The sequence below is a fragment of the Anser brachyrhynchus genome (assembly GCF_964034855.1).
Source record: "Anser brachyrhynchus genome assembly, chromosome: 7".
NCBI classification, from domain to species: domain Eukaryota; kingdom Metazoa; phylum Chordata; class Aves; order Anseriformes; family Anatidae; genus Anser; species Anser brachyrhynchus.
This window is the reverse complement of record NC_137701.1, coordinates 28,762,596-28,834,684: the sequence shown is the minus strand read 5'-3', so window position 1 is coordinate 28,834,684 and position 72,089 is coordinate 28,762,596. Positions and strand designations below refer to the sequence as shown.

General features: G+C 38.5%; 1 long non-coding RNA gene across 1 annotated transcript; it reads right to left on the bottom strand.

Moving 5' to 3' along the window:
• Positions 1-48,110: 48,110 nt before the first annotated feature.
• Positions 48,111-55,566, bottom strand: LOC308197726. The gene is made up of 3 exons (XR_013953241.1): positions 54,908-55,566; positions 52,018-52,113; positions 48,111-48,158 (listed from the first exon to the last, which is right to left on the bottom strand). It is a non-coding gene; the product is annotated as an uncharacterized lncRNA (long non-coding RNA).
• Positions 55,567-72,089: the final 16,523 nt, after the last annotated feature.

Here is a 72,089-nt window from a genome sequence, read left to right as displayed (position 1 = left end):
CCTTTCTAGCTCTACTGACCAAGTGGTGGTACGCATTTCAGTTGTATATAGTTTAAATCTCAGAATATATTTTCTTGTCTGCAACACAGTCTCAGCAACAACTGTAGGCCTCGAGTGTCTTCCTGTTTGGTACTAGTTCCCTAATACCTAGGACTATATTTACGGCACTCTCAGGAAAGTATACTCAGCAAATAAATATTGCAGTTTATGAATTCCTTGTGCATCTGGGAGTCAGTTTCTCTGTCTCTCATTCCTCCAGACAGTTTGAGCAGATGAGCAGTTCCACTGAGTTCTGCAGGTATAATTCATCTGCTCATCATTCCCTGAATACACCTGGAATCTGGCTTTTAGGTAGCTCTTACTACACTTTACAGGTATAGCTGCCTAAACTTCAAGGCAGGGTTCTTGGAATAGCAAGCTGCCATAACATGAACAATACAATACATTCGAACAAAAAATAACTTCTTTATCTGAATGGCCTACAAGAGCAGATCAAATCTCCCATTTATCCCACCTCATCTGCTCCATTCCCCCCCCCCCCCCCCAGTAAGATTTCATCCGTGTTATCAATGTCTCTCCACTGTCCAGACATATTGATGAGGCCTGCACTCAGAAAGATACCTCACAAATACCCTCCAGGTTTGGGCAATTAAAATGGTCTGTCCATGAAGAGGTCCTCAACCTCACCTCCAGCTCTATCTCATACAGAAGTATTTGTACTGCTGGAAAGCCCAAGGGGGAGAAATACAGCTTTGTGCCTCTTTATTAACTATGCAGTTTTGTTGGAAAAACAGCTGGTCTGGCCAATGAGGTACAAAGAGAAAGGCCAGATAGGATCATTGTCATGATAGCAATGTTAGCATTAAAAAGGCATGCTGTCCTGTAAAGAGTCTGGTAACTGCTGATTTTGATTTTTCTGCTAATACATAGGGACTTAGGAACCTGTGCAAGATTTGATAGTAGTTTTCTTATGTGAAAGAAAGATTTCCACCATCATGCTATATTGTTAAGCATTTTCTTTCAAGGTCCAAAGCCAATTTTATGGTTTAGCTTTTTTTTTTTTTCCTGCAATACCACCTGCCCAAACTGGATGGTCTGATTATTTCCATTTCTTTCACTTCCTCAGATGTTTGTATTGCTCCACACTGGTTATATAAGGACATCCTATTTTCCACCTCCTGCAGCCCTGGTACTCTGTATAGTTTATACTGTTTACAATTGATTTCCCACTGATAACTCCCATATGGTCCAGTGAGCTGCCAGGCATGTTGCACTGTAGATGCCTGATGAACCTCAGCTGTTCTGTCAGGCTCAAGCAACTCACAGACCATAGAAGTCTTTGCACAGAGGGAAATAAATAAATAAATAAATTTTAAAAACTAAAACAAACAAACAAACAAACAAAAAACCTTCCTGAATTTCTTTATCTTTACTCAGTTAATATCTTGCTGTGCATCATTCACCAGTTCAGCTTTTTTCTCCTCATATTCAAAGAAATCACTCAAGAACACCTAACCAATTAACTACCAGTCACCTTTCCAAGTGCAATTATCTTCCCTTGGAATCAGAAGCTGACATGGCAAACACAGATTTAAACAATGATAGAGAAATTTAAGATTAATATTGAAGAGATTAACATGTTCCCTGGTGGAAAAGGGGACTCAAGAAAATCATTCAGTTGCTTTCTGTTCTTATCGTGTCTTCTCCAGATAATGTGTCTTAGTTTATTTTATAATTCTCTCCCTCATTTCCCATTTGTTTTACACAGACAGCTGTGCCTTCTTTTGCCTTCTGCTTGTCTCTCAGAAAAATATATAAGAATTAAGAGAGTTGTAGTAAATGTTATCACTGGCTCTAATTAGGTCATGAGAAAATAACAATTTTTTAAAAGAAATTTTCTACTCTTAAATGTACTACATTATGGGGTGAGAGGTTCTTCAAAAAATATCTGGGTTTCATAGATTAAAAAAAAAAAAAAGTTTTCCAAACAAAAATTTATCTTCATTATACATTTTGTCCACACCATTTTTTTCTTAAATATAGTAAAAACAAAAAGCCCTTTATCTTTAAAAAAAATTTGAAAAATTATGTTTTCATAAAGACAGACCATGGAAAGGGGAAAATTCAACACCTTCTATGCAAATTATTGTTAGTGTGTTTGCTAAATTAGAAACTTATGAGAGGACTGAAAAGGATAATACGATTTACATCTCAAAAATTATTGGTAGAAACAAACTCAGCCAATTCTAATATGAAATTAGTTTTTAAACATGCATAAAGTTAAACACATGCTTAAGTGCTTTGCTAAACTTTGAGTGTGAGCTTGAATGGCAGCAAATATTTTTCTTTATTTTGTGCCTAGAATGAGAGACACCTGAAGGTAGCAGGTAGCTTGATTAGTATTTGAAATAACACTCTATTAAAATGTAAATTAAATAAATACTACTGCCTGGAAAATAAATGAGTTTTTAGCAACTGTCATCAGACCTGGATTCCACCTCCAGCCCTCTGAGCTCTCGTCAGCTGGATTCCAGCCCAAATGAAGTGGGCAGGAGAGCACAGGAACCTAATGAGAATAAATGGGAATTAGTTTAGCACTCTCATGCAGCTAAATTATCCAAAGATTAGTTACCTGTTTGGAGCAGACTACCCAAGGATTTATTCAGCAGTGGAGTGTGCAGCCAGAACGCCAGCATTTTAAGCAAACAGGTCTTTGCTGTGGACTTAATAGAAAATAATTTGAATTGCATTAGAATTCTCCTCAGCAGTGCCTCAAAGTCCAGCTTCTTCCTTGGAAATCTCCCAGATCCTAGCTTGGCTGAGAAAATGTGGGACTGGTCTTAGCATGTAAATCACAGCCTCTCTTATCCCTTTCATCTTTGCATTCAAATATCCATTGCTCTTGTTGAGCAAAACTTTGGGTGTGGTTCTGCAAAGACTGAAAAGTGGCAACTTTTCAGTCCTGAAAGTTCAATACAGAATCTTAGCAAGTGCTGCAGGATGAGCTTGTGAGGAACTCCCAGACACAGGTGTACACACAGCACAGGGGTATGTAGTGAAAATGCAGGACACAGTCCTGGGAAATGGAGTACAATCCAAGGGGTAGATTGCAGAGCTCCAATGACTTTCAACTTCTTTTCACATACCAACACTTTCAACCTGGCAATTTATATCATGTGCCCAAGATCTCATGTGTAATATTATATATGTCTGAGGAAAGAACACAGCCATTGGTTCAGGTGCATCTCTTAATCCAGGCGCAGTCTTCTGCCAGAGACCAAATAGTCCTACACTGCTAACCTGGAGTGAATTCCTAGAGAATACCTTCCCAAAAGCCTATGAAGCTATATGTTTCCCCTAGAGAAAGATGCCTCTAAAAAACATAGTGATTTTTGATAACTAACATGAACTGATCTTCTCTTTTGCATCTTCCAGCATGATTAACATGTCTAAGTGGTAAAACATAGGCTCTTCTGAGTTATTGAAATACAACGTAAGTGTAGGGCAAAGCTCTTTGTACCACTAAATTGCAACCCTTGGTGCTCATTAGAGAAAATAGTTTCCGACTTACTTTGATCTAACCTAGCGCAGTGGGAAAGTGGATGAGAAAATAGGTGTGTAAGGCCTCTGTCTGCTGTAACTTCTTGAGTTTTACCCTCAATAGCATCGAAAGCTGAAAACTGATCATTTTTTGACAGTGATAAGAAAAGTGCAGCATACAATATGCTCATGTTCTTACTGTTTCTGTAAATTATGACACAAAATAAATTCTCCAGTTGCTAAGAGTGTAATCATAATAATTGGGAGACTCACATTCGTTTTTGCATAATACCATAGCCTTCTTAGGTAACCCGAGAACCTATGGACAGCAACAATAATTTTTCTAATTATTTAAATATTGGATAATACCTACACTCTCTATACAAGACTGCTAATTTCAGTACCCTAAAATTTCACTCTAAAAGGTGGTTGTATTTCTTCACTGATATATAGGGAATTGCAGACTTTGAGCTTTTGAATGACGTCTAAGTCAGATCCCTAACTAACCAAAGATAGATGGTGTGAAGATTTCCCTTACAGTTAAAAATCCATAAAAGAACTTAGGGTGTTTGCTCATCGGTCTCTGAAACTAAGTAATCATAACATATAACCTACACAAGGTGGTAAATATTCAGTAATATCAGAAAAGTACTTTGAAGCTTTAATTTCAGAGTTCTCCCCCATTGGGCTAAAACTGAAATTAACTAACTAAACAAATTTTAAAAATATATAAAAAATAGAAGAGGTATAACCAAGAGTAAACACAAGGTTGATACAATTAAAATCAATACAATACTAATGAGCTTTTTCCAAAGCAGATCAACTTTACACATGGCTTTGCTGGGTCCACCCAGTAGAAATAAATTCCTTTTTGAGAATGGGCAGGAAGGTAGAACCAAAGGAAAGCAATAAAACATGATTTCATTCCATGTGCTCAGGCAGGATTCATTTCTTAATTTCTTTCTTCTATCAAAGTAGTGAGGTTGCTTATCATGTAAATTTGTCATTTAACATCATCATATTTTGTGCCTGAGTCTCTGTTAGGCAGCAAAGCACCCCAGTCCCCGACTCTGCCACCCAGCCAGAGCTCCCACTACCAGACGACCTGGTACTGCTGGTCACAGCACTGGAACTGCCACAGCTTTTTATAAAAGATAAATGTGTCAAATGTGTCAGCACACAGCTGTAACGAGGATGAGAGGTGGGAGTTAACACATGCAGTACAGTTGGGTGTCTCAGAGACTGCATGAAATTTGAAAAGATGAAATATGGGGAAAGCCTTCCCCAAAAGGTCCTCCCTCAGATATTTGGGGTGAATGGTGTACAGAAAATCCTGAACTAATGCGGATAGTTATCAAGTCTTTGTCCTGTATCTTTCTTGGCAAAAACAACAACAAAAAACACAGACTTTTATTCCAATATCTAATTATATAATCACTGATAAAATCATTGCTCTAATAGTTACATTACTGCTATCACCACCAGAAAACCAATGTTCCTCACAAGGAGAATCATGGAGAGGTGAAGAAAGCTTTGCTTTTTCATAAGTGCTGCCAATAATAATGTAGTGAATCTAGTGAATTTGAAGTGCCAGCTATCATTTCTATCACCTTGAATCCAATAAAAAGTGGAACTGCTCTCTGTGGCAAGGACTTTCCTTTCTTTTTCTCCCTCGGACACATTCATACAATAGAACTATGAACGATGATTCTGATTTCTAAGTACTGTACACAAATAACTGTTATCTGATCAGAAAGTAAAGTCTAAGCTCATATGTGAAGCTGGTTTTGCTCAGTTTTCACAACCTGAATGAGAAAGAAAAGCATAGCTGGCAGAAAAGAGATGATGACCCCTTTACCTTGAAAGTATCATTTCAATTCTAAGAGCACAAAGGAAGAGAAATTAGGCCTTTTTTTATGTTTACCTGAGCTTGATTAGGTCATAGAAAGTTCAGGTAATACTCATGCCTCACAGCCACAATCATCACAGCAGTAGAGAAGCTAATGGAACGGAAAGAAATGAACAGAAATTAAAACTTTTTAACAAATATTCCAGCTGCCTGATTGCATGGAAAAGGTTCAAAATAAAAATTGTCTAGAAGTGTATTGACACATTCTGTTCTGATTAGCATCCAAATTATGTGTCAGCTGCAGAGTCAGTGAAAACTATTACCTGAGAGCACACCCCTAACTTAAGATGTTTTGAGAGGAAAGCTTTAATTTAAAAACTGCGATGACCGTGCATTTAAATATTTTAAATTATCTTTATCATGAGGTATGCATGAGCCTGCATAAACAATCATCCCTGTATTATTTCTTTCTGAAGTGACTGATTTTGTTTGCCTGCTGTTCTTTATTTTAACTTAATCTCATTGCCAAGTAAGGTTGTCAAAACAGACTATGGAGGTTCAAAACTCAAAGCTGATATTTGCCACCATTTGCAAAAAATAGTACTGATAAGTATTGTGGGGTGAATAGGGGCAGGAGGGCAAAGAATAGTTATACGGATATTTTCGGAAGCAATCTCATTTTCCAGGTGATTGGCTGGTGAATCTGGATTCTCCCTGTCTGGAGTCCCCCTGTCTGGAGTCCCAAAAAATAATGCACAAAAAAAAAAATAAATAAAAAATAAATAAAAAATAAATAAATATAAATAGTTCCTTTATATCCTTGCTTTTATGTCTTTCAAGTCTTGACTCAGACTGTCCAAAGCATATTATATGTTCAGGAAATGTTTACATCATTTCATGGCTTATTCAGAACCTTTTAATCTACACAAACAGCTGGAACTATCCATGCTATTCAGGAGACCACAAGGACCTATTGCTTATATTAGGTCAACTAGTTCAAAATTCAGCATAAGCAAGGCACAGAGGAAAACAGGACTGATATCACTAGTTAGCTATCAGATGCAGGAAAGAAGCAATGAAATCTTGGCTTAGAAAATCACACAGAGAACTGGACATTTCTGTATTAGCAACATAACTTTTTCCCACCAGCTCTTTAAAAAGCTTTATGTTTATACTTGGTTTTGATGTCTCCCAATCTGATGTCTTTTCTGACTATAAATACATTTGCACTATAAATATACTTATCTTCCCTTGTAAAATGTTTTAAAATCTTCTGATGAAAAGAATTAAGTAAGTTGTGTTCTATTTTTGGATAAGCCTAAGGTAAGATAATGCTCTCTGCATTGAGATTTCATGGTTCTGCAGAGAGTTTTGGCCTCGCATCAAAGAGTTGTTTACACATAAAAAAATCTGTCGATCCCACCACTGCTGATCAAGGAAAACTAGTAAATCAGCTAGTAGCAGTCAATATTGGGAAAAGCAAGACAACAGTAAAATTTCAACAAAGAAATGACATTGATACCAAACTGGAGGATGAGTTCTCTCCTTCAACATGTCAAAATGTCTTCATACTATTCTTGATTTAGCTAATCCAAATGTAGACAGAAGTGACACCAAATGAGTCAGGCACACCGTCTGGACTGAATTTGGAAGTGACAAACTCACAAAGGTTTGCTTGGATGTTTCAGTTTAACAGCTAAAGCAAAAGCTAAAATTCCCAGTCAGCTTCCAGGCAACATGCAAGCTGAACAAAAGTGACATATCCAATGATTAAGGGGTCTGCCGAAGGGGTATGATGCTGAAATTTAATGCAAATCATGTAAGAACTCCAATTTTAACCCAGATGAAAGTCAGTGGAAAAGGCTAGCAGAGACATATGGGAAGGGCTACCATGGAAATTGTGTGCAATGGCTGCATTCTTCTATCCACTGAAATTTGTACACTTTAGTTCTTTAGTGGTGGCTGGTGTATATGCATTTCTAGCCAATGAAATCTCAGAGCAGTTATTGTCTAGTTTTAATTGTTCAGAAGGTTTCAACAGACAAGGACAGTCTTCATTCTCTGGCAGATATGGAGAGCGCTGCTTCTACCTGGGCTGCTATGAAAGCATAATGACGAGGTCTGCAAGAAGCCAGCTCACAAGGCCTCTCAGCACATTTAGAAATTCTAATTTGTATGTCTGTAAGGCACCTCAACCAGCTGTTCATTTGTGATAAAAAAAAAAAAACATGAGAAATTCTGACTAATATCTTACATAGGAATCTCTCTATCGTAGTTCATAAAATAGTATTTTAAATATCACTAGCAATGAATAATATGATCTTCCTCACTGCTGAGCTTGTTTTGTCTATTTCTTTCCCTTTTAGTTGCAATTTTTATACCCCATAAATACGTCACTCTATGTCTGTGTTGGGATAGAATATCTACAAGAACTTAAACCGCAAATTTTCATTGCCGTTTACCATCCCACTCTTATCCACACCCTAGTCTATGAATAAATGGCCATGAACGAGATGTATTTGATTGTGATGTACCATTTTCAAAGAAAGTCATCTGATCACCACATTCCGTTTAACGTGCTATTCTACTAACATAAAACTCTTAGCGCGAAATCAGAAAAACCTTTTCCAGGGAGTGGGTAGAAAGAAGAAAAATAAGAACATGGTCAAGGTAAAATGAAGTGATTAATGATCTAAGACGTTTTAAGAAATTTATCCAAAAGGAGTAAACTGTATCATCTAATGAACAAAAGATTGCAGTTTAAGTAGCTGAATAATTACTGTGTTTGAAGCAAGAATGCACAATGTTTGATAACCCTTTCTGAATAATTGTAGTATTTCTCCCAAAATTTGTGTCTGTTAATTGACTAGTCTGAACATTGCTATGGTACACACTTAGCTTATACAGCACATAGGATAGGGAGCAGATCCAAACTGAAGGAGACTGGTGTCTGTAAAACACCTTCTGATTTATTTTGTGAATATTAATTGTCAAAGATGTTAAGACAATAAAAGAAAAAGAGACCAACATAACTAAGCTGCCTCTGCCTACTGATTTCAGTGGAATTGCACAGGCAGAATTTAACTTGAAAATATTTACTTTAGGATTAATAATGATTAAATTATTAAATATGCTTTTCCCCTATCTTGTAGAGCCTGCCACCTCCTTAGAAAACTGTTTGACATTCTGACAATAATTTTGCTTTCACTGACACAAAGACAATCAGAGAGATGAAAAAAAATACCTTTATTTTCATCTTTATTACCACTAATGCCCAGTAAATCCTTAGACACAAGATTTTCAATGCCAGGCATTGTATAAAATGTTTATTTATATATATATATATATAATATATATAAATATATATATAACATATACATATAATTGTATATATATATATATAAGAAGATAAACAGCAGAAGGGTGGGGACATTTCAAGGAAACCGTAGGGCAGTGTCAGCTCAGTTGGGCATAATAATGAGGATGACATGGTCTTATCCACCACACAGCCTGCCTGTCTGTAGGAGCTTTAGATATCACAACAAGATAACGTTTAGAAAGGATTTGAAAGAAACTAACAATACTCAGACTGGGGGGCTCAAGGGAGGCTGTCACATGAAGACGTTCCTGATTGACATCAGTGAGTAAAAGGCAAGTCTGCCACAATGCATATAGACAAAGTGTCTTCACAAGACCTGTCTTGGCCTTATGAATAACGTATGTTCAGTATATTATTATAAATCTCAGATGGCTTTTGACAATCTGGAAAGAAAATGCAGATTTTCTGGACAAGATTCTCTCTATTTTTTTAAAAACTGACAACATCAGCTTTAACATTTCTTAACAAGGTACCCTCTCTAGTGAGTCTTTACTGCCCACTACAGAAGCTCATGAGAGTATGGTAGGTTCACTGGAACTGTAGACCGATCTGTAGGAATACCTTCTACACTAATTCCATGTATTCCCAGTTTTATTTATTTAAAAAAATTCTATTTGAGCCTCCTCATGTAATGATGAACTATAGCTAGGGAAAATGACTAAAGGTTACTCAAGTTTACTTCAAGTACAGGAATTCTTTCCAGTATCTTCTGCTCAGAAAAATTGATGTTAACTTTGGAGCACAAGAATAAGAGATTAAACAGAGCCCCTCAAATGGCAGCAGAAGCTGATTAATAACATAATTTTTAATAAGAGAGACTAGAAAAATAAGAAGCAATACTGTGTGATGACCCAGAAGTAACCAAAGCAAATCACAAAGCTAAAAAGTGGAAAAGGAATGAGCTGCTCCATAAACAGTGGCGGCAGTTTCCCCAGGCACCAATGTCCTATGTCCACTGCAATCATGTGCTCCCTTCAGGTCTTCAGCACTTCAGAGTCATCACACTGGTCTATCACCAAGTTTTCTCTTAAACACCTCTGTTTCTGTCCCTGCACACACACACTTATCCAATAAGTCCTCTACATAGAGCCCACATCTTTCCTTTGGGGGCAGGAAGCCGCACATATTGAAACCATTTCTGAGCTGTTTGGTGAGCTAGCAGGCAGACCCAGTAGGCTGAATTTGCACTGCATCCATTCTCTCAAAGGGAGTGAGGATGTAGGACTCTCTCCTGTGTTTCTGATCGTCACCAGTTGCACAATTTTCAACAACAGCACAATAATTCTAAGAAAAACTGATGTAAGGTATGGATATACAGGTGTATAATAGATGCTCAGTCCATTCTTATATTTTCATTTCAGTCTGTCTTCCACACAAGAAGGACAGAAACATAGGCAATTTAAAGCCATACAGGGAACAAAAGCCTCTAGCTTTCATTTTCAAACGTGTCAATGGGTGAACGGGAGTCTGATCCCCACTTGCTTTCCATGGACTTAGGCAAGCTGGGCGATTTTGTTCTATTATATTCTATGACTAATTTACAGAGAACAAGGACTCTTCAGATGTTTCTTTGCACTATCTTGTCCTGTCTACAAGGAGTATTAAGTAGATTCTTATTACAGAGAAGTGTGATTTTTTTTTAATAATTTTAAAACCCAAATCCTTGGTGGATATAAATATTTCACCTGTAGCTATCCTCTTTATTCCCCTTGTTCATGAGAAACTTGCATTGCTTATTTTTCATGAAAGGCTTGTCAAGATGAGAAGCCATCACAGAAACATTTCAAAATTTCCCCGACAATTGGCTCATTCATAATCTAATTACGCCAGCAGGCAAGAAACTCCAAAAGTCCCTCAATGTGCCATGACAGTTTTTACATGGATCTTGACAACACTTGCCAAGCTATTTGCAGAGCCTTGAAGTTTCTGTCAAAAGAATGTAGAGAGGAATAACAAACCCAGGGACTTTGACCACGCAATGTAATTCAATATTTTTCTTTTGCCATGCTGAAATGCTATCCTAAAACTGTCATGTGAAAGGCACACAAGGAGAGGTATTTGTTCTTCTGAGGATGTCTTCTCTTCAGAGCTTAACTGAGGTCATCCTGGGTTCAAGGTGTACAGGAAAATGAAGCTCTTTTTAGATACTGCTCCTGTTGTAAGGAAAAAAAAGATCTATCCTGCATCAAATGTCCACCACAATCCCTTTCCTATAGGTATCCAGTAATGGATTATGTGACAAATAGGTCCTGCTTCTACACACACGGGTTTACTTCCAGGAGTCCTTGTGTTAGGGTTTGGAAGGGATGAAGGATAGGGCAGCAACAGAAATTTGTCTTGGTAAAAAAGCCACTTGATCCCCTCCACCATAAAAAGTTCCCTGATGTGGTGTGGAAGGGTTTTCTTTAGTCCACAGATATTGGACTTGACCCTAAACAAAGTTACATGAGGAAGATATTTTCTTCAGACCTATTGGTTCTAGCTTTCTACCAGCCAAATAAGTATTTATAATCTACAGTTATCTTACATTTAAACTACCCTTTTAATTTTGTTTTGCTTTGTTGATGTTGTTGTTATTGCTTTTGTTGTTTTCACAATAGAAGGTTGATATCTACTTTAAAAAAAAAAAAAAAGCAAAAAGTTACATATAAATTTACTACATGATCTGGGGACAATATACTTCTTATGCCTTAAACATCTGACCTGAAAGTTTATCTTCATAGCTTAATTGCTTTTGGTCTTATTACAGAACTTAAGTTGAAGTTATTGCTAAAAACAAAACTATTGCTAAAAACAAACAAACCAAAAAGAATATGAGAATAAATGAGTTCACACTACTTTTGCCCCCCTTCTTCCAATTTACTTCCATATTAACATATTGGGCAAGCTAATATATATTTTCAAAAACACAGGAAAAGGAAGTGCAAATAGGAATGTCTACCTATGGTATTTATGCTAGAAGTTTTCTGAAGCTCTTTTGAAAGCTCTTTGTGGGTTTGAGACACTTAAAAGAAACAACATCATCTGGAGTAGACAACAAAACAGCCATCAAATTTACCAATTTATTGCATTGAATACTGTAATCAATAGAAATGTCAGCTATTTCACATTAACATCAGAGCAGGTGGATTTATATGACCATTTTGGTTACTATGTTGGACTTCATCATGCTTAACAACAAAAAAGCTTAAAGCTGCCTGCACCAAGCCAGAAAAAACACAAACTTTCAGAAGTACTAATCAGTTAGGCTGGATTTTGTAGGAAGATGACAAAAATCACAGATGTGAGCAGGTTTAACATTTTCAGGAGGAGACATCTCAAATGAAAATTCCATCTTCCACCACAGATGTGTCTGAACAAGTAAAATTAACTTTTCTCTGGAAGAGGCTTTCTTTCCTGCTTCAGCTAGATAATGGAGGGAGCAGAAAGTTTAGGCTTGATGTAGAAGTTAGGTGAAATTACTCCCCCAAGAAGTCTATCTACTCAAACCCTCTTCCTTCTACTGAGGATGGAGACCTCACAGTTTTGCTCACAGATGACTATATTCTTCCTCCAGGAAGAATCCTCCATGCATCCTTTTGCTAGTATATATACTGCAAAGAAAAGCAATAAAATGGCTCAGGAGAAGGCTTTGGAAGCAATAGCATTATGCTATCAAATATGCCTCACAGATGATTTGTGATTTAACTGATTTAAGGATACAAGTTTGCTGTTTCATTGGCTGTACAGACTTGGTCAAATGCCTTAATAGCACTCGTGGACACGAATACCAGTTCCGAGTGGCTATTCAATTCCATGTTCATAGCCCATGTTATTCAAGTTGCTGTGTGACTGTCAGAAGAAAACAGATTGCTGTTCATTTTAATCAGTCAGATCACAGTTTTATTGAACGTGCCTGTTTGATGTGATTGCATCTTGCGCAACTGAGCGAAAGGAGACAAAAAGAACAATTTTATATCACATGGATAATAACAGATGCACCCCTCAGAATTCATTACAGAAATCTGTTTTGCAGCCGTATGTTCCACTTCATCTGAAATCCTTTTGTTCTCATCAGCCTCTTCCTGTGTGAAACTACCACTTTGCATTTTGCAAGCACTGACTAATGGAATCTGATATTATTTTGTCCATATCCTTGGATCTCCTGATAAATATTGAAAACTAAGATGTTTAGTTTTCCATAACCTACAAAAAATAGCCTCCAAGTAGTCCACTGTTTACAAAACCCCAGATATAATTACCCTCTGTGTTCTTATATACCCTCTATATATTCCTCTCAGACACCTGGAGAGGGAGAGAAGGAAGAAATTTAAAAAGCCTTAGCAGTAAATAGTTTTTAAAATATTTTGTTTCACTGGCTTTTTGTTCTGCCCCAGTCTAAGCCTTCAGGGTCAGCACAGCTCTATCAAATCTCAGCTCAGTCTTTGTGTCATTTTAGTTTAAGGTATATTCAAATCTTTAGTCATTCAAATTCCCTTAGGATTTATGCATATGTGTGTGAATCAAAATTACAGGTATCATATGCTGCTTCTTTTCCTCAACCTTTTTTTAAATACCTACGTGACTATACTGACTAATATGTGTTTTACTGGCTTGATTCTTAGCTGATGTATATTCAAGTGGCTCCATAGATTTTAATGGAATTACGCCAAATTACATTACACCAATGGTCTGGCTGAAATCCCATCCCCCTTGACATCATTGGCAAGGCTCCCGTTGTCTTCAGCAAAGCAATTATTCCAATGTATATGCTCTGCATATAGAGACCCTACTCAGCAGAAGTTCATACAGTCAGGCAAGTGGTCCCATGCCTGAGACGTCACATGCAGCACCCTGTGATGTCTGCTAGAGGTTAACACCAGAACATGAATTTCTTGACTAGACATAAGGAGGAAGAAAGGTAAGGTTGGACATACATGAATTAACTTTTGCAAAAATATTTCAAATATATTTCAGTGTAAATTGGAGCAGTGACTGAGAGCATTTCCTAACTTTTCTTTGTTTTTTTAAAAAATTCATTGTTTTCCTTAAACATCTTCCTTTGTTTAGTTTGACTTGGCACTTCCTTTGGAGGGAGGGATTTTTCTAACTTTTTTTTTTTTTTTGACTGTTTCATAGAGGGACATGTATTTTTTTCATTTGCTGAAACTTTCTCTTTTCTCAATCTGGACAGCAAATCAAAAAGTCAATCACTCAGACAATACTAGCTAGCTCTTCTAAACTCTACCAAAATACCAAAATAATAATAATTGATTTCCAGTCTTACTTCAGCAGAAGATGTCACATATTTAAGCTGTTGCCATGTTAGACTAGAGGTAAGCTAAATGATAAAGTGACTGTCTCCTCATGCATGTTTGAAGAGAGCAAAGGAATTTCTATTTCTTGTAAAGCTGGAGGAGCCTGATAACACAGACATTTTATAATCTGAAAGCTGGACTTTCATCAAATGCAACTTGATAGACAGATGTTGAGTTTCAGAGGTATCACAAAAGCCTTCCAGTGGGGAGGAAAAAAAAATAAGGTGTAAATTGCACTTGTGTTAACAGTGAAGGGACAGCTGCAAAATCCATATCAAAACATTATGAATTATATTGCAGGCCTAATGTTGTTTTGTGTGTGACATTAATGCCATTGAAAACACATTGACATAGAAGCCTAATATAAACATTATGAGCCAAGGCTGAAATAAAGGCAGGAAGGTTATCATTGACAGTACGGATATAAACATATCAGTCTTATAATAGTATTATAAATAAAAAGGTTGTTAATTTAACAATAGCCATATATATATATTTAAGTAATGTCAGTGCTCACACATTGCCAGCCTTTGTATCAACATTTATATGGGAACTCATAAAGCAGCCAAATACTTCCTGTTAACTTTTGGGAAATGATAGCACAAACATGACCATAAACATGATTCTGCTGCATAAATCAGGTCTATACATGTGTAAATTGCACTGGTAATTTATAAAAGTAAATGTAAACAGAAATAGCCTGCCCATGATTCAAAAATGCCAACAAAATGAAAAACAGGCTCTGGAAATCATAACCAGGTTCTGCAGGTATGTGGTATTAGAGCACAGAAGGCCAAATAAATTTTTCTATAAGTGGTGTTCATCATGCTCAGACCTCAAAGTACTCAATGTGAGCATACTAAGGACAGAAAGGTACACAATATTATCACTCCAGGACCTTCACAGACCTATGATTTTCTTATTCAGGCTTGGTCCTACCAGAGTCAAGGGGAATTTTTGAGAAGAAATTTTATTTCTGCGGTGACTTTGGAAGCATCTAATATCTGCCAGAGTGGGAGACTGACTGTACAAAGAGCAAAGAGACCCAAACACATAATCTGCATGGCATCATCTTTCTTATACACCAGGAAGTTCAGATTTGCTTTTAACATCAGACCAAAATCTAATAAATCCATTCAGCTGTCCTTGTACTAAGGGTCCAACATAAGGACCACTAAAAAGAGGGGTGGGGGATAACTCCATCCAGAAATGGGGAGAATCCCATCCTTTGGTCCATATGGGCCAATGATTTTGAATTCTATGCCTCACTTTTAAAAGTAACTATCCAAAGCATCTGGGCTCATTACCACTAAGAGCACCACTGACAGACAAACTTGACTTCCTTGACTCCCAGGCCTTCTTCTAGAACCGTAAGTCAGATTTCTCCCCATTAAAGCTACCCATTCGATTTTTCATATGGGCTGCACAGGATTCAAATAAAGCTTGGAGCTCTGCCTAAGAAGTGCTGATTCCTGTTTTGAAAAATAAAAAATAAAATAAAACTAATAATAATAATCTTTTATCCACTGCAAAACAATACTGCATTGCTCTGTACAGAACACTAAATAATTGAAAAAATATTTTACCACTACCATAACTGAGGTACTAGTGTTACTTTAAGGAATGTGATTCTTCATGCCAAGAAACCATCTGTTAAATGAAATATGTGAGACTAAAATGAGCCTAAAAAGGAGACTGCAGATAAGACAGCTCCAGATTGGAAGCTTCCTGGTACCTTGGGAATGCTAATCAGTGTGGATCCTGACAGCTGTAGGTGTTCAGCTCCCGACAACTAGTAGCATGCTCTCATACCTTCCTTTTTTTTTATTTCATGCCTTTACTTTTTTTCAAGGGTGAAGAGCAGGCTGCAGGTCCTTGTTCAGCATACTTAAAGAGTAAATTAAGGACACAGAACACTACCTCTGATAGTAGTTTAAATGAGATAATGGTGGACACTGGGAGAAATTAACTTGTAGCAACATCTACTGATCACTCATGAGAAAAAAAAATGAGAATCAAAAAATGTTAGAGATTTTTATGTTGGTTTGGTTTCTTGAATCTGCTTTTGTATTTCCTGTTTTTGTCAAGTTCACAGAAGAGACATGCATTTGGGCCTATGGAGAGTTTCTTAAATCTTATTTCCACTCCAGCCTCTCACAGTGTGATTAGTTAGACAGCACCCCCACCTTTTAAAAAGGATCTCAGTGTATCTTAATGTCCATATGCATGCGAAATAAGGGCTCAGAACTTCAGGCACAGAGGTGTCGTGTCTCACTATGCTATGAAAACAACTGACTCCTGACCATCTTCACAGGCAAAGCATACCCCCAGAAAGCTGATAAAGATGCAGGAGAATTGTAGTCATTTGCCTGTCCCCTTCTTTTACCTTGGCTGATGACATTACATTAAGAATAAGGAATTTATGCTTCCAAACTGGTCAACCGCTTTGAGTATCCCACCATGATTATATCATGATGATTTACTCTGAAGTCCTGAGATTATTTCTGGCTCTATTCTTTATGATCTCGCTGCACCTTAATTTTAATATTTTTACAATGCAGGTAGTGATATTAAATTTCTGAATAACATGCTTTGAGATCCTTGTAAGAAATGGGTTACATAAAAATGGTGTTTTATTGCTGTTGAAGTTCTGAGAAGACATTCAGAAACTTATGCTGGGCTGAGGTCTCACAAAAGACTTCCCTGTTCGTTGAAGTCACCTAGTGATGATTACAAGTGAATAAAAGTCCCTTCTAGAATCCTCTTCTAAGGAAATTCAAATATCTTCAGCAGAGCTATTACATCCATTAGTTTAAACAAAGTTAAGAAGGTAAAATGTTCTCCTAAACATCCTCAACCAGTTATTTCCTTTTAGCTTCACTAAGAAGTAAGGTATCTCAGGATAAAGTGATTAAAAAACCCTGCTTTATATGGAGAGCTGAAGCAGTGATTTTCATCTACAGTAACAAGAAGCAGGCAAACAACACTGGCTATCTTTTTTAATCAACCAGTTCCAGTATCAGCACAATCAGATGAAGTTACTATGATGTGCTTTCACAGTTGCCTTGACTGATTATGTACATTAGAGCTTCTTAATGCTGACATAATTCTTTGATTTAAATCAAATGACCCACAGAAAAACAAAAGGGAATAAATACAAGGTAAATAAATCCTTGTGAACATTTGTAAGGTCCATTTAACCTGATGAATGTACAACGTACAGGTGGCAAAACTTCCTTATTCAGCCCCAATACTCTGTCTTCTCTCATCCTGCAAATGTAGATGCTCATGCTATCTCAGGCAAGTGGCTTTTCCAAAAACCGGTGATGTGAACTAAGCACTTTTAAAGGGTTTGTCACAGGTGCGAACTCTCAGCAACTATGCATTACAGATTGACTCTGTAAATCTTATTCGTGTAAAATGACTCAGAAAGAAATCATGGGGAAGGGGAGGATGTTCATGAGGGCAAAAGAGGGCTGAGGAGGTTCCATTCAGTTTTATTTAGTTTCATTCGTCTACGCCACATCCCACAAGAGGGTAGGTTGGTGTGCTGTCTTCTTTAAACCTGTCCCCTTCCTCCAGTCATCATTGAAACTGCAGTCCTGGAAGGGCTTTGATATGAGAGACCTACACGCAGTTTCCATGAACTGAAGTTGATAGAGAAATCCATACAGACATTTTGTTCACAGCAAAATTGTTTCTGTTCTTTGAGGCAGAATGCCTATGTGTGATGGTCTAAAATATAAATGACAAAGAAGAGTTATAGATAATAACACAGTCAGCAAAACTAAGCTATCTAAAATCCCCATAATCCCCTTGTATAGCTAAAGAATAGAGTAGGATGTCCAAAACTGGGTATTATGAACATGTCCCTTGCAGTTCTCACAAAAATATTATATATTACAAAGTTAAGTGAGTAAATAAACTGATCTGCCATTAATAACAAAAAAAAATGGCCCCAGGGCTTTATACCTCATTAGCCTAGATTCAAACCAAAGTGATGAATTCCATTCTTAATTGATTCTGCAAGATTCTTAATGAGGCTGTAAAGGGAGGGATCCTGAAGATAATAGATACCTTCTGAAAAAATCAACAACAGTAAGGGAGAGGGAAGGGCCATCACTTAAATAGGTGTGTAAGTAAACAAAAAAGGTTGGGGTTGTGTAAGAAGACTGTGAGGATATGTTTTCACCCAGATCCATAAAGTGTATCAAAACTTGTATCTTCCTGTATTTCTTCAAGTAGAAAGAAAGAAATGCATGTAGTAGAAAATTAATTGTGATGGCAAAGTACTGGAAGATTTATGCTTGGTCTAATTACAAAACTTTGTCAAAATTTCAGTCATACCTTTCACAATCGGAAAATTCAAAAAACAGAAAATGAGGTTTTTTTTTTCATGGGCAGTGAGCAACGGTATTAAAGAGAGAAGGGAGTTGTTCCAGTTACTAAATGAAATGCTAGGAGTATAATAAGTACCATAGATTTTATAATCTGTCCATTTTTTCAACTAAAACAGTGAAAATCATGTGTAAGGTAAAAGAGATTTAATGTCTTAATAAAACTGTACTATTAAACCACTGATAACTGAGAATTGTACTTTTACATTTTTTGGTCTTTTGCTCAGCTACAAACTAAGTCAGCAGTGAATGAAGCTTATTAGTGTTTAAAAGATGCAGGGGAGCACACAAAATAAATTGCAAGGTGAGTGTAGTAAGCAAAGATGCAAGATCACTGCAGGACTTGACAGCATGTTTCAGTTACCAAATCAGGATGGAAAATCCAGCCACAAATATGATAACCATATGCACAGACATTGTATTTTCATCATCCAGCATTCAACATTTTTTCATTATTTCACAGGAAAAAAAAAAGAGGAATCTGGTGGCTAAACTATTATAGCACAACCAACCTGATACAGACAGCTCTTGAAGATGGTGTTAGGAGAAATTCCCCGTTTCCACGGGTGATACGGAAAGTTGTTAAAATCTCCCCCTTGAAAGACAGGTCAAGAACAACTCAGTAGTTTACCTCATTAAGATCTTCAGCTGTTACAAGTTTAGATGGGTATAAATCAGAAGAAGCCCAATCACCACCATGTTCTTGAATTTTGCAGTGATATATTTTATTACATCCATTCTCCTTGCTTTAAAAGAAAATTCCCAAATTTTATTACTGCTACTCAAAATGAAATTCAATAGGAACAGGGTGGCTGTTCTTTGCTTTTGTTTTTTTATTAACTGAAAGATGACAATGATATGAGAGATCATAGAATCATTTAGATTGGAAAAGACCTCTAAGATCATCTAGTCTAACCTTTAACCTAGCACTGCCAAGTCCACTATTAGACCATGTCACTAAGCTCTACATCTACATGTTTTTTGAAGACCTCCAGGGATGGTGACAACTTCCCTAGGCAGCCTATTCAAATGCCGCACAACCCTTTCAGTGAAGAAATTTCTCCTAATACCCAACCTAAACTTCCCCTGGTGCAACTTGAGGCCATTTCCCCTCATCTTATCATTTGGTGTTTGGAGAAGAGCCCAATCCCCATGTTGCTATAGCCTCCTTTAAGGTAATTGTAAAGCACGGTAAGTTCTTCCCTGAGCCTCCCTTTCACTAGGCTGAATAAGCCCAGTTCCCTCAGCCACTCTTTGTAAGACTTGTTCTCTAGACCCTTCACCAGCTTTGTTGCCCTGCTTTGGGCATGCTCCAGCACCTCAACATCCTTATAGTGAGGGGCCCAAAACTGACCACAGTATTCAAGATGTGGCCTCACTGAATCGAGTATAGAGGGACAATCACTTTCTTAGTCCTGCTGACCACGCTATTTCTTCTTCAAGCCAGAATGCTGTTGGCCTTCTTGGCCACCTGAGTACACTGCTGGCTCATATTCAGCTGACTATTAACTAATACTCCCAGGTCCCTTTCTGCCAGGCAGCTTTCCAGCCACTCTTCCTCCAGCCTATAGCACTGCATGGGGTTGTTGTGCCCCAAGTGCAGGACCTGACACCTAGCCTTGGTGAACCTCATACAGTTGGCCTCAGCCCATCAGTCCAGCCTACCCAGATCCCTTGGCAGAGCCCTCCTTCCCTCAGGCAAATCAACACTTGCACCCAACTTGGTGTCATTTGCATATTTACTGAGGGTGCACTCAATCCCCTCATCCAGATCATTGATAAAGATATTGAAGAAAACTGTCCCCAGTACGTAGCCCTGGGGGACACCGCCTGTGACCAGCCTCCAGCTGTATGTAACTCCATTCACCACAACTCTCTGGGCCTGGCCACCCAGCCAGTTTTTAACCCAACAAAGTGTACATCCATATACATCTCAAAATGTATTTTCTATGAACATGCTTCTGTCATTTCCTTGGCTTATCAGATAGAAATAATGATTTTCATTGATTTGGGGTTAGAAATAAGAACAAATTAAAAATGTTAGCTGACCATCTGTGACTGTCCATGTACATGCTCTTAGTCTGCTGTTCACCGCTCCTTGCACCCCTTCACTTAAATAAAATAAAAAGGGGGGATCTTTGAAAATTTAATATGAATGCTTAATGTTTTTCTGAATATCAGAATTTAGAGGGAAGTGAAGAACACAAGCTTATTGTCTCATCTTAAGACTGTTTTGAGTAATCATAAACTCCGCATGTTTTTTGGTATGTGACTATTTACCTGTGTTTTGAGACTTTATTAACTGAAGATTGTAAAGTGCTTAGTGATCCCTGGACGGAAGGTAGGTTATACCACACTAAGCTAAAACATAAATAAGAATAAAGCATAGATGTATACCATATCTGGAGAATGGTCTCCAAAGAGGGGAAATTGGGGGATTGATTTTTATGTTTATGAAAGCCAGTAGGGAGTTCTGCTCTAAAATCAGTGGCACATGCAATGGGTTCGTGTGGATGGATGAGGAAGTTAATGTGCAGATAGCTGTGGATTTACAGCCCATAAGGAATTCTGCAATAACTTGTCATGAGGGTTTTCCTAGCCTACACTGTGAATGTTTTCCTAGCCTACACTGTGTATACAGCAGTCTAATAAACTATTTTGCACTTGTTCTCTATTAGATAGGTTTCTTATGCAGCTGATACACCAATTTCTACACATTACCTTTTCTGTAATGATAAATCCTGTAACAATGTCTGGATAAGTTACACTTAGGTCTCGTTATATTCCCCAAATATGCAGTCAGGCTGGCAATACAGGCATATGAAATCCAATTCCTAGCTGCAATAAATGGAATGCTTCCTTGGAAGTCAAGGAAGGTCCCAACATTAAGATCTGCAGCAAACGTGACCTGATTAGCATGATGTGATCACCATAGTGCTGCATGGTCTCTGAGCATCCTGCAGTTTCCTAGGGAAGAGATCTGCATGGTGAGCAAACTTAGGAAGTAGTTTTAACCCCACTGGCTGTCATGAGCAGCACAGGTTATGGAAATAGGAAGGTCCCAGCTGCCTCCCATGATGGAAAAGCAAAGCAGTCACAAGACATAATTCTTTGCCCTAAGGTAAATCTGCCCCAGGAAATTTGACACTCGTTCTCTTCCAGGAGGAGTTTTCCTAAGGGTAAAGGAGTTTGTGCAAAGTTATGCTAAATCAGCTGCTGCCAGACATTTGCCTAGAGGGTTCTGCAGGGCAGCCCCGGTCATGCAAATTTAATCAAGCCAGGTCATCCAGCGGTGGGCGCAATGCTCCAAGGAGCTATGCTGTCCTCTGGCAACTCCATGTATACAATACCTCTTTGTGCACTTCATTTATGTCAAAAAAAAAAAAAAAGAGATAGAGAGAACTCTCCTATACTCATTCGTTAAAATAGTACTTTATTAAAAAATATATATATATTAAAAAAAAAATGAGAAAATTGGCAGCCCAAAGCACCAAGCTATTGGAGACACACTGTCTGCATGGCAGCTTCTCCTGGTAACAGATCTTAAAAGCTTCAGCAGTGATCTGTTATTCTTACAAGACACAACAAAGCTCCCAACAGACAGAGAACAGCAGAATTAATGGATTGGAAAGTGAGAGCCTAATGTATGAGCTTTCAAAAGTCTCCCAAGACTAGCAGCCTCATTGTGCATATCCCGTAAGTTACTGCTATTGGTTTTGGGGTGTACGTGATACCATCAGTGGAAAAAAAGCACAGAGGTCAATATAGCTGCAAACTATCTCAGAGCATCTGGGTAATATTTCTATGGAAATCCTTTAACTCTGAGAGAAACAAATATTATTTACACAATAAAAGGCTTAAAAAATACTCAAGTAAGCAAAAGTCAGCTCAGTTCAACTACTTTACAGTTAAATCATTTTTTATTGAATTCAAGTTTCATGGATCATTAGAGAGCCAGAGGCAGAACTCCAAGAGCTGCTTTGGACTAATGAGTCTTCAGCAAATTGTTTTCTTAAGGATACCATGCCCTCTTTCTGGGCTGCAAGGAGGAGAAACTCAGCTTTTTTTTTTTTTTTTTTTTTTTTAGTTTTAAACACAAGTTTTTTAACTGAATGTAATTTATTTCCAGTGCAATAGACTATTGGTAGGGTCCATTTCCTTAATCTTTTTTTACTATGAATATAAATGTCCCAATACTGTAAAAAAGGTACTAACACTTGCATTTACTTTCTTATGGCCAAATTATGCACCTGTCTTCTTACATAGTGGAAACCTGAAGTCAGTAGTTTTAAACTCCCTGCTTTCACAGGTCTATGCTGCTTTGCATCCTCTGAGAAAGTGTGGCTACAAATCAGTATAACCATTGCCCCCAACGTCCTAACTGATTTTGGAAAACAGGAGGGGGTAGTCGGTAACAGATTGGCTTTGATTTGTGAGTACCACATAGCTCACACAAATTTGCTCCCAAAGGAAAACATTTATTAAAAAATAGCCATATCACTTTAACAGGCAAATGGAGAGTGAACTGCAAGTTAATACTTTATATTCCAGAGAAGAAACATTTAACATTAAGTCCATCAAAATCCCTTCTATCTTCATGGCCAGGGCCCGCTGGTATCTGCAGCCAACAGCACAGAAGGGACTGATTGGACTGGCAGCATGTCCAGCCACCCGGGACTGTCTAGCTCAGATGCCTGGATTCTTCCTTACAGCTGGGTATGTTGGTGGGTATTGTATGTTGCACATCCAGGAAGCATTTTGAGTTCATACTTTGGGTTTACACTCAGATATCTTAATTACTCTGCTGTTGTGTCTAATACATCCCCAAGCAACCTGTTCACGCATCAGACAGTCACTGTGCCAAAGGACGCCAGTCTAGGCAGAGAGGTACTTCATCAAAGGAAAATTGCCTCACTAGGAAGTTATCTTTAGCAGTTGTCCTGGACTTACAATTAAAGTTCTTACTTCCGCACACAAAATAATAATAAAAAAAAATCTTTTGCTTCAGTTCAGAGAGGTTTTTAATACCAGCTTGCTAAATGGATGGGCTGGAATTTGTTTGTTTCACAAAACAGAACAAGCAGCACAGCAAGAGATTCAGCAGCTTGTATTACATTTCATCTACCGATAATCCAGTTGTTCAGCCTAGAAAGCCGATCAATCTTTGTAGCTCTGATTGCTGTGCAGCTTGTTGGCAAAAAATGTTCTCATAAACTAACCAAACAAGGAGGACTCGTGCAAGGCAGTAATTATTTGTCTGTGGAGTCAAATTTGGTGAATACTTCCAGCCAGAGAAACAGGAGAGAGAACTATTTCTGAAACGAGCATTCATTTTCTGTGCTCTGAATATCTGGTGGCATGCACAAAGTGGACCAGCCCTGCACTCGGTGTGGTCCCCACAGCACATCGCCAGCCCACAACAGGGACTGCGTAAGCTGCCTCTCATGAAGTGCTTTGGTGACACCCGCTTCCACGGGAAGCGAGGGGGTTTGCCCACATCGGCCACCTGTGTGCCATGGCTGCTGCTCAGCACTCCATGTTAGCTCCTGCCCTGTGTCCCTGTCAGCCTGGGGCCATGTGACCAGCGCTTCCTTCATTTCACAGGCCCTCCTTCTCCCAGTGGTTTCTCCACACTTTGGTTTCCTTCCTCCTTCCTCTCTCACACTAAACCCTGCCCTTCACTGCAGGCAGTTCACACACAACCACAGGGCATCTACCTTCAGAAAAGCAGGCACAAACATCTAACAAGCCTTTTTCTATTTCTGCCACACAGAATGTAACAAAACACCTGTTAAAGCGAGATTCAGGCCATCCCCTCCTTTCTCGGCCTCCCTTCCTCCAGAGTAGCCAGTAATTGAGTCTTATGCCTGAAACAAGTTGCTAGAGATGGTAAAGGTTCTCTTCACCTTGAGAGAGCAAAACAATGTGTTTCTGGCAGGATGTGTATTAAAGGGTATCATGAAGATCACAAGGGGTAAGAAGGAGAGGAGCTGGGTTGATCTCTTAAGACTTTGGGACCTTGACCAAGGGTGAGGTGTGGGAGTGGAGGGAGTACAGACAGAGCAGCATGCAGACTGCACCCATGTAGCAGAGCAAAGAAGCGAGTATGGGGCAAGTAAGGGGCAAGCAGAGTCCCCACAATGCCATTAAATTGTCTAGGGCTTTCCCTTGTCCAGAATTTAACCTGCTCCCAGGGTGTCTGAGCATCTGACCCCAGAGAGGCTTCACATGAAGAGCACAGCTCAGACTCAGTCCTCACTCCCTGTAGTTAGTCCTCACAGCCTTCTAGTGAGGAGTGTGGAAGAGTTTGAGCAGGAACTAAGTTAAGTACCTTAAGATTTGTCATGTTAAATTTAAACCTTTTGAAATAGTTCACAGCTGTCAGTGTTGCCTGTGTTATTTCAGATTTTAGCTTCCTGAGGAATCAGACAAAACCTGTAAGAACTCTTTATGAAAATGTTCAACCTAGGAACCACAATTCTTTTGCATTTTGCACTGTGGAAAGCTTGCTGAAAGTGCTTAACTACAGAAGGCTGATTGCTGCATATCTTGAATTTCAGACAAATCACAAGATGTTAAAATTGGGACTCAGTGTGATAATGATGACTTTACCCACTTAGTTCACTACAGGCTTCAAGTACTGTAGTTATTCTCTCAACATTAAAAGAAAAGTAGCTTTCTCCCCTGCTATTTCCCAGAAAGCAGGGGAATGAAACCCAACCAGCTTGAAACCATTCAGACTAAAATGCAAAATGATGATTTTGGCAGGGAGTGGGTATGTACAGCAGTAAAGTGCAGGAAATTAAGACCCAAGTGCAGAAATATACATTAACTGAAAGGCACAGTAAAGCACCTTGCTATGTAGCATGTTTAGAAAAATTAAATGTAGATTAAAATTAAAGATAACATTTTTTTTTTACTTCATCCATGTATATGTGTGTGTGTGTATGAATATGAGTGTGTGTATTACCAATAGTAATGAAAGGGCTAGATAAATTACTTTTGTCGGATGAATAAGGAAAAAAGAAAAAAAGCATTTTAAATACAGTCAGAGCATATAATTAATCAGAACTCCTCTGATTAATAATTATTGTTATTGTAGTTATTATTGATAAATGTTAGCACTAGACTTCAATGGCTGAGCTACTAAGAATTCAGATTAACTGAAATGCATCTAATTTGCCTGCATGTAGCTATAACCATTTTTATTAACCAATAATTCTTCTCTAATACTGCTGGTTAACATCGCTCTCTTGCTCCATGTAATATACATAGTTCCTGTTCTGCTCAGAAATTCTGAGGGACCATGAATCTGTTCTTGCCTCTGCCCTAGGCTTTCTGTTGACTTCAATGAAGTGAAGTTAATTTTCTCTACCTCATATCCTTGCCTGCAAAACAGAGGAACAATTGTTCCCGAATTCATAGGGGTAGAAAGGGACAACGCTTATTGCTAGCAGTGGTGGAAGAAAGGGGAATGCATGGCTGGGAAACCCCTCTGAAAGCACCTCTGATGGGTTGGACTGAATGATGGGAGAATATGATGCAACTGAAGTGAGAAAATGAGGTCACATCTAGGGAGGATGGGTATTGAGTATTTTTCTGGGATGTTTCAGCCTTACTAAAGGATGCTTAATGGAAGGGTAACTAGTTCTGAAAAAGGAGAGAGGATAAAGAGGAGAGAGGATAAAAAGGAGAGAGGATAGAAAGGAGATGTGTTCATTACTGCCTGCCTACTGCCTACAGACAGTGCTATGCCAGAAGACAGAGGACTGTCATCTTCCCCTCAGACTGCAGAAATCCCTTACTCTGTTGTAAGGGTGAAGTGTTAACAGAGCCTTCAGCATGTACCCTCTTCAGCTGGTGATATACCTCTACCGTGGGGCAAAAGGCAGAGTTAAGGGTAGAGTTGTATGTTTTTATAACATTTGCCCATTTCCTTTCTGTATACATTACTGGTCTAACAGCAACTTGGGCTCACAGTAGTGCTAGGACCATGATCCCTTTAGGTGGGTAACCAACCATGCACAATTCAGTCAGCAAGAGTACAGAGATCTACAGCAAGGTGTATTTGAGATTTCTTGCTCCACTGAGGTTCAAGGGTTTATCAAATTTGAGTGTGGCTTTCCGTGTAGCTATGAAGTTAGTAGGTCAGCCTGGATCTGTGTACAAGCTGAGAACTGTGCTTTCTTGGGAGGGTAGACAGGCTCCCCAAGTTGCAACTGTGCTCAGGCCACTAAAACAAACATAAAACTTTACAGATGTGTGGGTTCCACATTGGTGAGCAACATTAAATACAGGAGTTACTCCCACTGCCAGTGCCTTATTCAAGGAAAGACTTCCACCCGTCAAAGGTTTAATTTAAGGGTGCATATTTTTTGTTTGTAAGCAGATAACAAATGGAAAAAGTTATCCTTGTTAAAATCTACCTCCCCTGCTAACTTAGTAATCAATATACAACATAAGTTGAAAAGGTATTGTCAAGTGGCCAGTTATTCTCAGTGTAGTGATTCTGCAGGAAGTGTATATTATCTTGGCCAGAGAAAGCATTTTCCTATATGCTATAGTTAAATCAAGTCTGAAGTGTGAAATGAGATAAGACAAAATCTATCACACTTCCTCGCAACTTTACCAAAGCTGTTTCCATCCACAGAGAGCAAAATAATCTTTATTTTGAAAAGAAGCATTTCTAGGTCAGAACCACCTCGGTTTCTAATTACTTCTGTTTTCTCATGTTCTTAAATTGCAGGCGAGGAAACAAAGTGGTACCCAGTAAATTACAATACTTCTTTATCCATGTACAAAATTATATTTTTTCATAGCTATCTCTGGATATTTATGTGCATTTTGTTTCTATATTCAGATAAAGTGCAAATGCATAAAGTTAGAAGAAGACATGTTCATTTAACCTTTATGCCAACATCTTTCTGCAAGATGTAAAAGAATTCTGCTTTCTGTCCATAGTGGTTTGTTTTCAGAATTGATTTCTTCTTGTTCTCGCTATGAAGAACATAAACATTTCTCTAAAACAAAAGAAGTCAGTTAACTAGGACTTTGACCTATTAGAACTTAAATTTCTTTTTCTTTTTTTTTTCATTTATCCTAAGGAGTCTGCACCTGCTAGAGTCAAACATAAGTTTACTCCCAAAGTTATTATTTCAAATTGTCTGATGTTAAAATTTATGATATCAGAGAAGACAAAAATTTCCCAATATCTTTGTCAGTCTCTGCCTGCCACCAAAACAGATTTTTGTGCGCTGTCAGTGAAAGAAACAAGTTGCTTCCTGCAGACATAGCCTACAGCTATTGCAGACAATTCAGTTTAGAATCTCCATTAATGTCGCATCTAACTAGTTCTTGAATGTGTGCAACAACGGTGTCTTGACCACATCCCTTGCAAACAAGTCCAGCTACCCAAATCTTTCTTCTAAGAACACTACTCTTATTCTCTGTTGCACGCTCTGATCTAATTTCTTCCACTTGATCTAATTCCCTTCTGCATGTAGGATGATCATTTAGAGAAAATACATATTTTCAGATATAAAGAGGAGATGAAACACTATAATGATTGACCTTAATACATGCAATTCTTTGTAATGTATATTATTACTTATTTTGGTTTTCACCCCTTTAGTACAATAGCTTATGATAAAGCATAAGTTCAGGAGCTAGTAATATATCTATAACTTTATTGCTCTAGATAGAGAATTGTGTTTTAACTGGTAAAATGTATAAAGTTGAAATTATGGTGAAAAAATGAAAGATTTTATAATGACTTCTAAAATGCCTTTTAGAAAGTATAATGGAACTATAAATGCTTAGTTTTTGAAAACACATGTGAGATTTTGGTGCCCCATTCCCAAAATACATTTCATAACCTTTTCTTCTTTTTCTAGCAATAAGTGCTCTATGCCACAAAGACAAATAGCTACAAGAGAGAACAGAGCTCAAACTTACATGACCCGTTTTTCATATGCTGCTAAAATGAACTTTTTTTTTTTCAACAGTGGAAAACTAACTGCCTATTTATCTTTGAAGCCAGTCATTCATATTATTTATACTGTATTTATCAGGTCTTCACCTTATTTTGAAATACAGGGAAGTTGGAGTCTTCTCAGTGCTTGGAGTATTCAAGGGAAAATCATTACAAAGACAACTTCACAGCATAACATTCAAGCAAATAAGCCAACCCCTCTGATCCTTTTTCCTGCTTTTCAAAGTTGTTTCAAATCTTTTTTTATTTATTTATTATTTTCCTAGGGAAAAAAAAAAAAGTATCCATCCCACCATATAGTTTAATTTTGGTTTTTTTGATTGCTTAAGATAGCAGGAAGAAGAGTAGCAGGGTAACTTTTCAGTTTCTCCCTGCAGAAGAGAAAGCAGCTGAATCTGGTACTTTAGCTCAAAGCAATGTGTCTATCAATCATCTGCTCCTACTTCTCACTGCCCAGTTGTGCAGTGACTGCACATTTAGTGGAAGCCTAATAGCTTCTGAAACAGCCTAAACAGAAAGAAAACAGGATTTGTAGAAGGCCACACTTTTACCTCCATTTTTCTCTGAACCTTAACCTAATAATGAATATCTACCAAACTACTAGAAATTTGATGCATGAGTCTTAGCAGGCCACATAATGTACGTTAGGCAGCAGAGTTTCTTCTTTTGTTTTAGGATATCATTTTTCAGCCATCCCACCCACAAGCTTTGATATATCACAGCTACTCTCTTCACCTATGCAATACTACACCCAGAGCATGGCTAATGGGTCCAGTCTCCAGCTGTGACAGATCTTGTGGTAGAAGAAAAACCACAGTGTCAGACCACAAATGGATGTGATACACTGATAGAAGAGGTAATACAAGAGGGAGAGACGCTTACATTATAATGCATTAAAGTGGATTGACATCAGGTGGGCCAGTCCAGTCAATTTATGCCAGCTGGTGGTCTGCTCCAACAGAGAAGAGATCTACATCAAAGGTTGCAATTATCCAAGTCAATCATGCTGTCTCTTCTCATGTTCTTGTAGTAACATTAGCTGGCCTGGAGCTTTAAGGGTACATTCTATCTCATCTTAAAAAAAAAAAAAAAAAAAAAACACCAAAGTGACAGTGATCTTTCAGCCTAGATTTTTGCATACAAGTCTCTCAACCCACAGTAAAAGAATTGAGGGAAGTTAGAGAGAAATGAGAGCCCCAGTCACCTTAACTATAATAATACATATGTGTTAAAAGAATAAAACAAAGGCAAATACAGCTTCTACAGCTATCATCTAAACCTCATTACTGTGCTATAATATCACCTGGAGCAACTTGTTTATTTCAGGGCTGCAGCCAGGGCTGACACTGGGGAACTAATCAAGGACTTCTAAACCTAACTGCCTATCTCTATAGATACAGCAACAATATCTATAAATATCATAGTAATAGACCCACTGCCTCTGTGAAATGCAGGATATCACATATTATACCCTGACCAATAACAGTTCACACAGGATTACAAGGAGCTATTGCGAGTATATTGCTCTCTGGTCTAGCTTACCCAGAATTACGGTAATAGAGTAAGCAGAATTTAGATCTTACCACCCTGGATCCACACTGTTTTACATTCCTACAGTATTTATTTATATTTTATTCTTAGAACTCAAAGGAGTGTACATCACTTAACTAATTCAACCTCACAATGCCCCTGAGATGTAGGTAAACAAGTTTATGTTCATTTTACAGCTAGAGAAACTGAATCTAATATTTTTCCGAAAGAAATTTGTTGCTGCTTTCAGCAAGTAAAATCTGACTCAGAAGCATATATAGGAAGGAACATACACATAGAGCCTCACCGCATACATTTCAGCATTCAATGACTTTGGAGAGTAAGGCTGAGGATATGACCTTGCACTAATTGACAACAATACTGGAATAGCCTCTTCCTAGTAAGCAAGAAAGTGGAAGGTCCAGCAAGATATTTTCAATATCTAGGTTAAAGGAAAGTGTTGGCAGGATCAACTTGTTTCTGTAGACTCATAGTCTGAAACAAAATGGTCAGAGAAGTAGTTAAGTTCTCAGTTTTTCCATTGCCAAAAGCAGATGTATCATAGTGTACTTGAGTTTCCCGGGAATGACTAAATTTGTCTTTTTTATTGTGCAGCTGAGATATAGCATGATGTATTCTACTGCAGAAGCAAGTGACGTACTGGCATTTTTTTTCTTTATCCTTCTCCAAATAGCTGATCTATGGTACAAACATCCATGTCACGGCAATGAAAAGAACATGTGTTATTGCTTTACCCTTTGAATGTATTGTGGCTGCACAGGTTAAAGGAGTCAAAAGAAAAAGACAAACAGAGAGCTGTTTTATGTAATGAAAGATCCTGATAAATATATGAATCATAAATATCTTTTGAATGTATCCCATCTGGTTCTTCAAGATAATATTATAACCTTCTCTTCTTTACTGCTGAGGGGTTCTGTCAGTTGGAAAGATGCTATTAAACAGAGCAAAACAGTAAGGCCTATTTCCTGCAGTAATAAAAAGAAAAATGAGTTTCATCTTTCCTGACTACTTTGGGTACTTCAGTCTTTGTTATTTTTGGTGATTCTTTGCAAAATATCATGTCAAACAAAAAAATGAGTGACTGTCATTTTCATCACTAACACATCATTTTGCTGGAGGAAATTAGTGAACCTATGTGTAGTGCTGAGCAACAGCGTTCTTGTCTATTAATGTCTAACCTGACAAAATATTAGTGTCTTGCAAAATTTTTAAAATTATTTTAAAGATGATTTTAAAGAAAATTTTAAACATGATCACTGCCGGATACAGTATGCTGGGGAAAATCAGTAGAAAAATCAGTTTTACAATCCAGGGGCATCTACTAAGGCTGGATTTGAAGGCAAGCAGGTGTCTTGCTATGGTTTAATTTTATTACCCTCTTTTTGGTAATCCGTATCCTATTTCAACCCGAGCAGGAGAAGCAGCAGGAAAGAGAACAACAGGTTAATACTGTCAAGCTGCCAAATGACCTGCAATATATTTTCCTTCTTTTGCATATACAGTGTTACATTGGGGAAAAAAATAAATAAAAAAAAAAATCTGTTTTTGCTTTTTCTTTATCATGTGGGTTTTATTCTCTCTTAAGAGAGCCCAGATAGACTGATTTATCCACTACCTTCACACTGAATTATGTTCTTTTTTTCCTGGGCCCAAATAAAATTGTGATTTTAATGTGGCATAGACATCCAGTGGCTTGTGAAGGGTTAATCCTTCTCCAAACACTTAGATAAAGTGTGGCTAGATAAACACCTCATGTTTGTTGAGGTGAAACATTATTCTGCAACTTCTCAAAGTCATGGGTGATTTTCTACTCTGTCAGTCCAAGCCAGGCTTTAACATGATGAAGAGCTCTGAAACTGCACTCCTCCTGCAGGTTGAGCATACCACCAAAATCGTTTTGATCCACTTCTCCTATCTGATAAACAGCTGGCATTTGGCATGGCTGAGTGGATGGAGACATTTCTGAACTGACTTGTATGACCTCATAGTACATTTGCAACAGATGAAGCTTAGCAGTTAATCATGATTGAAGTTGGCACCTGAAAGAAAATTCTCACCTCAGCTTTGTGTTACAATTGCAGCATTATCTTCCAGGGATATAATTTGGAAGCACTTCTGCCCTAATCTCAGAGGAGTACTGGCACTACAAAATAATTGCTTCGGGATAAATGGATTTATAACTAGTCTCTGCTATATTTGGGTAGTTCAGGCTCACTGTTCTTATTTGCATTTTCTTGAGAAGTTCAACTTTAAGCTTTCCAGGTGGCCTTCCTCCAGTAAATTTCATGGATTTTAATTGGGCCAGAGAGATCAAATTGTACTAATGGCCTTTTTTTTAAAGAGGGTCCTTTTGTTGCTCAAACTCTGTCTGAGATGTAGGCTGGTAGGTATGCAGGATTTTTTGGTCTATTTCATCAGTGAATTTCAGCATTTCCACTGATGCTGCTATCCCATCAGTTCAGGCTCCTACTTCAGGATCGCTCCCCAAGTCTCCTGGGCAGCATTTGTGCTGCACAAGGTGATTTTCAGCAGCTGAGGCCATAGCATCTGTACGTAGTCCACTGCAAAGGGCAGGGAAAACAGGGCTGGTGATACCCTAGTGACAGTATATCCTTACTACTATGATTACCGATATGCACACTATATTGTACAACCCAATGAACGCTTCATAAATGTTCATATTATCTTCTGAATGTTGCAGGCATTAAATTACTTCCTCTTTGTTGGAGGAGCATATGTAATTTACCATATTCTTTTTACCACTTTCCAAAAGTTTGCTTTGAGATATCCCTCACAATTATGAGACTCCCAATTACCATTATCTCATTTTCCATATCTGGACTTGTGATTTTGTTTTCGGTCTTCTACAGCCATTTTGAAATATCAGGATAGTGATAGTGAAAAAAAAGGGTGAATAACATTACGGTCAAACTCTTTACTGAAGCGTATTTCCAATGTATTCAGTATAATGAACTCATATTGCAGCTTTTTGGGAAAAGATTATACATTAATATTTACTTTCATTGTAAACTTAGCCTTTTTTTTTTCCCTGAAAATGCAATATACTCCCAAAATAGTCTATGGCTTTTTGAAAAATATCAACTATTTCATGATGGCATGAAAAATCTTCCCCTCTTTCAAACAGGAAAAAAAGGAATTATAAACATTATTTGAGATGGAAAAACCTTAACAATAAAAAAGTTTAAAACTTAATCTAGTTATTTAAGCAACAGAAATAAGGTAACTTGATATTACTCTGCTTTCACTGGCAGAAAATACTGGATACTAAACATTTTTTACATTAACAGAAGAAAACATGAGAGGAACTCATAGCTGTAAGCTGAAAAGTGAGAAAATCAAATGGGAGAAAGGTGCAATTTTTAATAGTATGACCAACTAGAATTCATGAGGACCAAGGCAGTTACATCCCAGTGTCTCCCCATCAGGCCCATATGCCTCACATGTGTTTGTTTGATTGATTTTTACCTTCTGTATCTACTAATTATACTTCAGGTGCATGTTATTGAGCTCCCAAATCAAACCTAAAAGTCTGTGATAGATCTGTCCAAATATAATTGGATATTTTCTATTTTTGGTTTAAATTCTGTGAACAGATGACAATTTGTCTTGAATAATTTTCTTTTAGGGAATTCAGGCTATGCAAAAGGGTTGTAAATGTATTCAGGTAACTAAACCTGGAACAAGCTTAGAAACAGTCTGACATTAGTAAACTCAGACCAATGGAACAAGTTAAGCTGAAAGACCATCCTCCAGAAGCACAGACAGGGCAAGTTTTAACTGGCACTGATGAGATCTCAGAAATAATAACAATGCTTGTTATTAATTTGTTCTTGCGGCAAAAGACTGCAGGATCTGATGGATGCTATACGGAAGAGCACTTGGTGTTAGAGTTGCAGTTTCTTCCTTCTCTGTTGGACCATTTTTCTGTGATGTTTTCTCTGTCTTGTAAACATGTTTGTTTATAAAAAAAAAAAAAAAAAGAGAGAGAGAGAGAAAGGAGGTGCAATGATGGGAATAAAAAGAGCTTGCATGCGCTTTTGCTGGGCAGGCTGAAACAGAGCTTGGGTCTCTCTGAGATCTTTGCAGAATAATCAGGAACATGGAAGAAGGAGGGAGCGGGACAACCGCTGTCTGAACTGTTGATTACACTGGCAACAATTGCTTTCATATTTTGCTGATATAATGGCTTGCATTTGACTCTCAGTCAGACACTCACAGAAACAATTACAATTAAGCTTAGAATAGAGATTGTTTCACCATTAGAGAGGAATGGGGCTGGAGTCAGACATTGCTCAAGTTGTGGTTTTTGGGAGGTCTCGCTTTCCTCATTCCCTTTGTGGAAAGCATGTAACTATTTGGCATTCAGGTTCAGCGAGAATAAAGGAGGGAAGTAAAATTCTGGGAGTCAAGCTCAGAAAGTTGGCAGCCAGAGGGGCATCAACTAGATATCCCTACAGAGAAAGGATCAAAAGTGTCTGAGCACAGATAGAAAAGAAAAAGACCACATGAAAGAAGAAAGACTTTCTGGCAGCAGAAATAGGGAAAGAATAGGCAACCACATGCACAAGTTTCCTTTGAAAAAAGCCACTTCCTAATCAAAGCAGCAAAAAAAATCATAAAGCATGTTTCAAAGGAAACCTTCAACACCATCTTAGCTGCCAAAAGCTATCGATAATTTATCTGCAAGGCACCAAAACAAAGGGTCCCTTCCCTCTCTAGTGCAGGCTGATGTGAGAAGCTAACAACCTTCTTCTGTTATCAGTCACTCAATTTGTTTAAATGACAGCAGAGATCTGTGTGGTGGATGGGAAGTGTCTTGACTGACTGAAGACAGCTTGCTGTCTTTATTCAGCTTGCCTTAAAAATATGTGTGCATATATATATACATACTTATATGTGTTTATATATATATATACTTATATATATGTGATGAGTAACAAAATCCAGTTAAAGAACATTAACAGATGACAAATCAGGTACTCATAAATAGCACGTTTCGGTACTAAATTTGCCTGTTCAGGATTATTATTCACTGGTTATTCACACGGATTTGAAAGACGCAATTTCAGATCTCTCTCAGAGTTTTTCCATGTGACCTTGGGTAAAACACTGAAGAAAGAATTCAGGTGCCTAAAAGAGGTATTTAGTGCCATTTAAGATGACCTAGTGGATGTGGCACATCTACATAGAGCTGTCAGAAATGACGCAGGTACCCATGTTCCTGTGTGACAGCTGGAGGCCAGGTAAGAATAACTTAGAGTGCCTAAAATGAAATTAGACACCTGTTTCTACACCTCTCTTCATTTAACTCTGTGCTTTCATCCCATGTTTGTAAAGTTCTGACCTCCACCAACAATTTTCTTGCCAGAAGTTCACAATAATAGCATGTAACACCACTCAGCCACTGCAGTGCTGTAGGTACCCGTTAGGTACATTGCCCTGTTTGTGCACATGCATTCCTTTTCATTAAGTACACAATTCCGTGGTACTCTTTCTTTTCTTTACAATGACCTGTCTGTCATATAACTTGCTGAGATATATACAGAAAAAGATGATTTTGATCAAGTGACCGTGAATTGTTTGTGAGCAAATACCGTACTAGAGGTCAGAGGTTTGCTTCAGCATTTGATGTTGCCTTATTGCATGTGGCCAGGTCTTGTTTAAAAGAAAGAAAGGAGGGGAAAAAAAAATATTAAAAAAGCATCTTAAATTCAAAGGGCAAACTGATCTCCCAAGTCAGATGTTTTTTTCTAACTCACATTGGCAGGGTACCCACAAATTTTATTCTATAAAAGAATGAAGGGAAGGTGTTTTATATTTAAATTCCTTTTAAAGCAAGAGTCAGTTTTTATTTATTTATCATGTCAAAGATAAAGAATGATTTTCTTTCCAGTGTTAAGTCTACGCTGCCCCCACCTGATTGTAACAGCCTCACAGCAGCCCTTTCTCATGAATCACCCTGGAAGAAGATAACAAAATATCTGCTCTTTGGCTCCTAGAACACAGCTGCAGCTGGAGAACACCAGACGTGCTGAGAGAGTGAGAAAAATCCAGCTAAAAATGTTGTGTGTGTTTTTTTTTTAAGATAAGTGAATAGAGGGTGATTATTTATTTCGATTCTTGTAACTGGGTTGCGAGTACATTCAGGAAAAAAAAAAGCAGAAAATGCTAAGTGGGTAATTAAAGTTCACTTGTGAAGAGATATATCAAGTTGTAAATGGCAAATGAGAGAGATCTTGAGGAAGAAGTGTGTACAGTAGGTTTCACTGTGGGAAGTAAAGGTGTCAGGAGAGCAGCAGCACGTAGCCTTTGCTAAGCATCTGGGCACTTCCCACAAACAGACTGTTCCTTCTGGTTGTAGATGTGATGCCCTGTGGTTCTGCCACATCTAAATCTAGCTAGAGGCCAGGCTCAGATTATTTTGTAATGTGAGGTTTTGATGAAACCATGGATTTACCAGTTACAGAAGCCATAATTTGAGGAGAAAGATTCACTAACAAGGAATTTTGAAAATGAAACGGTTAAAAGTGTCTAAGTCAGGAGGAAGTCCAGTCAAAACCTGGCTCTCTGTCCAGAAGTAGATTGTGAAATTAGCTGGCATTACAATGCAGCTTCTGTCTAGAAAATACAGCTTTGGTTATTATACTGTGGCATGTGTCAGCTATTTCTGAAGGGCTGTATGTCAACAGGGGTGACCCGAGGAGCAGTCTGTCCTTTACAGCCTGTCAAAAGCAGCTCCCTGTTCAAGGGAAATCTGTAAATAAGAAAGGAGGACGGAACCATGGCAGCCAATTGCACATACAATGTGTTTGATTTATGCTGATTTAAAAGAGCAGTGTTTAGACTCCAAGTCAAAATTATGTACTATAATAACAAATATTTTTATTGCAAAGCAGCACAGTTCTTCATTATTTTCTATACTGGTTCTTCAGTTTGTCTCTTTTTTTTCACAAAAGGCTATAATTTGCTACTGGTCTTATCCTCATGAAATTCAGCCCTGCTGTAGTCAGTGGGTGTTTGCCTTACTCTATGAACACTGACTTTAGCACAGATGTTTGCTGGAACTACTGGCTCAAATTTAGTTTTGTTGACTTATTGAAATTACAAGGACAATTCTCACTGGATGCAAGATATTTTCCTAGAGTATAGTAAGACTTTTCTCCCAGGATAAGACTCCTGTGAGAACATTCCCATGGCCTGAAAAGAGGTGACCAGTTTTTAAGAAAGGTATCACTCTTCCCTTCCTTATAGCTAAAAATGGCCTGGAACTCTTAACAAGCTTCCTCAATTCTGTTTTCTGCCACTGTACTCCTAAGCAAGACATTTAATATGTTTGGAACTGGCTCAGGCAAGGACCAAAGCAGGTTAAACATGCAAAGAAACTCAATGACTTCTCCAAGCTGATGTTGTGTGTAGCCCAATGTTTGTTTTTCACACAGCGAAAAGAGAACTGTCTCTCAAAATACATCATTGATGGTGGTGTCGCATACTTCTGAAAAGCCTGACCATCATGTGGAGGCTTCAAGGAGCTCGGTAGATGTCACATTATCCATTTGGTTCATGGATGAAATAAAAAATGCACGGCTAATTTGCAGTGAGGTTTGAATAGAGAATTTTTTCTTCACTGGTAAGGTATCTCTTGGGTCATCCCTGAAGTTTATGGATTCTGTTATAATTGTCTTCAATGAAACACATTTGTTGTTCTCAGGCCTAGCCTAATGAATTATCCAAATCCTTCTGAATGTTTTTGCTCCGGTTATTATCATCTATTCTTTGTTTCCATTTATTATCCTCTGCAGTGAAAATCTATCTTTCAAGTCCCTCCTCAAAATCACTCAAAAGAATGAATTCCTCATCTTTGCAGTAAATCAAGCATATCTCAGAATTAATGGCCAACATCATTTACTATATGCTGTGCTATATTTCTGTCTGTTAATGTTTGGACTTACCCATAGACCAATGATTTGGTTTTCCAGGCCTAGAAAACTGTAGATGTTCAGCAACCTTGAAGCTGACAGACAGATAATGTCACCCCTCCTTCGGAATGGCCTGAAATCAAAACCTGACTCTGAAAGGTAAAAGTCTGTATTGGATTTTTGTAGCAAGGATGTATTTCTCATTCTAGTCAGAGTTTAGACATCATGTATCCATTTCTGAAAATATACCTGCCAATCTGAATTGTCTTCTACATGTTATTTACTCAGGTTGGAAATACGTGAATGATTGATAATAAGAAAACATTTGAAACTCCTCAGCTCTTTTCTTTTCCAATTTGAAACTGAATTTAAAAGATGATCTAATTGTAAAGTACTGAAATAGAAATCTGCAGATGAAAATTCAATACTTTGCTCGGTTACATTTTCTCTCTGTGACTTTCAGTCACTTAACCTATGCTTTGCCTTATTTCTCTGCATGGAAAACTCTGTCTGGAAAATATAATTTAAGCCTAAAGGCATCACATGAGGGCAAAATGAATTAGTGACAGAGTCAGCTGGATACTGGTTCTGCATCTGCTCAGTGTCTAAGTCACTTGCTATCCAGACTGGTTTGCAAGAACGCTCTGGACGAACACTCAGGTGAAATTTACAGTCAGGCAGATAACTCACACTAAGAAATGGGGTAAACTCAAGCATTGTTTGACCTACACATGCCTGCAATGTAAATGTTTCCTGACTCAACTGCCTACTTCTGCCCTCACAACGGCCAAACAAAGAGATCCAGGAATCACTCTGGTCTGCTTATTGCTTCAAGGTCTAACCTTCTATTCTAGAGATATCATAACTTTAGAGATGTTAAAAACCTGCTGAGCAAATTGCCAGTTAAGACCAAGAGAAGGAAAAACAGTCCTTAGTGCCATTTAACAATCTTCACATATGGTAAAATATAGATGTCGACTTTAGTCACTGCCTTTCCCATAAGTCTGTTAATATTTAACATTCAGCTACAGTCTTCTACACCACCTGATTTGCATCTGAAGTGCAAGGGTGTGCAAGCAAGGAGACCTTAGAAAAGGAGTTACAAATAGAGGTCATTGAAACATTCACAAGAAAAATATGTCTAGGCATTCTCTAGAATAATGCAGAATTACCTTCTTCTTTTCATCCTTTCATTTGAAGTTATTTCTGCTTTGCATTGTGAAAGTGGGGGAGTAGAACTAGCTGACCTACAAGAGGTCCTTTCCAAGCTAAATTATTCTGCATTTTTTTGATTTATAACTTTGCTATTAACTTTTTAGAATTAATACAGCCTGAATGGGTGAACAAAGTTTCATATTATTTCACCAGTTCAGGCTGTAGCTGCCTAATACTGTACTTTGTCAAATATAATAATATACAAATACAGTTGGTGAAAGTTATTCTGTGTTCCTGCTCCCACTATCTGTGATATAGTAGATAACATCACATGAAATCCGTAATGAGATTTGTCTCCTTTATTCTTCAGAGCAGTCATCAGATTTGTTGAGCCTTTCCTCTCCTTGTATATCTTTTTGCTACTGTAATTTATTACAATTTTATATCTTTTTTGAGGGGGAGGGGGAATGTTTTGTCAAAGAACCTCTCTGTGTGTTCTCTTATTCACCGTAAAGAATGCCTGACTTATTTATTTATGCTCATTTTGTTCTTTACTTCTTCTCTAAATCTTTTTTTCTTTGTTTTACTATATGCTAGTTGTTCGCAAGAAGCTGTGATCAAGTTAATAACTGATCTTACACTCCAAAGATTCTCTCTCTACCATTAAGTCTCTTGATAGGGCACCTTCCAAGTCAGAAAGCAGAGCTAAGTGCCAAAGTAGCACTGAAAACTAGGGGAAGCTCGGTACCTGCCTCTTACTCATGTTTCTTGAAACGCCTCCTCAGCCCTCCAAGGCCTGGGAACATTGAAAGGTCTAGTCTGATTGCACGTGTAGAGTGTGTTGAATGAAGGATCTGTGTAATTAAAGTTCATCGTTTTATTTTTTCCATCCTAAGCATACATTACAATTCTGCAGCTAAAATAGGCAGGCTTTCTTCTTCCAAAATAAAAAGGATATAATTTTTTCTTCTTTATAAGTGTTGGCTATGTCATTTATTAATGTAAAAATGTGTGATATTTTCTCAGTCATTCTTTTTTATTTGAAACTATCTTGATGATGTGAAAGTGATGACCAAACTCTCTCTGACCTGCATGTGGTTTATATTGAGCATCTAAGCGCCACTTGAAAAATATGACCTTCACATATTTGTAGCAAACCTAACAAAACACTAAAGCTTCATCTACACCCGAGCCTCAAAGGACTTCTGCAACCCTGTTCAACCCTGTTATTTAATAACAGCATTGCTGTTGAAGATCCAGCCTCATAGTAGTCAGTGGGTGGATGAAAGTAAAATGTGCTCGTGGAGGCTGTGTGAAAAAGAGGAATTTAGATTAAAACACATACACACACACACACTGAAGGAGGCAAGTCTTCTCAAAGTATCTATTACTATTCCTGTTCCAACAGGCAAATATGCCTGTTAAAGGGCAGGACTGATTTCCTGGCTGAGATGCCTGTGGCTTCACACAGATAATGTGTGCTCAGTACAAGGCTATTGAGGCTGCCATTCAACCAGAGAGGCAGATGGAAATCAAATGCCACAGTCACAATGATCACAGCCTTTCACCTGCTTTAATTTCACTGCTGCTGTCACTTTTGCATGATACAATGGTCCAGTAACAACAGCACAGCTGAAGGTGAATGAACTTCACTTGGCTCTAGCTGAGCAGCAAGGGCCGGCAGGGTGAAAGGAGCCTGAGATCCAAGGTGCCACCACCAAACCACCCGATCCAAATCCCTCTGATCAGTACCTCCTCTCTATCCCCTAAATCATCTCCGGCAACAAAGAACTTCAGCCTCCCAGCCCCTCTGGAAACACTATTAACGTTGTAAATACTAGTACGCTGAGCGATCAGACTGACAGCAGTTTCCCAGCAGAAAAGGAAACCTAATGTATGTTGACATATGATGGGCACAAGAGTTGTGGTGCAGCCCTTTGAGGATTGCGCATGCCATTTTCTCCCTTTCAGAACTGTTGAAACAACAGACTATCATTGCCCAAAATGGACAAGTTTAAGCCAAATGCTGTCAGGTCCTCTTTTTATTGATAACGCTTGACAGGACTGAGCTTTGCTTGATCATTTTTAGCCTTTCTGTCCAAATGGAAATGGCATTTTTTCTCTCCAGTTGTTTTTTCCACTCTACATTACACACAGCTGGTCTAAATGTGCAAGAGGTACCAGTCACTGCATGAAAAGCAGAGACGTGTAGCCAAGACACTGCAGAATTTCTCTGTTTTATCTTTCTACTTAAGACAAGCAGCAAACCCCAGAACAAAATAAAACTGTGTGGGCATCCTCATCTCAGACATTAAATATTCATGTTAATGTAGCAATATGCTGCTAGATTTTGGAGGGTTAGTCTATTTATTTACTTATTTGTTCTTTTTTTTTAATCCAGTTAATTATGTCTACCAAAGATAAAAGCTAACTTGTTTACCTTTAGAAACTTCATCCTCTGTTCTACAAGCATTTTCACTGTGTCTCTATTATTCTTCATTAGAATTCAAGCAGTTCTCCTGAGATGGTAAAGCCAAGTTAGCCTGACAGTCAGTAAAATGGTTGCATACACCTGGCCAGGCATGTCCTTGAATAGTTGTCACCAATAGCAATTTTAGAGGCAAGCAGATGCCTAAAAATAATCCTTAAAAAATTTTTTTTTTCTTTACTGGAGTTTCAATAATCACTCTTGGAAACTATGTCTGAACTACAGTTCAAGTCTGAAGCTGAGCCAAAGTGAAAGCCTGAGTGCCAAAGTTTAATTAAACACTGGGATGACATGGGAGAAAGTTTACAAAATTTCTCATGGCAAATACTGTACCCTTCATGAGATCATCTTGCCACTGTCTTTTTTTTTTTTTTTTGCTAAAAATATTATAAATGAAAACCATCGGAGATGAAGAACTGGAAATATTTTCTTTTTATTGAGTAAATTTGTTGTTGCTGTTACTATTTACCATCAAAACAAAGGATGCATGAGGCCAAGATTTAGGAAACATAATTAATTTCTGCTGATAGCTCTTTGTCCAGTCCTTACAAAATTTTGTTTAAACTTTAGAGGTGGCTGTGATTTCATGAGCTCAAGAGGAGCCTTTGAAGAATCCTGCTCAGTTTTGTTTCCTAGAATCTAAATTCTTTGGGTGATTTGGTAAAGTACTGAACTCCTTTAGATGCTGGCTTTATTGCAAGTGTCTTCTGCCTAATTAAAGTGTATTTTCTACCCCTAGCCTGTCTCATCTGCATGTAGACCAGAAGTGCTCATGGAGAGGGGCTATCAGTCAGTTTGTGATCGGAGTCCAAGGCAGAAGATGTGTGAGGGGGTGGTGGGAGCTTCAAGCTGATACCACAAGGGAAGTAGTAATGTAGTAACTAAGCCATGATTACAGCTACAGTTTCTGACAGCACCTTTTTGAGAGCCAAGGTGGATGAGGTGAAGGCCAGCCTTCTTCTGAGTGACCCTTTTGGAACTGGAAAACTCCTTGATAGGGAAGCTGTTAGGAGAATCTAGTCTAGTTAGCTTTTGTAGTGGAAATGCTTACCAAATAACCAGAAATACATCCTTCTTTACCACTTTCAAACTAGTGTCTATTGTCCCAGCAATAAATAAACCAACAAATGCACTGTTGGTGTCTGGGGTTATGAAAATGCAACAGAAATTAAAATTGTTTTTGATGGTCTTGTACTGGTTTGAAGGCATTGTCCTGCCAAAGGAGTCCAGCATGGATGTCACTTCACCTGCTGGACTTTGCTGACTCCCACAAAGTCTCTACGCTGCAGTCCCCTGGCTTTGTGCTGTGCCTGGCCACATGCGCGGGTTGCTGACAAACTGGCTCAGGGGAAATGCAGCAAGTGCTTCCAGACACATCAGATCAACAGCCAAGCATCTGAGGTCTGCTCTTGCTTCTCTCATGTGTCACCTTCCACAAGCCTTGGCGTTTCGGTGTGCCTCAGCTTCTTGGACACAGAGCATTAAGCATCAGGGCTGAATGGCTGGAGTCCCCCCTTTCCAAAACCCTGCCTGGTGAACAGCACACAAAAGCACAGGATGGATCTTTTTGTTCTCCCACCTACAGGGAGAGCCAGCCCTGAGTCAGGTGGTGTGTATTGCTTCCAGCTGATATCAAAGTGTTTCTTTGTGTTTTTTTTTGTTTTATTGAGGAGATAAATCTGGAGAGAATTGACCTCGGACTGAAGACATTATGTTTGATAGCCTCTTCATGGAGCTGAACTTCAAGATGGGATTAAGTATCATCTATGAAGGAGCTGATGACCTTTTTGAAGAAAGCACCCTGGAAAGTGTCTTCAATATAAACTTCCATAAAAATGATATTCCAGAAAGAAATCATACTCTCATAGAAGCCATAGAAATCATACTTCTCAGAGAAGCCCTCCACGCTTTGAGCTCATTTCCAAATAAATAACAGGGAGGAAGAAGCAAGCTTCAGGCACAGAAGACCTACCCGGAATTGGCATAAGGACTTCACAGGACTGCAGCCAAAATCCCTGGATATGAAGAGTGTGCTGATTCAGTCAATTGGTCTAATAAGCAGTGACCTTCAAATGGTTGCTTAGTTTCTCTCTGTGGATGAAGCGCATAGAAGCTCTGCCTCCCTCACCTCTTTGTGAGGAATTTCTCTTGCAACAGTGTTTAAGAAGTTATAGTTAGAAAAAACATTCAGGATTGGGATTCTCTTATTCATTCTGACCTTACATAACCTTGGTTCCTCCAGAAACAGCTGAATCTCTAAGGCTACTCATGACTTGCAAGGTTACTCTCATTTAAAGCTAGTCTCTTCTCGTTTATATTAGGAAATGTTGTTCTTGTAAATACAATGAATGTGTGCACCTTTTCTGCATTCCTCTATCTTATAGTCAACAGGAGAGCACAAGACTGGAATGAAGGATTGAAGTTATTTAAAGAAACCTCCTGGGCAGGGAGAAGAGACGCATCTTTGCTTTTGTTACTTAACAGATTGTGATTTTTCATAAACTACTTAGCTCAGATCCTTAAAAGTGCAAGCTGCCTCCCAGTGCTACTTACAGAATGCCTGTGTACTTTGGGGCACCTGGGTTTAAACCCCTGAAGCTATTCTTCACCTATAAAATGAGATAATAATATCTTCCCGCTTCAGCAGAGCGATGTGGGAATGTATCAGCCCACCTGTAGCCAGAAACAGTTCATTACTGCCCCCAGGTGTGGAGCCAGCTGTTGGCACAAAGCCACTGCCATTAAAGGCTGCAGCAGAAGCAATGAGAGGGGTGTTAGGTGTAGGGAATGGGCTGCTGTGGGGCGTGTGTGACAGGCGGGAAGAGCAGGAGGAGTAGAAGCAGCTGAGGAAACTTGTGAGGACTCTTTCAACTTTAAATCTGTGCCAGATTTCTGGGCAAGGATTCAGGTCTAGGCTTACAAAAAGGAAGGGAGTAAGGAGCAGCATGTTTTTGAGTGGAGAGAGGGCCTATATGAAGCAGGCAGTTCTGAATTTGGGATTAAAAGTTAATTTATTTTGCTGTCTCTATGCTGATTTTCTGTCATGGCAGAAAATGATAAGCTGTATTGTGCTTTGGCCACATGTAAGCATTCTAAATTCAAGTGGAGCTTTCTGATGGATGATTTAGGTTTCACAACCATTTTCCTTTTACTTTATGCAGGGAAAACATTTCTTGGGCCCTCCCTGAACAAGTTCTGCCTGCCTTGATTTTCCTGTAGTCACCTTGGAAATAGTCATGGTCTCTTTTAATTTTAAGAAATAAGAGGAAGGATTAGGTTCTTTTGAATAGCTTCTATGGAACTTTCAAGTGCTGATAGCCTTAGTGGAACATCTCTCACCTTAAAAACTGTCATAAGTAACTTTACCTTTAGCCATTTATGCCCCAAGACTGACCCAATGGTTCCTGCATGTCTTAGAGTTGATTTTAAAGAGGAAAAAAAAAAAAAAAGGAATATCATTAAGTAAATGGTCATGAAACTGTCCTGCAGTAGGAGGAAATAGAAGATATTTCTTTGAAGAATAAGGCGCTTGGATAGCTTGGCTACCAGCAAGCCCTGAAGCAAATGATCTTCTTTCTTTGCCAACCATTGCCACAGCTTCCTTGTCTCAGTTACAGCTAATTGAAACGTTATCTGAAAGCCTCAGCTTTACTGTTATCCTTCAGAAAGAAGTGAAACAGTATGATAGTGATTAGAATGCTGTCACTTGAGTACCCCATTTACAACTTCAGCGTAGTAGAAACTGAAATTCAGCATGTAACTCCTTTGAGGAAAGAAAGAAAATTTTTTTTTTTTTAACAGTAAAATTGTATGTTAATCAGTATATTCCTCTCTTAAAAAGCAAACTTGGTGTTTTGCCAGCTAATCAGTGGTGCTCACTGGAAATGTTCTAGCAAACGCTTTTGTTGCGGCACAGTACCTGTTCAAAAGCAATATTTTCATGGAAATCTACCAATCTAAACAGCATTTCCACTTTGGGAATGTTTGTTCAGTTCAGTAGGAGAACTGGTAATAAGAATTTGGGGTCTGATCCCAGGATAAATGGGAGGCTGTAGCCTTTCCCCTTCCCCCCAGCCCCAAGCTGAGTGTGGTAGGGAGAGGTTTTGGCCAACAAAGTTCAGGAACTTGAACTCGAGAAGACCAAGTCCAATAGGAGGTTTTTTATTTATGGCCTCTCACGTGTATTTTTTATACAGATACTCTCTCTTCCCTCCCTCCTCTGTCAAAACAGCTGTAAAACACTTTTGAAGAAAGTTTTTCCTGCAGCATGCAACAAGAGAAACACACGTTGGTGTGCTTTCATGTGAAGTGTTCTTCCCTAGCAAGTCCCTAAATAAAGCATTGTCTGCAACTGTACTGTTGCCTGAGGCAATCAGGTCTAGAGGTAAATGAGTGACCTCTCATGCCTGTCAAAATCCTAAGGGAAGAAGTAGGATTGCGTGGATAGATGTCATTCTACCTTGTCTGTCTGATTCCAATGTCATACTTACATTGCCTTGTAAAGGATGCTGAGCTACAGGTTCAAATTCCCTTCTGATGAACTAGAAATAAATTTTTAGGGCAATGCTGTTCATGCAAAGATGTAAAAATTCAGCCCTGGACATCTGTAGAAATTCCATGTTATGTTAAGGAATAGAGATATTATTATCCCAAATTTCAAAGTCATTTCAAGACAGATAACTACATTTTGCTTCATAGGGCAAGCTTACAACCTGAAGCCTTTGCAACATCTCAGTGATGAGCTGTCAGAATTAGGAAATGTACAAGAGTGCACAGGCATGCACCCTGTTCTTATTTTTCTGAAATCACTGCAGATTATTTCAGATGTTCAATGTCCCTGTGACTTCTGATGTCATAAAAAAGAAATGATCTATGAATTTTGCACTTTCTTTTCTGTGTGCTAGCTTAAGTTTCAATAATTATCAGGTTGCTACAGATGGGAGAAATTTTCCACTCCTGCAAGTCTCCAAATCAGAATCCAGTATCTTTTTAAAGCACATTCTGTGATTCAAATGTGTTACAGGTTCTAAAGTTCAAAAGGTTCTGTTGCACCTCTGGCAAAAAAAATAGAGAATTATGATATTCCCCTCTAATCTTAATGTCTGTCTACTTATGGCTATTTAAGGGAAGGAAGAATCTTGGCAATTTGAAAGCCCAAGATGTAAAAACTGGATTGTCTATGACCTTGAATATCTTGCTGCTTTTTTCAGTTCTGAATTGTAGGTGCAGCTCTACAGTTATCAATACATAGCTCTTCTTTTGATATATAGCTGCAATATCAAACTGCAAATTAATTTTGTTGGCTTTGATAATTTTTATCAGTGGAAAATCATTTGCAAAACAATCATACAATAACTATTTGATTTAGGTTGAGTGTAGTCACCAAATCCCAGAAGCAAGCAGCAAAAACAAGCATATAAATCATAGAATCATAGAATCGTTCAGGTTGGAAGAGACCTCTAAAATCATCTAGAGATATCAAATGTTTTGCGCAGAAAAAATGTGTTAAGTTTCTGCTTTGCTTTGGATAATCTGAATTACTTTGCTGTTAACCCGTCACCTTATTTTTGCCCTTGAGGCAACACACACATATAACACACAATAGCAAATCTCCATTTTTAGTACAGGAGGTTCACTTTTACTAGAGCAGTTAAACACTGCTCTAGTCAGTGTTGGGATGAAACCAAAGCCTTCAGAAGCGGAGAGGTGCTGGAAAAAGATTGTGCTGTTGTTTTATTTTGTTTTAGTTCATATTTGTCTCAGCTGTGGAGGACATAAAACAGAAAGAGGGAAAATCTGCATCCAGACAGCATCATGTACTGCCACATCACTAGTGGAAGAACTGCCGTGCTGGATTGTTATCTAGGCTTCTCCAGGATGAAGACAAAGATATAACTGATTGGAAACTTTTAATTTCATCAGATAACACTTGAAAATTTTTATATTTGACTATTTATGATGGTTTATCTCATTAAAATTTTGGAAGATGTCTTTTATCTGCTATCCTGTAGCTTTTAGAAAATACCACCCCTGTATACACATCTAACACTTGTTCAGTCGCTGCTGAAACCACTTCTCTTCAAATCCTATGCTAATCCATACAGTACCTCCATGCTTCAAATGGACAAGCATATTTTTGTGGTCATCATTCATGCTGAACCACCAGACTTTACCTCCTGTGGTAGACAGTCATTGTGCCCTGCTTATTTTTAGTGTACCATAAAGGGAGTTTGCAATGACAGCTCCTATACATTTCACTATTAACTGTTTCAAGGACACACTAAGAAAATTGTGGGCTTGAAAAGAAAAAGTCCTTCCCAGCAGTATGTACTGAAGAAGCACAATATTTTCTTTTTCTCATCCATGTATTCAGTCCTTCATTTTCTGTGAAAGATGTTGATGTCGATTCACTCACAACCAAGAAATTATGATTATTCAGTGAGCTGAGATGGACCATTTAAGCTGCCTGATTAGGTATCAACTCATAAGCCAGGAATTTACATTGCTGTCACTCACCAGAAACCGTGGGTCAGTCACTGCATACCAGCAGCAGCACTTCATTGACAGGAAAGTTCTGTTTTGAAGAAGAAAAAGGTTTTGAATGGGCCACACTTTTTTGATAGTGTCATACTAAATGTGTGTTTGAAAGGTGCAATAAAACCTGGTCCCCAGACTGGGAGTCTGATCAGGTCTGTTAATATGTGGCTGCTGACCTTTAGTGCAACGGGGAGTTTATTGCCTGTAGACTACGCTAGCAGCAAAAGACCACAGGTTGTTCTCTGCCCCAGGGCATGTGAATGGCAACCTGCCTGTTCCCACTGAGCAAGGTGCAAGTCTCAGGATGGGAAACAGCACAGAAATCCTTATTATAGTCCCGTTCTGCAGCAGCAACACTGGGGGATGCCTCTATGGGTGTCTGTGGTGGGTGAGAAAAGGCGCAATGGGTTTCTCATGGGAAATAAACTGTATTTTTATTGAAGTGTTCTAGTGGCTGCACTGTGGGTAATTAAACCTTAAGGAATTCTGTAGCATAGGGTCTTGCATTACATAATGCTGAGAACATACAGGTCAAAACTGGATGCAGCAGTCTACTGCTAGACCTTGTTGAAGAAGATCCTGAATGATTTCTTGTCAGCATAAGATGTATATCACAGGGAATGTAAATCAGTGACAATAAATAAATAAATAAATAAATATTAGGGAAGATCAATTACTATTAATTCATTCGGACACAAAATTAAGGTAATGGCTAATTTAATCTGTCCATGGATAAAGTCTTAGCCCTATTGACAGTGCAGAGATTTTTGTCATTGACTTGAAAAGGTGTGGAATGCTAAGCATTTTAAATATACATTCAAGCTAGTTTAAGCAAATAAAGCAATTATTTGTCATTCATATTCTTGGAATAAACTTCTCAGTTAGTTCCCTGAAATATTTGTTGCTATTACACTTATACATAATTTATTACTAATTTTGTTTACATGTGCTGTGTTGGAAAATGAAGCAGCATGAGAGCAAAGAACATTATAGTTTGCCTGTTATAGAAAAGAACAGAGTCTGAGGAGGCTTTTTTATTCCTACTGTATTAAAAGTGATAAGTTAAATACTGGGGCTGAAGTGCCTTTACAAACTTATATAGCAAATACAATACTCATCAAACCTCCTAACTAAATATTGATCATTATCTCCCTCATTAAGGACCACTCTGTACTCATTTACTCCACAGGAAGGAGTCTGTGGGTGGAAGGAGTAGTTTCTAGAAAGTTTGTACGCTTTCTCTCCCACAACTGCCTCCTTGTGCTGACAGACTGAAATACCAGAAGGACAGAAATTCCTCTCATATGGCTGCTTCTTAAGGACTTCTGGGTTATAAAACTTTTCCAAGGTAGTGTAATACTTACCACCTTCTATGAGGGTTGTAGAAGAAGCCTGTATGGCCTCTGAGCTGGTGTTTTGGGCATCTTGGAAAGATAGACTCCTTAGGTGTAGAAGACCTGGGCAGCATCACACTGAGGACAGGGATGCCTACGCTCCCCAGCTCCTCCTAGCTCCTTCCCAGTGTGCTCCAGGCCCTCAGCTATGGTGCACTCAGAGCTGCTCACGTACGTGGCATTGGCAAGTGAGAAACTTGGTGGTTTGCGGCACCAGGGACTCCCTCCTCGTGGCCTCCAGTTTTGCAGTGTGATAGGGATCTGTCAGCTCAATGATACACCTCCATGAGACAGGGCCCAAAGTGTAGGCTGTGCTTGAGGCTCTGAAATTCCCAGGTAAGGGGAAATCTTTCCATTAAAAACTGCTTCCGTGTTTATCTGTAGGTGCTGTAACCAAACAACATCAAAGTCTACTGAGTTGTGCTGGCAACACAGTGGCAGAGAGGGGAAAATATTTAGGAACACATCTTAGCCTTTTCTGTACACTGAGCACGGATGAAAGTCAATGCCTCTGTTATTATGTGGTGATCTGCTGCAAACCAGAACAACACAGACAAGGGTGTGGTCAGAGGAATCAGGTCTGAGGTCAATAAATGTTTCTTACAGGCAATGGAAATCATCTTGCAAAGAAACAAGATCCTTGAAATGAAATTTCCCCTTCATCAACTACAGACTGGTACCTGCTGCCTTTCACGTAGATGAGTGTAAAGAAATAAGCAGAGGGCAGGGAGATCCTGGCACAATCCTGATTGTACCACTGGCAGCCAAAATACATGGTTTTTCCCATCTGTTTCTCCATCAGTGAAGTGGAGGCAGGGCTTCTCTCTGAAGGGTGTTGTACCGTTTAATTAGGTAATGTCAGGACGGTGCTTTGACCATATAAACACCACATAAATGCTAAGTGCCTAATTCATATCGCTCCATGATGCTGTGGTGAGGTGATAGGGCATCCCGTTAATCTCGTGTGTGGGCATCCAGCCCAAGCGGCTGTACTGATGTCCCTAGGTGAGTATTCAGGCCCAGTTACTCAAACCCTGAAACATATCCCATTTCTCTGGCATACTGATCCTCCTGCCCATCTGTCTGCATGGCCCAATGCCCTCTTGAAGCATCCTGTGGATGTTTTAGGAGCTCAGAAGTGCCAAGAGGAGGAAGAGGTGTGTGTGCGAAGCCAGCAGCGCTTTTCCTTCAAGGAAATCACTGTGCAAGGTGACACGGCCTTTCCACACCATGCTGGCCATGGTGGGCTACCTTTCAGTAATGTGAGTGACAGTTTCTCAAAAAAGAAATTTACTCACAGGTTAGTGTCTTCTCTACGAATTGGGAGCAGTATGCAAAGACTCGTTTTTTAGTCACAAAATCTGCACTGTGAGGGCCCACTTTATCCTTTTCACAATTTAGCTGGTCTCATTTCTCTCCTAGCATGGAGCCAGGACAGCCTGTTCAATTGTGTTGTTACAGTGCGGCCTATGAACAGCAACTGCGGCCTAAATGGGAGAGATTAGGAGATCAGCTGAGCCGCCTCAGAGCTCCTTTGACTGAGCGGACTTCAAGAATTGTCAGACAAAATGAAATGCACCAAGTGTAGATTTATTGTGCAGGGTTGTTTCAGGCCCATCAGCACAATAAAGTAATCCACACAGGCATGGTGTGGATTTCCATTTTACACTATCTGTTGGATTATACCATGGTCTTGAGGTTGCTGCAGCCCTCAAGCTTTACAGGAAGCCTGTGCCTCAAACAGCAAATATGATCCCTGGATCAGTGCCTGGAGATAAGGCAGCCAGGGGCTGTTGTCACTGTAGTGGTAGAGCTGAGGGGAAACAGATGAAATAAACCCAGACATGGAGCCAAACAGTTGCTTTCTCTGCAGTCCTTAATCCAGAGCTGACTCCAGCGAGCGGCGATGCCAGTGTGAACCAGTTGGGTGTTTCTGGGCTGACTGGTGTTTGTTTTCATGTTCCTTCTTCCCACTGGCCCCAGGCAAAGCCAAAATGAGAACGCCCAACAGCTGTGAGGGGAAAGGCCAGTCAGACTGTCCAGGCTGGATGAAGGAAGGATGAGGATCCCTGCGGAAATCGGCAGAGATCACTGCAGATGCTTAGTGTGATTGGTTTCCCTGATCAAAGCACTGGGATGCTCAAACTGATGAAATGTTCATAGTTCATCTACTGTTAACAATAACCAGACCCATGAAAGTGTGACAGTCAGCATGAGGCATCACTGCCAGCTCAGATAATTTTCTTGTGCCACCCCCGATCTTCAGCAATTGTTTTATGAGTTTGGAGAACCCAGAGCTGTGTGACTCATGCAAATAAAATCATTTTCATTTTCCAAAAGGGAGCACTTCTACATCTAGTGTTTTTGCCAAGAAAAGCCAGAAAATCTGAAGCAAAATATTTTAACAAGTAATAGAAAACAAACAAGAAGAATGTGTTTTTACAAATAGCTTCCAGCCTTTCAAAATACATTTACAGCTCCCACAGCCAGAGTGTTGCTCACCGTTAGCTAGCCTGTGTCATTGTGGAGAAGGGAGATGGTGAAGCTCCCGTGCCTCACTGAGTCCTCATGAACTTGCTCTGTTTTCTGTGTCTGCACCTAAACAAGAGCAAAACGAAGCTTAATAATCTTTCTGGAGCCTAGAACTGTTTTATTGCAATTTTCTAATGAGAAAAGCAGTAAAATGTAGCACAATGGTTTAAAATATATAAAACTACATTTCACTGGTGCAAAATCATTATATTACCTGTCTATAAATTTTTGTACTAGTCTAAGCTGTTTAATTGGCAAAATATATATTATAAAATATGAACTTGAGCACTTAAATTTAATATCAGCTCAGCAGAATCTCAGGTGATACTAATCACTGATTAATACTTTTGGGGGGGTTTGTTCATGCAGAAAGAATCAGTACTCTAATTACCACTTGTTTGATAATGTGCCTTTATCTTTCTTTTAATGGGGCTGCCAGTTTATTTAGATGCAAACATCTAAGGATTTTTACATCCCCAAGAGCAATTGCTCTCTTAAATACTTTCACTGATACAGTTACTTTAAAGCAATAAGCAGTGCAAGAAGAGCTAGCATGAAATTACATTATATCTCTGGAGCTTTGTAGTTATATAAGAACTCTTGGCATATTCTGTTAATTAATGGAATATGTTTACTGTGGGTTTTTGAAGTTATTAATTATTTTTGTTAGTTTAAAATTCTTTAGCTCTCTGTACTATTTCTATTATTAATTCAAGCCAGAGATGTGTGGTATTTTATGTATTCCTGTCTTAACTGAGGGATGAACAAAATATAAGAGGGAGGAGATGCGTTCAGTCAGATGTCACTCCATGTTCCAACACTGCAAGCATATATATATATTATCAGTAACCAAAAAGCATGAGAACAAATTAACATTTTATGTCACAGATTTGCTACGCTAAATCTAGCAATTTTCCAATGTAGGCTTATATTTAAAATACTAATATTTCTAGCCCACATTAGTTTATAATTGTCCCTACTATGTAGAACACAGTACTAATTAGAAAATGTCACATTTAAAAGAAAAATCCCTCAATTTTTACTTTCTGAAACTGGAATGAAGAAAGTATAATCCACAGTTAGATGAGATTTCTTGTTGTGTTTAAAGGACTTGGAGACAGCACTCTCTTTTACTTTCTATGATTTCAGTTTCCATGATTTCTGACAAAGACTTAATTGCTGAACCTTTTTAGCTGCTTGCAAAATGAATAATAGATGTATATAAATGAATAATGTAAAAGACCTAGAGTATTTAGTCATTTTAGCTCTCCCTTTCTCAGCGTGGGCAGGTCAGGTGCAAAAATATTTTGCTTCAGAGAGGTGTCTGAATATTAATTCATTAACATTCATTAGGCACTTGTTATGAAAAGTGAGAATGGAGTACAAAGAAATGTTATTTTATTTCTTTGCATTCCTCAGACTAAACTGGATTAATCAGATTGGAAAGGGTAATAAGATATTAGAGCTTTTTTCATATCTCTTTTCTTCCTCCCATTGGTTATGAAATTGTACATAGGAATGCTTCTTGCTGCTGCAAGGCAGCGTCAATATTTGAGGCACTCTGAGCTACCTTTTCATTTTGAAGTAGCAAATGATACAGAAAGATCCTATTTCCTCACTGAGCTCCATTGCTGGGCAGCAAGAGAGAGGGGAGGACAGGACTGTAAGTCACATGCATTTGCTTTTTTTTTTTTTTTTTCCCCTGCAAAAGACATAGTGGCTTTGGAATACCATAGTTCCCTCATAATCTTCAAACCTTTTCTCCTTCAGCAACACACCTAACATAGATAAAACCTACATCCCAACTTGCTTTGCCGTTTGCTGTGTGGAACAGTCAGCAGCAACATTTGCCCTGCTTTAGTGCAGCTGCTGGGCAGTGCAGATCTGATGCTGCCTCTCACCTGCCCATTTTCCACTCTGGTTTCATCTTGAGGGGTGGCACCACCTTTTCTAGCATGCTCTGAAACCTTGGTGCAATTCTGCAGTCTTGGCTCTGCATTAGGGTGCAGAAGACAATGACACTGCAGTCCGAAATGAGCTAATTTTTAATGTATTTATGAATACGTGAAGAAAACTGGGTCTAAAATGAAATCTGAAACTAATTTTTATGATTTGACCCACGTCTGCTCGAAAGAACCCACTTACAGAACTGAGAGGTTTCTGTCTACGTAGGCATTTTGTCCTGTATCGTTGTCCTTTTACAAGCCCTGTCTTTATCAGCTATTTAAAGGAATTTCTATCGAGCTTTTCAGTTTTGAGAAGAAGCTTTTCTATAGATTTTTTTTTTCATTAAAACGTGGTGAAACAGATGAAACATTTTAGACGGGTTTTAATCACAGTTTTCTTCACTTCTGTCACAGATTAGCACAAAAGTGTAGCACTCTTCTCTAACCAGCTGTTGTTTAAATGACAAAAGGAAGATGCTTGTGAAGACACACGAAGCACACTTGAAGAGCCAAACACTCAGAAACTCAAGGTTACATGGATACAAACAAGTTTCTTCAACCAAGACCCACAGAACTCTGTGGTGCAGTATCCAGAGGCAACAAACAGGTTCCATTAATGCAGAGGACACAGTGAAGCTGCACAACCAAATGTATCTTAGGTCATGGAATATTTAGAGCTTAGGATTTTTTCTTCCAGTTATCATATCAAAAATCTATAAGTTCAGTTTTTCCTCAGAGCTTATAGCTTTGTCAGCACTTCCCTAACAACTATTCATAGACACAGGGAGGAAAAATACCTAAAAACTTCATTCTTGCATTCTCCCTCCACAGATATTTCCTCAAGGGACTTTTCCTACAACACATGCATTCCTGTCTCCAGTCAGATTACTCCAGAGAGAGCTGCTCTCACTGACTTGCTTTGCCTTCAGGGCTTTCCAGACTTCTGGTTCTGCTTCCATTTCTCTCTCTCATGCTCTTGCTCTCTCTGTTTGTCTTTCCGTCACATCCCTCTCATGAAAGAGAAACTGTCAATCACAGGCCTTCACATGCTGGCTCCTTACTGAGTGCTGCTGACTTTCACTGAGCCCATGGCTCCTGCACATGGAACTGCAAACCAGTTTCTGCAGTGGTCCATAACTTCTGTATTTTTAAAATGCTTGGTGCCCCCTGCCCCTCTCCTTTTAACATCTCACAGTAGGCATCAAGCTTTGCAAGATGATCAGCAGGAGAACTGAGCTGGTGCAAGTAAAAAGAAAAAAGTAATAACTCAAGTCTTCCTCTTTCTGGGACTGAATCACTTTGAAGATACACAAAAGCAATACTCATTTTTACTGTGGTTTTTTTTTTTCATCTTCACATACTCATCATACTTCCCAGAGCACTGATTTGTTCTGAGAATCATTGAAGTCAAGTATGTCTTATGGTCCATGTCTAAAAAGGGGTCCAAAAGTTTCAAAGAGCTGAGTAAGAGATGTAACTTCAGTCAGCCAGGTTGGAGTGAGGTGTAATGAGAAAACCTGGAAAAGATAAATAAATTTTCTACCCACAATTAACCAAAAGTTAGAGACCAGAAGTTCTTTCATTTCTATAGCACCTTCCAAATCCGTTTGTGAAGTCAGAAAAGATGAAATCAGACTACACCTACCCCAATAAAAAAATAAAAATAAAATAAACCAACCAGCAGGGCAAAATCTTTTTTTTTTTTTTATTGGGGGGGAAGAGGGATTTTCTTTTTTTTAAGAAATGTTTTTCCTACAACTTTGAAATACATAATCTTCAAAACTAGTAAGAAAGTGTTTCATTTCAAAAATCTTGCAATTAAGAATTTGCTTCAATATTTGAAATTCTGGTCATAAAGAATCTTGCTGCTAAAACACCTTGCTCATCTGGAGCAAATCAGATCAACTAAAGAAGACGTCAGAGTTTAGTAGTTTGACCAATATATTCCAAAGGCCAAAAGAAGGTTGTCACAATCTTTTAAATTTGTAGTGCACAGTGGAAGTTGTATAAATTCATACTGTGATTACTTCATATTAAGCCTGCACCTTCTGGCTGACATGGGGCCATTATTTAAATCACAATTCCCCAGCCAGATTTAAAGTTCTATGGAAGAACACAATCTTTTTTATTCTAAAACTCATAGTAATGAAGAATTCAATAGATAAATGGTATTGTTGCCTCATTTCTTAATTCAAGAAATTCACAAGTTTCTAGCAAATTCATCAAGTCTTGGCTTTGAGTTGCTGTCTCTTGTTGCTAAATTAGAGCCAGCTGTTCTCAAAAATTCCCTCTCTGCCTCCCTCTCTCCCCTCTCAAAAGTTTTCTTTTCCTCTCTGATAGAGGCTGTGGTTCAGGTTCCTTTTCTTATACGTAAATAAAGATATACTTCATAATTCATTCACTGCAAGGTAGATTTTTCTAAACCTCTGTTACTTACATATTGTTTTGTTTCATTTTGCTTTGTTTTCCACGAACAGCTTCTTCAGTCATCGCCATGCCCTTTAATGTACACGCGGTAGCAATGCAGATGCTGTTTCAGCAGCAGGCTCACTAAGCAGCATCAATTCTTTCCCATTGTGTAAAACTGGAACAAGTGGGGAATGGAAGCATAACCTACCAGCCACACCAGAACCGCTTGCAGCTCAGAGCACACAAACCCCCTTTTCCTTCCATGAGCTTGTGTGTCCCGATGCTGTCAGCCACTCTATTCTGTGAGGCAGGGCTTGGTGGCTCCTGGTGCAAAAGGGTGCAGAGGCGGGAAGCAGTGCTGGTCAGATGCTCAGGGTTTGTTATGCTACAAGGTAAATGCCAAGATAGGCTGCTACAAAATGCTTTTTTTGGCTGCCTTGCAGTGCTACAGGGCCTTCTCCCTGCACAACTCATGTTCCCTCTGTGACGCTTTTTTACAGCAAGTCTTACATGCTGAGAGAGCAGAAACTCAAGCTGTTGTCAATGGCATATGCAGTAGCAATGCTGCTTCCCTACTCTGAGTTGTATCCCCGTTCCAGCTACCCAGGGGTCCCCTGTTCCCTAGGGACTGTTGTACCAGGAGCTCAAACTGCCATCTGCCTTGGCCCTTGAGAAAATTATCATAATGTGATCATCTCACACATTCTGAAACACAATCTAATCCTTTTCTTAATGTAGAAAAAGCCTGTCACTGAGTTCAAGTCAGCTTTCCTTCAGGGAATGAGATCTTCAGGACAAAATGTCAGCATGAATGTAAAACAGGAACCAAATTAATATTAACCCTTCCTAGTCTCCTATGCCTTCATGAATCTCCTGCATTTTTGTGTATGGGTTCTTCTGTACTGTTTTTGAAACGGCATTTTCCAATTCTAAAAAAAAAAAAAAAAAAAAAGTCTTGGAGCTGAGTGTTGGATCATTGTCTCCCAAGAACTTTTTCACTTATACCTTGTGCCCTCTAGAAATTGAGCCTTTGTTAGTCCCAGATGCGTTGATTTTTTTTTTTTTTCGGACTGTATAACGTGTGTTGCTTCCTGTTATAGAAACAAAGGATACACGTTTGCTTTTATCTGTGCTATAGAGCCAAAACACCACTGCTCATTGTGATGAGTGTCGTCAGCAATGGTCTCCTGCCAATTCTCCTCCTCCAGATTCATATTCATTTGTTAGATCTAATTAAAGACCCGTGCTACAAAGAAGCTTAGGGCTGCTTTACATTCAAGCTCCTCTGCTTTTGACTGATAGTGCACCTTTTGTGTGTAACATTTTAGGATTGTATAGAAATGACTTACAGTGACAGATTGCTTTTGTACTTGCTGGCTACTGTCCATTTCATTCTCATTATATGTTTCATTGTATACTTCAGAGAGAGTTTGCTAAAGGTTTATAACATAACAAATTTATAGTGGAATTTGAGTACTCTAGGGATGGATGGGAAAAGCTTGGTTTCTTCATCAGATTATCCTATAGCAATGATAAAAAAAGCTGTGGAAAATGACCATGTGAGAATACTGTAAGAAATAATACAACTTTCATTCTTTGCAGTTTTCCCCTCCTTTTCGTCACCAATATTCCACAAGAGTATTGCTGAGAGGACTATATATTGGGCAGGAGAAGGGAAATTAGGCTTGACAACCACACCTGAAAATCAAGCTGGGTTCTTTCCAGGTCAGTAGTGATCTGCAGGTTCAGTTAACAGCCTTGTTGGAACACTTCTGTCTTCCTTACCTTGAAATTCTGGTCAGGGTCAAGGCAGCCTGAAAATCAGTTGTCTTTCAGTTCTTCATTGGTAACAGGCATCAGAAATACCACTCACCAAGGTGGTTTAGTGAAGTTTTACAGGCTGACTTATTGGACTCCTGTCCTGCAAAGAGGTTTGGTTCTCTTGAAACTGCATCTCATTAAAATAAGGGCTGTGGAGATAGGAATCCAAGCCTACTGCTTAGAAATATATTCTTTTTATTTAATCACTCAGTAGGTAAGCCCCACCTTGAACTGATTTCTATAGAATGAAACTCTGAGTTACCAAGGGAGAAAGGAATTTTTTCAAGCCTTTGGAAAAAAAAATATATCTGTAAAATTAGGGTTCAGTTGTCAAGTGCTGCATACAGTTCTACTTCCTTTATATTAGGAAGCAAGTGAGAAATTGTGGGAATTGGAAAAGACTGATTAAATATTTGGCAGGGCTGAGACTAGAAAGTGGATTTTCAAGAAGAGAGCATGTGTTTGCATTTCAGCTGCTCCAGTTTTCAACCTGGCATCTCAGTTTAACCTGCTGACGAATGTGAGAGTTTGTGTTAAGACACTAGACTGCAAACTGAACAGCTGAAGTGCAGGCACAAATTCACTTCTGCTGGTTCTGCTGCATTAGTAGTAACCTCCAGCATGGGCTAGGGCACTAAGTTCTTACACCCTGATTTCAAGATTCACAAGGATCTTTGTTTCCATGGTAAACTCCCTGCAGAAGACCCACACTGTACCCTCAGCCATAAGACAAAGAACAAGAGTAAGTGTTGTCATCACCAACTGGCCATATGTCTTCTCCTGAAAGTGTCTGCAGTCTTGGGGAAAATGAGGAAAGGATAACATTTTTTTAACCTTTGTCTATAAGGCAAAACACAGATGAGATCTGATATACCTCAACCACAAGAAACTTACACTTTTTTCCAGGGATAGCTGTTTACAACAACTACATGGTGACAGTATCCTATTTTCCCAGCAGAGCAGGAGTACAGTGGTGGCAATAGTATCAGTCCAGGTATTTGCTGAGATCAAGAGTATACAACACCATATTTATCTCCATAATATTTGACTGGAACACCTTGAACTGTGTAACTAGATAAAGAGCATTGCCTTGCTTTTGGAAAACAGAGCAGATGTGTGCACTAGCAGGCACTGTATGTTGCCTCTGCTTGTAAAACAGTGAAAGCACAGCTTCTTTATATCATGCCTGGGGAACACACTCGGGCTTCATCTCTTTTTTTCCAGATGATGGGGTTGGAGGGAATATGTCTGTTCAAGAAAGGAGAGACTTATTCTCCCAATTGGTTTGGTGCCAGACTAAGCCCAATTTGTATTCTTCAACTTGGATTTGAAATTTTTTATTCAGAGAATAATATTTCATCCAGGCAGTCTCGTTTGTATGGGCCCAGACATCAATATGAAAGATTTTAGAGTTTTAAACCTTAAAGCTGAAATGATTTCACTTTTCAAGGTTTCATATCCTACTCTTACTTCAGTTAGAAGGTCATTTTAGGTATTGTTTTATGGGGATTCTTCTCTGAAAGAACTACCACCTGTACTACTTGGTCCCTCAGAGGTGACCAGTGTCTGCTCATTATTTTTGTTGATAAGTGTTAAATGCACGGTTGACTTTGAAGCAAGAATCTTAAACTAACAGACACAATCAGTTCTTGCTCATGATGATGTCAGCTTGACTATAAAAACACTTGATTTATAAAGATCTCTTCTGAGCAGCTAAATTAAACAAATAATACACTCAATGCCTGTTTTCCATTCTGTAAATGAATCAGAGTATAATCACTATGATAAGAAAACACTTTTCCTACCCAAATGCCTTGTTCTCCACTATTTTACTTCTTTGTACCTCTTGTGATTTATCCCACCAAGAAGTTGTGGGACAGACAAATTACTCTAGAAGATTCAAAAAAACTCCATGCATTTTTCTTTCAACATTAAGTGTCTTCACTAATTGCTAGCAGGAAGCCAAAATGGTATAAGCTTATCTACAAGGTGACTGGAAAACAGTGGACCAAATTTTGTTGTGGCTACTACTTTGGGACCTCAGACACCCAGGTTCAGCTCCCAATTCTTCCACAGGTTTCCTAGTAGAGCAGAATTTGAAATTGAGTTTGCTGTCTTGCAGAAGAGTGTTCAGCACTGGGATATTGATTCTTTTTCTCACCTTTTTTTGATCTAAGAGTTATGTAAGTATTTTATAGCAAGTGGAACAATTTCTAATGATTTAATATTCACTAAGGGAAAGAGACACTATAGTGGAATAGCTGGTTTTCTTTCCTGGGAGGAAGGAAGACTTCAGTAGGAAATCTATAATCTGTAAATCTTAAATTATTTTAGGTAAAGCAGAAGAACTCTGAATAGGTGAGACTAAGTGTCCATCCAAGTTAATTCTCTTGCCTAAGTATAATAATAGGAAATGCACAGCTTTCATTTAAATTGGCAAAGTGAGTGTTTTGCTCCCTTGGCACTGTCAAAGTGAAAAGAAATGGCATACTTGTTGCCATGAATGTAGTATTTGCCCAGAAGAAAATCACTCTGTTAAGAATAGACAAGTGTGGTACTGACTGAACCCAAAGTCTTACTGTCATCTGTTTTGAAAAGCCCTACAGCTAAAGACCATGTGATCAGATATGTGAAGAGAAAGAAAGAAGATGGAAAGTGACACCACTACTTTGGATCCCAGTGTGCAGGAAGTTGACTTAGGGGAACTTAAGAAAGTGGCAGAGAAGTTCGCAAAGCTCCACACTCATTCAGCTAGCCAATTACTTTTTTGCTGAAGTTTCCAATGTGCTGTAATCAAAATAAATATATTCCGAGCCAGTTTTAATATTAAATGAAGACAAGTTACAAAAGCAAAGCTTGCTGTTGAAAGCAAGAAAATGCAATCAAAGAAAGGCAATGTAGTTTAAACCTGCTTTTACCAATGAAGTGGGAATATCCTCTGGGCTCATTTAGCATATGGTGATGTTGTTAGCAGCACCTCATTTACAGCAATGAAAACATACAGGAGTAAAAACAGTGCTGCCGGAGAGGAGAATCAGTCCCTTCAATTTAGGCACAGAAGGGACAAAAGAGTATCAGCAGAGGAACTCTACAAATAAAAGTTTACCCTCAAAAGACACATTTCTGAAACAATTGACCAATTGCTTTATATCCCCTTGCAGAGGAATGAATATTGTCTGCTCAGATTTCACGAAATAAATACAATACAAACCATATTTACTTTGACAAGTTGAAAATTACAGGCGTCAAGGGTGCTGCCTCTGAGATGTGTTTTTGCAAAGCATGATATTTTTTAAGGTTCAACCAAGCATTGACACAAAACTGAAGTGGAAGCCATGAAATCTCAGGTGAATGGCCAACTAGCTAGATTTAAATCTACTCTATCAACTCTCTCTTCAGCTCTCAGTAAACAAGAAATCTGAGAAAACAAATATTTCATTAGCAGCATTTTTACTTTCATAATGATAACTTTTGGCTTCCTCTGTTTTATCAGTGCTAAGGTGGTAAGGAAGTTTTAGGAATCTGTATATGTGAAGCTGTCCACAAATTGATCTTTTCCTGTCATTTTCACTCTCATCAAAATGAAAACAAAGCAGTCCTTGAAGTTTGAAACATTTACACTATAAATAAAACAATTTAACTTAGAAATGTCTTGTTGGTGTTTTGTAGTGTGCAGCTTTTTACTGTCTCCTAAGTCCTTTTCCACAAGACATCATACCTGCCTGAACTCTTTCAATAGTGCTCTGTTTCAAAGCAAAAGAAAATACCAATAGAAATGAGACATTTCAATATTAGAATCCTTCAGATGCTTTAACATGTCAACTTTGAAAAAAGGAATTAAACACGAAAATATTTTCTCAAGTTAATTCTAAATCTCTGTTTCCATGCTCATAGGAGACAAAGCTCAGAGTTCATGCTCTTGTTCTGCTTTATCAGCTAGATTCTGGCTCTTCCAGTGTCTGAAGCAAAGCCTTTATATTCATGTCGGAAAATATTTTTCTGATACATTATTTTTTTTATTTTTAGAGTATTTCTTCTGCCCCAGCACCTAATAAAATCTTTCCAATACTCTCCATACAGAAAGCCCAACCAGAATTGCAGGATAGGCTAGGTATTGTATTGGGTTATAAAGGATCTTAATTCAAACTACTTCTCTGCATGACCCAGGCTTGGGGTTTCAACCTTGGATTTGTATCTTTTATAGCTGTAACTGTTAGCTTGCGGGATACTTTAAATATTGTTCTTTTTCTGCGTGGAAGAGAAGCAGCATTCCTCTAGGAAATTTTCTGGTGAAGGTACCCACATAATCTTGATTATGGCTCCTTACAGTCTGACTGTAGAAATCTGCTGTTACACTGAATGACAAGGAAATAGTGTTACTCTGACTGTACCAGATCCTATCTTCACATAGTTATCAGACAAGATCAATGTAGAAACTTCAAAGCATGTTTTCCTTCAGCTTCACTTTACTGATGTACATAGTAACTTCAGATCCAGATCTTGAATGGTAATGTCAAAAGGATTAGGTATCTAAACCATTTTCCAGACCTAGTTTTCAATGCCAGTCAGTATCACTTTCGAATTTTGTCATGTTCACCCTCTTCTTATTGCCCTATAATTCCAGCCACTAACAGAGAAGACCCCCTTACTCCTGCTTGTTCACTTTTTGTCTACAGTAATTGGGCAGGAAGAGTCACAGAAGTGTTTGTTTCCAAAGTCCAAGCTGTCTGCATAGACCCTAAGGGCAGAGTCCAGCTCATTCCTACAGTTTAGAAGCATTTACATTCCTCAAGTGATTCTTGTTTTCCTAAATCATTTACCTTTTCCTTAGAGAAATGAGATATGAGAAGGAGAGGAGTTTACAGAAAGAAAGAGTATTTTAATCTCTGGGTAGTATATATGCTCCGTCAAGTTAATTATAACAGTTGCATCAACCTGTGGAGAGAGGCAAACAAAGATGAAAGAGAAGAACATGCAGCCAAGATAAAAAAGGGACCAGGAGATGAACTTGTCTTCAGTTTGTCACTCATATGCTTTGATTTGCCATCCTTCTCAGGCATTTTATTTTTTTTAAGGCAGTGTGCTCACACATTCTGACAGTCCTGTTAATTCTGCCAACTTAGTGGTGTCTGTTTGAAAATTTGGTCACCACATTAAATAGATATGCACACCCACAGCTTCTTTTAAAAAGATTCAGATTTCTTATGGATTGTTCTTTAAGTGTATAACAGATGTGAACTCACAATCATATTTTTGTAGCCTGCATACTTAAATGCACATGTGCATGCATGCGCGCACACACACATAAATATATATGTTTAATCTCCGCAAAGACGGTGAATCTATAAAAGCAAGGATGATCCTTGCCCAGAGTACAGAGAAAAAAACACACCTTGTCTTAGGAAAAATAAAAGATTCTTGTGTCATTAAAAGAAAGCTCAATCAATTTGTAAGGGCCTGTGTCACTATCTGTTCTGAAAAAAAATAAAATAAAATAAATAAAATAAAATGTACCAAAACAAACCAAACAATTTATACTTGCGTTGTGGTAATGCTATCCACACCAAAAAGACATTTGTATCTCAGTAGCTGTCTTGGTACAAAGCTGAGTGGAGGAAAGAGTGCAACTAGTATGTTTCCATGTATTGACTCAAAGAAATCCTCTGGGTGTATGAGAAAAAGCATAATTTTGATATCAGTTAGCTAAATTGGCCTTGTCAGCACTATGGCTGTCAATAATAAAACTGTCAATGTAAAAACTTCATAAAGCCTCAGCCACCCTCAGTGGGAATACACACAAAGAGGTACTGCCTTGGATCCTGGTGTCTTATCAGAGTTACATCCATAACTGGTGAAATGGCACAAGTCCATTGTCTCACATTCACCACATTAGACCATTCCCTTACTGTTTAGTCCATTTTATGTCCATAAACTCAGTGAGGTTCTTCTCCTCTAAGAACAGAGCAATAACATGGTGCATCAGGTCTCTCGTGGAAGCAAATCTTATCTTACCATCACAGCTATATTAAAGCAGAAGGTAAGAGAGAATGACAGTGATGTTAGAAGCATCCAGGCAGGCACAGAGACGAGGGACAGGAGACCCACTAGAGTGATCAAATTTGAGGGGCTGACAACCTTATCCGTCAAAAAAAGTAAATGATGGTTTCTGAAATAATCATGCTGAATTAACTTTGTAGTCAAAGAAGATTCCATCAGTATAATTAATGGAGCCTAGGGTACATTTATCCATAGATTTTTGATGAATTTGACACTGCTGATTGTGGTGATTTGGGAATTTTAATGAATTCCCACTTGACACTGCTGATTTTCTGCAGATACAACAGAAAGAGTAAAATTTACAGGCATGCACTCTTGGTCAGATGAAGCCCACCGGTAGTATGTGTTTTGTTGATATTATAAAATGCACAAAATACCCCTTTTTATCTCTTTCTGCTGGAAGCTCATCTACTCCATGCTTTGACAGGCCATATCCATTCAGTTTCACAAAACATAGCAGGCATATAAGCATCTGCTCTGCTCATACGTGAAAGATTTAAGGTGTAATTATGACTAAATGTGGTATGTATGCAGCAGCAATGATTGCAGTCCCCTGAAGCTGAAATGAGAATGAGAGTGGGGGACCTGTCTACTCTTCAACATACTGTACTCTCACACTGCATTATATCTCTCATCCATTTTGTAAGCACTTGCCCAACTTGTATGGTAAGCACAAGACTTATTTGCTCATAGAGTTGCAAGGAACAGGTTAGATATTCTCCTGGATAAATGTTTCTAGATGAAAGAGGGTTGAAATCTAGTTGGCAAGAGGGGAGGAAAGATTATTTGTGGTGCTGCTAGCTGAACTGCAGTGATCTCTTCCTCTGCTGCAGGGATAGGGAAAAATGAATATGGCTTGTCCTGTAAATTTTGTTTCAGGCTTGTACTAAGATACAAACTCTTCTTGCAAAAAAAGTGCACCAAACTCACCAAATTAATGGAATGAGAGGTTTAATAACTGTACTGGTCTAAAGAAAATAGTATAGCAACATCCAAGTAATATCTGTTACGCTTCAGAGTCAACCCAATTCTTTTTTTTTTTTTCTTTGCTGTGAGAAGATAACACTTTCCTACCATAACTTATTTCAGGACCCTTATATCAGTGAAGAGCAGCAGAGAAATGTATCTGCTGAACGAAAGCTCAGCATTATGCAAAAAGTGATAAACTTCTCAGAAGGTGTTTACAAATGCATTCAGTGAAACAGAATTTTAATGAATTGTGCCACATAATCTTGCAGTTAATGAGCTGTAAAAGCCTTTGTCAATTATAGTGACTAGAAACTAACTCTTTTGGTTTCCAGATCAATAATGGAACTCTTGCACACTTTTTTTTTAAGGGAAAATTAGGATCTAAGAAAAATAAAAGGTATCTTTCTCATATTAGGCATCTCAGAAAAATCCCTCATTATTATAACTGAGCTATATACATTCTCATTCTTTGTAAAATCATGTCTCAACTGCATTAGAAGAAACAAGCTTTCTAAGATCAAATGGCACAGTGGAATAAAATGTCAGTGGCAAATCCAGAAAAGATTAAATGACTTCAGTAATAACTAGGGACTTTTTTTTTTTTCTGGGAGTTATGTTGAATTCAGCTATTGTGCACAACCTTTTAAAAAAAAATTATCATGCTCTGCCTTTGCTCTCCATCGTAATTACTCTGTTGTTAGAAAGTGGACACCTTAAAACACTCTGAAAGACTGGTTCAGCTACTTGTGTCTTCTTCTAAGCAAAGGACCTGTCTGTTCACATTGCTTTTTCGTCAAGTAAGGTCACTGTTCCTGTCTGGGAGCATAACATTATATCATAACAGAACTGCCGTAGTTCACAGGGATGTTTAAATATTGTGACTAAATAGTTCCCATGACTCTTTACACTGCTAGTAAAATATTCATATTAAAAAAAAAAAAAAGAAAAACACACACAGAAAAAAAAAAAGCAAAGGTTTGTCTCAATACTTTAATGTCTTCAAAATCTAGAAGAGATGGGACCAACATTTATCAAAGAAAAATAAGGAAGACAGTTTTATTGCCTGTAATCTCCAATATATTATGTGACTTTTTCCCAGTATGATTCTACTTTTTCCTGTTCTTAAGATTTTTTTATCTTACTTTTGCCTGAGTGTGGAGGATCCATTAACAGAGGAACCACATGAAAAGTAATTTCAAGGAAAAGCCTTATAAAATGTGAAAAATTAAAGCAGTGCTCAGATCCCCATTAAGAAAAGAAATTGCCTAGAGGCATTCACTAAATATGTGAAATCCATTTCTTCTTCAGAGTTTATTCCTCTCTTACAAATGCAATTTCACAGCACAAGCTGAACATTTAAACAAAACGAAGCAGGATCTTTTCCCAGTTAGCGTCACTTTTCCTTGATTGCTGCCAGGTCACCAAGTGCAAATTTACATGAGAATCTGAGATTATATAAATCTCAACCAAGAGGCTTTGAGGGCATTTCTGCTTGGGAAGACTGTAAACCAGGAAATGCTCTCAGCACGGAGGGCTTACTGTTGCAATTATTAGTATTTATTTTGCTTGGTGTTATAAAGGAAGCTAGAGAAGGCTGTGGGCTTAGCAACTCCTTTCTCTAAGTGGTTAGTTTAAGCTCCCCTGAAGGCTTAGCTTCCTTTGATCTCTTTCTGGTGCTGGCACCTCACATATTTCTAGTGCAGAGCCCTGATTCATCTTCAGCTCAACCCCATATACAGGGCTAAGGGAGTAGAAAAGAAGAAAGAGAGAGCAACCAGCAAGAAGGCTCTCTCCCTGCTGAAACCCACCCTGGCACCTGCCTGTTTTCCAGCACCCCGGGGGAAGGTACATCTGCCTTGCTGGTGGGGACTCCAGCCCACCTTGGACGGGCTGCGAGGAGGCAGCACTCCCTCATGACTCTGAACCGTGAGGTGGTGCTGGCACCTGGACGTTAAACCTTGCTGACAAAGGCCGATGAAGCAGAATTTTTTAAACAAACACAAACCAGGATGGCAGCAAGCCCATGCAGACTTCTTATCATCTGTATTTACTGTGCTTTAAGGCTCCTAAAACTCTGGGTAGCTTGGCACAGAAGGACATGTGGGAAGTCAGTTTTCTCCTGTTCCAGAGATGAGATCCCATGATCCATTGAGGAAATGGCCCTTGTGCCCCCCTCAGTTGCAGACTGCTTACTTTCCAGTAGCTGAGACTCCATCTCCTTCCCCAGAGCGATGTTGCATGCCCACCTGTTCCTGCTCCCTCGAGACAGCAGACCCAGTCTGGGGGAAACTGGCAGAGATGTTTTCATCATTTTGCTCTGTCATATGGAATGAAATGTACTTCCAAAGTTGCTGAAGACTTTACTGGTGAGAACTAGCAAGCCGACTGCAACTGCTATAGAAGTCCTAAGTAGCAATTTGATTTTTCTAAATACCCAGAGGGGAAAAGTGTTTTTTCCTATCTGGTTTCCTGAGGAGGCGAAGTGGAGAAGGAGGTACCAATCTATTCTCCTGTGTAACCAAAGATAGGATGTGTGGGAATGGCACAAAGCTGCACCAGGGGAGGTTCAGACTAGATACTAGGAAATAATTCTTTACCGTGAGGGTGGTCAAACACTGGACCAGGCTTCTTAGAGAAATGGTTGATGTCAGTGTTCAAAAGGCATTTAGATAATGTCCTCAATAATATGCTTTAACTTTTAGTTAGCCCTGAAATGGTCACACATTGGATTTGATCTCCATAGGTCCCTTTCAATTAACTATTCTAATTCTAATTCTAAATCTAATGCTAATTCTAGTTTTCTTGCTTAGTCATGCTTTCGAGGCAATACCTGGAGAGGAGAAGAAATAACAGCTCTGAAGGTTACTGTGGATATTCTACTAGGGAATGTAAAAAGCAAAAGGACTGCAAGCCTGATGGAAATTCAAAAAGTTTCTAATCCAGCTAAGATATATGAAAGAGGCCACAACCCTCTGGCGTATTTATTATTGGATTCTATTTCTGAAACAGAAATATATGGTAATATTTAAGCTCATTGGCACAAAGCCTGTCCTTCAGGAGCTATATGCCAAGAACCATGAGCTAATGCTTATGTAAACTGCTAAATTGTTCCAGGGTCTGCATCAAAGGTGTTGCCTCTTATCATCCTGCATCCATTGTGAACATTCAAAAGAAATTCTTCACTTTACAATTAAAAGGAAATTTTAAAAAGCCTTTCCAGATGCAGTATTATTGTTTAAAAAAAAAAAATGAATAGGTCAGTTCTGAAAATTGGTCAGAATGAAAACTGGTAATACAGTACCACCAATTCAAACCACTAAATGTCAACATATTATCAGCTCTAACTCCTCTGCAATATATTACTCGGCTAATATTGTCCCTGCTCACATATTCAGAAGAGTTAATTATAGTGTGATTCTTTCTATACAACTTTTTAATTTCCGTCTTACTGAAACTACTGAGCCTTGTCTGACAGTTCCCAAATTTCTGAATTTTGAATGTGTTTCTTGGGCCTGGGTATCTTATAATGTATATGAAAATGAACAAATACCTACATGCTTTAACTGCCTGCTGAATATCTACTTTTCTTCCGAACTGTTTCTCTGTTCTTTCATCTTTTGGTTTAATAGAAAATGCTGGTAATTGTCATCTATATGTTTTATTATAAGAAAAATATTAAGCTCTCAGTAACACTTCTCAAAATATGGCATAGCTCTGAAAAATTACTACAGATTTAATCATCATTTTTGACTTCTGGTTCCACAGAGAAAAATGTAATGCTTTATCCATTTTTCGGTAAGATGAGTAAATATACTCATTGGTTTGTGTATTAAACAACTTCTTTGACATTAATGGAAGGTACATTTTAATTAAGCCAAAGCAAAATATGTCTGAGACCCTCATTTTGACATCAGTTACAGATGAGCAATCCTATCAGAGGATATTGAATTCCACTGATGCTACAGAGTAAGGTTCCTCCCCTGTAATTACAGTCAAAAAATGATGTTTGTTGAAAAATCTAAAATGAGAGCAGGCATAACACTTTAAACTTCACTTCAGCTTGAGTAGAAGAGTTGAATGCTCTGGTGTTTAAGGTAGTAACCTATGACTTGAGATTTCCAGCTTCAAGTCTTTATTTCCTCATGAGTTTCTGCTGTGTGATCTTCAATGAATCATTTAACACCAGATGCTTTGAGGTGTTACAGAATTTAAAGCCTGCTGGTTTCAGGGGAAGTGAAGATCTGAAAGACTGGAGGTATTGTCTCTCTATGCCTCAGTTGCCCCACTGTGAAAGGGAAGAGTTGCAGGTGTAAGAGCCCTTTCTGCTCAGGTGTTTCAGTGATGAGAGCTAATATACATCACACTCAAATTCTGCTCTCAGATTACTGAAGTTCAATCATAAACCTTCATATATAAACATTAAGAGTTTAATATTTGGCAGAACATCTAAAGACTTTGATGATTCCCTGTAATGTGATTTTTCTATCATTTTGGTTTTTGCCTTTCCATGAAGTTTAGGTAAGAACAGCAAAATGCATTAATTTTTTTTACCAAATCATTCATTTCTCTCTTCATCTGTAAAAATTAAATAGATGAGATGGGCTGTTACTTGAAACCCTTTACCTGGAAATATTACCTGTCAGTGTTCAGTGGCAATGGCCAATCTTCCTCTTGGACTTCACTATTCTTTTTCCACCATCTTTCTCCTTTCGCTCCCTCATCATCCTTTTCTTTCTCATGCTTTTTGTATCATTAGCATGTTCTCTCTTTGCATCTTTGCCTCCCCTCCTTCTCCCACCACCCCAACTCTTTCTTTTGTCAGTTTCTGTCCTCGATATGGTAACAAGGAATTTTGGACCAGAATAGAAGACACAATTTCCGCAAACAAATTAAGCTGTTTAAGACTTTTCCTTGTAGCCTGAAGAAAATCCCACGCTAGCAATTTTCAATAATTTTTAATAGCAAATAGAAAAAATGTGCTAGAGTAGTCTTTATTGCATACTCAGAATGACCACCTCTCTGTCACAACTGCCCTTGTTGTGCTGCTGTCCCCATCCTCAGCCCGATTTGCTGCCCTTCATCTCCTTGCTATCTCCTCTCTCTTTCCACTGCAAATCCTCTCTGCTACATGAGCATCCCTCCCTCATGGCCTTTCTCAGCCAACATTATGCACAGTGGACTCCCCCTGTCATTCCCTCCTACTCAGTAAAAACACACCACTCTCCTCTTGACAGCCTTAACTGTCAAGTTTAGTTGCCTTGCCAATAACGAAAGCCATCTCCAAAGTGAATCCTTCCTGGAAGCATTCCCTTTAAGGATAGTAATTAGGAGCCTGCATTTCAGAGGCAAAAACAGTGAAATTAAAGTAACAAAGCTTTGAGCAGACTGCTTTATGAAGAAATATTGCTGTGCTTTCATCACATGGTAAAAAAAAAAAAAAAAAACCTGGAACAGGTCCTCTTTTCTAAGTAGCCACATCTTAAATTAAAAATAACAATGATAGTAACAGTATTACTAAAAAAATAACCCTCTCTATTAGACTGAACCTGTGACATACTAGACTGAATCAATGACATGAAATCACTGTTGGGATTGTAGCCTAGGTACCTTTCTCCAAGACACAACACAGAAAGAGAGAGCAGTAAAAAAACATGAGATGTGAAGTGATTACCTCTCAGCTCATTATATCTTCAATCTTTCCCTCTCCTCCTGGGATGTGCAGTTTTTAGCCCTGATGGAAAAGTGCCTTGGACACTTTTTTCACTCTTTTCTTTTTTGTGAAAAAAAAAAAAAAGCCCTTAAATACGTCTTTTAGATGCCACCAAACATGTCACTGCACATGGTCAATGTTATTAGTGGCTTCTGCTGAAAAACACATTTAGTTTAATTTGGAGGAGATTAGGCATTTGCTATTTTGGAAGTCAACTTGCTCACAAAAAAAAAAAAAATAGCCTTTCAGAAGCATTGTATCATCCATGTTATATGGAGAGTCATTGTGGAGGGAATTTGAGCATTTAAAAGGAATCAAAACCAGCACAGTAATCCTTCAAAACTGGTGCAGCACAAAATGGAAGAACATTTGAATCCCTCTGTGCTAGAAAGCCCATGTACCCAAGGGGACCTATTACAGCTAAGAATTAATCGATGAAAGACTGGGAGAACTGTTTGCAATTGCAGAAGCCATTTGCTGAGAAGATGGTTGATTTGCATAGGCACACTGCTTAAGCACTTTGTAAATGGCATTAATTAGTTATTTTATTATTTTAATTTCCTTTAATGATTCTTATGGGCAACATTTGCACAGGGTGCCTCATCATATCTGTTTGTGCCAGTAAGCATCCATCAGTTGAATAGGGCCAAAGCAGGAGAAAGAAAAGCTGGACAATTTTCTTCTACCTTCATCTTGTCTTTTACAGTCTGTTAGCTGAAAAAAAACTTTTCTCCATTTTCTTTCATAACGGCTAATGTTACTTGTCTCAATGTTATCAAGTTGATTATGATTATTATTCCTTATGAGATGGAAATTGTCTCAGCCTGGGTGAACATTCTGACGTTTTTAAATATACCTTCTAATTTTCACAGTTTTACTGTTTTACAGATATTTCTGCAGTTGTGAAAATTCAGTTGTATGACACTGCACCCATAAATAGCAAGGCACTACAGAGCGTATTAGTAAAAGTGAGAAAAGGGGAACATGAAATGTACATTTTTCCCCAGTTTAGAGATGAAAAAAATAAAGACGATATCATCCAGTAATTTCAATGCAACAGTCAGCCAAAAAACTAACACCAAGTGTCTGAAAAGACAGTACTAATTATACCATACTTAGTGACACTGTGT